This window comes from Salvelinus alpinus, unplaced genomic scaffold (genome assembly GCF_045679555.1).
Source record: "Salvelinus alpinus unplaced genomic scaffold, SLU_Salpinus.1 scaffold_40, whole genome shotgun sequence".
NCBI lineage: Eukaryota > Metazoa > Chordata > Actinopteri > Salmoniformes > Salmonidae > Salvelinus > Salvelinus alpinus.
The window spans coordinates 639,033-702,625 of record NW_027255981.1 but is presented as its reverse complement, the minus strand read 5'-3'; the positions used below and the strand labels follow the sequence as shown (position 1 = coordinate 702,625).

The following is a 63,593-nucleotide window of genomic DNA, read 5'->3' as shown; positions in this document are numbered from 1 at the left end:
ATAGTCTAATCACTGATCAAAACCTTGATGTGATTGACCTGACAAACATGCCTAAACCTGATGAATGTACTGTGTTAAATAAGGCCTCCTCCTGGTTACACTAGTGACCATGTCCCGCAAAGGCAGAGGTGTTGCTAACATTTATGACAGAAAATTATAGCTACTGTTTACAGGCCTCCTGGGCTGTATACAGTGTTCCTCACGGAGTTCTCTGAATTCCTATCGGACCTTGTAGTCATGGCAGATAATAGTCACATTTTTGGTGACTTCAATATTCACATGAAAAAGTCTACAGACCCACTCCAAAAGGCTTTCGGCGCCATCATCGACTCAGTGGGTTTTGTCCAACATTTCTCTGGACCTACGCATTGCCACAGTCATACCCTGGATTTAGTTTTGTCCTGTGGATCGAAATGTTTTTCCTCATAATCCTGGACTATCGGACCACCATTTTATTATGTTTGCAATCGCAACAAATAAGCTGCTCAGACCCCAAACAAGGTTTATCCAAAGCCGTGCTATACATTCTCATACAACCCATAGATGTCCTTCCAGACTCCCTCCACCTACCCAAGGACGTTGGATTACAGAAATCGGTTAACCACCTAACTGAGGATCTAAATTTAACCTTGCGCAATACCCTCGATGCAGTCTCCACCTAAAAACAAAAAATGGCCTCCCGGGTGGCGCAGTTCTAGCTGTGCCACTAGAGAACCTGGTTCGAGTCCAAGCTCTGTCGCAGCCGGCCGCGACCGGGAGACCCATGGGCGGCGCACAATTGGCCCAGCATCGTCCAGGTTAGGGGAGGGTTTCGCCGGCAGGGATATTCCTGTCCATTGCACACTAGCGACTCCTGTGGCGGGCCGAGCGCAATGCATGCTGACACTGTCGCCAGGTGTACGGTGCTTCCTCCGACACATTGGTGCGGCTGGCTTCTGGGTTAAGCGGATGTTGTGTCAAGAAGCAGTGTGGCTTGGCTGGGTTGTGTTTCAGAGGACGCACGGCTCTCGACCTTCGCCTCTCCCGAGTCCGTACGGAAGTTGCAGCGATGGGACAGGACTGTAACTACCACTTGGATACCACGAAATTGGGTAAAATAAAATATTTGTCACAAGAAACTAGCTCCCTGTTATACAGAAAATACCAGAGCTCTGAAGCAAGCTTCCGGAAAATTGGAATGGAAATGGCGCCACAGCAAACTGGAAGTCTTCCGACTAGCTTGGAAAGACAGTACCGATCAATAGAAAGCGAATTACGGACTCCTATTTGAATCTGTGTATTTCTCCAAAGCTCAGTTGTCCTGAGTCTGCACAGAATTTCCAAGGACCTAGGACCATTGGAGACACTCAAGTTTTTTTTAATGCTGCATCTCTTGACACATTCACCAAAATAGACAATGCCTCTAAACCTTACAGCTGCGTACTGGACCCTATTCCAACTAAACTATTGAAAAAGCTACTTCCTGTGCTTGGTCCTCCTATGTTGAACATAATAAACGGATCCCTATCCCCCAGATGTGTACCAAACTCACTAAAAGTGGCAGTAATAAAGCCTCTCTTGAAAAAGCCAAACCTTGACCCGGAAAATGTAAAAAAACGAATCGGCCTATATTGTATCTTCCATTCCTCTCAAAAAAAAATTAAAAGCTGTTGCACGACAACTTGCTGCCTTCCTGAAGACAAATAATGTATAAGAAATGCTTCAGTCTGGTTTTAGACCGGATCATAGTACTGAGACTGCACTCGTGAAGGTGGTAAATTACCTTTTAATGGCATCAGGCTAAGGCTCTGCATCTGTCCTCGTGCTCCTAGACGCTTTTGACACAATCGATCACCAAATTATTTGGGGGAGATTGGAAACCATAATTGGTCTACACGGACAATGTCATTTGGAAACAGAATGTCAACTTCCACTGCTAGGCGGACAATACAGCTGTGCATTTCGATGAAACATGGCGAAGGCCAAAAATTGCCTACCCTGGAAGCCTGGAAGTGGACTTAAGGAAGTGGATGGCGGCAATTGTTTTACTTTTAAACTCGGACAAAACAGAGATGCTAGTTCTAGGTCCCAAGAAACAAAAGATCTGCTTTTGGATCTGACAATTAATATCGATGGTTGTACAGTCGTCTCAAATAAAACTGAATGACCTCGGCGTTACTATGAACCCTGATCTCACTTTTGAAAATAAGAATATTTCAAGGGCAGCTTTTTTATATCTTTGTAAAATCAGAAACTTTTTGTCCAAAAATTATGTCACTTCTAGATTAGACTACTGCAATACTCTACTCTCTGGCTACCCAGATAAAGCACTAAATAAACTTCAGTTAGTGCTAAACATGGCTGCTAGTATCTTGACTAGAACCCCAACATTTGATCATATTACTCCAGTGCTAGCCTCTCTATACTGGCTTCCTGTTAAGGTTAGGGCTGATTTCAAGGTTTTACTGTTAACCTACAAAGCTTTACATGGACTTGCTCCTCCTTATCTCGCCGATTTGGTCCTGCCATACATACCTACACGTACGCTACGGTAACAAGATGCAGCCTTCTTATTGTCCCTAGTATTTCTAAGCAAACAGCTGGAGGCAGGACTTTTTCCTATAGAGCAACATTTGTATGGAATGGTCTGCCTATCCAAATCAAATTTTATTGGTCACTTACACGTATTTAGCAGATGTTATTGCGGGTGTAGCGAAATACTTGTGTTTCTAGCTCCGACAGTGCAGTAATATCTAAGAAGTAATATCTAACCATTTCATAACATATACCCAATACTCACAAATCTAAGTAAAGTAATGGGATTAAGAATATATAAATATATGGACGAGCAACGTCGGAGTGGCAAAGACTAAGATTCAGCAGAATTATTATTATAGAATAGCAATATAGTATATACATATGAGATGATTAATGCAAGATATGTAAACATTATTCATGTGAGATATTAATGTGAGAGACGCAGACTCGGTCTCAACCTTTAAGCCTTTACTGAACACTCATCTCTTCAGTAGTTCCTATGATTGAGTGTCGTCTGGCCCAGGGGTGCGAAGGTGAACGGCAAGGCACTGAAGAGACAAACCACCCTTGCTGTCTCTGCTTGGCCGGCTCCCCTCTCTCCACTGGGATTCTCTGCCTCTATTACGGGGTCTGAGTCCCAGGCTTACTAGTGCTCTTCCATGCCGTCCCTAGGAGCGGTGCATCACTTGAGGGGGTTGAGTCACTGACGTAATCTTCCTGTCCGGTTTTGCACACCCTTGGACTCGTGTGGTTTGTTGATATCCCTCTAGTGGTGTAAGGGGGCTGCGCTTTGGAAAGGTGTGTGGGGTTATATACTGCCTGGTTGGTCCTGTCCGGGGGTATTGTCGGACAGGGCCACAGTGCCCCCCGACCCACCCATCTCAGCCTCCAGTATCTATGCTGCAATAGTCTATGTTCCGGGGGGCTAGGGTCAGTCTGTTATAGCTGGTGTAATTATCCTGTGTTTTCTGGTGTCCTGTGTGAATTGAAGTATGCTCCCTGTAATTCTCCCTCTCCTCCTGGAGGACCTGAGCCCTAGGGCCATGCCTCAGGACTACCTGGCCTGATGACTCCTGGCTGCCCACAGTCCACCTGTTTGAGCTGCAGCTCCAGTTTCAACTGTTCTGCCTGCGGCTATGGAACCCTGGCCTGTTCACCAGGCGTGTTACCATGTCCCGGACCTGCAGTTTCGTCTCTCTCTCTCTCTCAATCTCTGAATGATCAGCTATGAAAAAACAAACTTACTGTCACCCTCTACAAACACTGTGATTATTACTTGACCCTGCTGGCCATCTATGAACGTTTGAACATCTTGAAGAACAGTCTGCATGTACTCTTCCACCCGGCACAGCCAGAAGAGGACTGGCCACCCTTCAGAGCCTGGTTCCTCTCTAGGTTTCTTCCGAGGCTCCTGCCTTTCTAGGGAGTTTTTCCTAGCCACCGTGCTTCTACATCTGTATTGCTTGCTGTTTAGGGTTTTAGGCTGGGTTTCTGTGTAAGCACTTTGTGACATCTGTTGATGTAAAAAGGGCTTTATAAATACATTTGAATTGAAAAAGAAAACTTTTCTCCACACCTTATTGGATTTTCAACACTGCAGAATTTTTGTTGTTGTTGTAAACTTAAGTTTAGAATTTTAATTGAGAAAATAAAGACAAATACTATGGACAAAATTGTCACCCTGGCACTTGCACTTGGTTGCACAGTCTTTGGCCAAGATAACTGCCAACAAATGTTTCTTGTAGCCATAAATGACCTTGCTGCAACTTTCTACTGCCAATTTGGCCCACTCTTCAGCAGAAAACTGCTCTAATTCTTCAATGTTTGAGGGGTGCCCTCCACCAACTGCTGTTTTCAGCTCTCACCATAGATTATGGATGTGATTCAGGTCTGGACTCTTCGCCAGCCACTCCAGAACAGTCCAATGTTTCTTCAACCATTCCAAGTTGCTTTTGATGGTTGTTTGGGGTTGTTGTCCTTCTGGAAGATCCACAGCCTTCAACAGAGACCGTTTTTGTTACTGGCCCAACTCACTTAACAGCTAGGCTACCTGCCGCCTCTAACGTCAATGGTGAATTGGAGTTGAACTCTGCTCAACTTAAAAAACGTATCACTTCAATAGCTACCTTCAAGACTGTCTGGAACATGAATGATTCCACAACCCTCCTTGGCCTAGGTCAAGTACTTTTTTATCCCACAAGGGGATTACACCCTCTCCTGGTGAGGAATAGTAAGCCATTTCTATCGACAACCTACAGTGCATTCAGAAAGTATTCAGACTCCTTCCCTTTTTCCACATGTTGTTACGTTACAGGCTTATTCTAGAATGGATTTAAAAAATACTCATCAATCTACACACAATCTACCCTATAATGACAAAGCGAAAACAGGTTCTTAGAAAATGTTGCTAATTTATGCAAAACAAAAAACATATACCTTATTTACATAAGTATTCAGACCCTTTGCTATGAGACTCTAAATTGATCTCAGGTGCATCCTGTTTCCATTGTTCATTGTTGAGATGTTTCTACAACTTGATTGGAGTCCACCTGTGGTAAATTCAATTGATTGGACGTGATTTGGAAAGGCACACAACAGTCTATATAAGGTCCCAGTTGACAGTGCATGTCAGAGCAAAAACTAAGCCATGAGGTCAAAGGAACTTGTCCGTAGAGCTCCGAGACAGGATTGTGTCGAGGCATAGATCTAGGGAAGGGTACCAAAAAATGTGTGCAGCATTGAAGTTCCCCAAGAACAGAGTGGCCTCCATCATTCTTAATGGAAGAGGTTTGGAACCACCAAGACTCTTACTAGAGCTGGCCGCCCGGCCAAACTGAGCAATCGGGGGAGAAGAGCCTTGGTCAGGGAGGTGACTAAGAACCCGATGGTCACTCTGACAGAGCTCCAGAGTTCCTTAGTGAAGATGGGAGAACCTTCCAGGACAACCATCTCTGCAGCACGCCACCAATCAGGCCTTTATGGTAGTGGTCAGACAGAAGCCACTACTCAGTAAAAGGCACATGATATCCCGCTTGGAGTTTGCCAAATGGCACCTAAAGGACTCAGTCCATGAGAAGCAAGATTCTCTGGTCTGATGAAACCTAGATTGAACTCTTTGGCCTCAATGCTAAGCGTCACGTCTGGAGGAAACCTGGCACCATCCTTACGGTGAAGCATTGTGGTGACAGCTGCCAAAGGTGCCTAAGGTGCTACAACACAGGAATTGAGTAATTCACTGCCAAAGGTGCTTCAACAAAGTACTAAGTAAAGGGCTTGAATACTTATGTAAATGTGACATCAGTTTTTTATTTTTAATACATTTGCAACAATTTCAAAAAAACTGTTTTTGCATGTCATTATGGGGTATTGTGTGTAGATTGTTGAGGGAAAAAAACTATTTCATCCATTTTAGAATAAGGCTGTAATGTAACAAAATGTGGAAAAAGTCAAGGGGTCTGAATATTTTCAGAATGCACTGTACATACAAAATATAATTGCAACATGTGAAGTATTGGTCCCATGTTTCATGAGCTGAATTAAAAGATCCCAGAAATGTTCTATACGCACAAAAAGTTTATTTCTTTACACATGTACAACCCTGTTAGTGAGCATTTCTCCTTAGCCAAGATAATCCACCCACTTGACAGGTCTGGCATATCAAGGAGCTGATTAAACAACATGATCATTAAAATGGGGTTGTCACACAACACAATGTCCACCAGAGCTGTTGCCAGATAATTGAATGTAAATTGCTCTACCATAAGCCGCATCCACATTGTTTTAGAGAATTTGGCAGTACGTTCAACCGGCCTTACAACCGCGGACCACGTGTAACCACACCAGCCCAGGACCTCCCCCGGCTTCTTCACTTGCAGGGTCGGATAGCTGATGAAACTGGTTTTGCACAACCAAACAATTTCTGCACACACTGTCAGAAACCGTCTCAGAAAATCTCATCTGCGTGCTATCCAGGGTCTTGACCTGACTACAGTTTGGCATCGTGACCGGCTTTAGTGGGCAAATGCTCACCTTCGATGGCCAATGGCACACTGGAGAAGTGTGCTCTTCACTGATGAATCCCGCTTTTAATCGTACATCGTGTGGGTGAGCAGTTTGCTGATGTCAACGTTGTGAACAGAGTGCATATTGTATCTGAAACCTTTTTCACTTTTGATACTTAAGTATATTTAAAACCACATACTTTGACTTTTACTCAAGTAGTATTTTACTGGGTGACTTTTACTTGTCATTTTCTATTAAGGTTTCTTTACTTTTACTCAAGTACGAAAATGTTATACTTTTCCCACCACTGCCTAAACCAAGGTGTTGGTCTTCCATCACTTACCGCTAGGAAATCCAACATTGAAAAAGGTTTCAGATACAATATGTTATCAGTAAAACGAATGTGACATCCATAGGCAGGAGTGAGCTCTTCCCATCCTCCTGCCTTCACATTACTTACAAAAACTAAGCCAACTGAAGCTCATTTACTACATTTTTATACAACTGAAAAACTCAAATGCTGGTTTGGAGAAGGAAAAGAGAACCCAGTCATTATCACATTGACTGCTGTAGTTTTATCCACCTGAGTCGGTCTACAAACACAGCCTATTAGCTATACAATTAGCCACTAAACGAACTCTGCACCGGAATGAAAGACTAGAATACATAGAGGGATCCGATAACAGAAAGTTTTTGCAGGTAATTTCCTGTAATTCTACACATTTTACCTCGACTAGTATATCTGAGGGAGAGTGACTAACAGAATCAAAATGGTGGCCCCGAGACACGAGCATATAGCCAGCTGTCTGTAGTGTGGGCAGCGATTCTCAACCAAAATTGAGTGGTGGGAGGTTGAGCAGTATGGAATTATTGAAAAGGAAAAAATGTCTCCAGTTAATATGGTGGCAGGTGACCTCAAGGTTAAAGTGTTAGGCCAGTAACCAAAAAGTTGCTGGTTTGAATACCAGAGCTGACAAAAGGTAAAAAATATGTAGTAGTGCCCTTCGGCAGAGCATTTTATTTTCTTGTTACATTAATTAAATCAACAGAGCCTTATAGTTTCCCACATTGCATTTTGGCACAAATTTTCCACCTGCGCAAGTATTTGGTCACTACTGACGTGACACGCTGAAATGTGGGTCCTGAGACAAAATCACTTAAGAACCACTGCCCTATGGATTACTCATCTTGTCATGCATATTTTCCAGTACCTACAACAGTACTCAGCGTTACCAACTCCATCACCTCAGTCACAGACGCCATCACCTACACCCTCATTCATCATCACGGTCATCCATGTCACCATTATCAAACAACGGATCTGGTAAATAAACTTTTTTTTTTTTTTTTTTTAATGAAGCCGTGGCCGTATTTCAATCCAAGGCACATTATAGAGCAGCGCACTAGGCAGTAGACAAAGCGTCTTTTAAAAGGTCATTAACGCAAGGGCCATAATTAGCAGGTATCCATGAATGGAATCACTGCAAACACCTGGGAAATTGCATTTAAAATGACACCTTGGTTGGCTGTCCAATGCACTATAACACACATTGGACTGAATCCTGGCACAAGACTGACAGTTGCACCTGGAGGCCTATAGAAGTTTAACAGAAGACGTGATTGTAAAGTAATAGAACTAACTTATATCTCATGATCTTAGTACATGCATCTACCACATCACACAGAATGTAATTGTAAACAAATACTATAGCCTCATAACATGGTTAAAACTACACTTTTGATCTCAAGGATGGATGGTCAGTCCTTGCAACCATAGCCCTTTCTATGAATTTGAGAGTGGTTACATTTTCCCAGCCCAATCCCTTTGCTGTTTATCAAAACAAAATGGTTGGGGTACCCATTTCGTTGTTTTTCCAAAATCCCAGATTGCCCCTTTAAAAACAGGGAAAAGAAAATGAACCTGCATTCAAATGGGAAACAAAATGTTCTTTATTTACAAAACAACTGATGGTTGCAGTAGGCATTTCCCTTAGAATACAATAGTCATCACAAATTCAAAGGCTGAATTAAAGCTACTATTAAAAACAAAACAAATGAGACAAGAATTCTAACAGTAAATAAAAAGGGGTCCAAAGTGTAATCAAAGCGGTCTCTCCACTTCCGTCACCAGCGCCTTAGATCAGGTCAGCCACTGAGGAGAACAAATGTCATGTTAATGACAGCCATCTAATGTATAGACCTGGGGTTCTTTTACAAAAATGGGCATTGACATTAGATGGCTGGGGCCTCCCGGGTGGCGCAGCTAGCACTGCGCCACCCGGGAGGCCCCAGCCATCTAATGTCAATGCCCATTTTTGTAAAAGAACCCCAGGTCTATATGGCCCTAAATCTGTACACCCACTATATGGTTGAAACAAAACTGAACACTTACATTTAGTTGCTTGAACCAAAACAGCAATACTAAACATATCAACATGGTCAATAAAATACTCAGACAGAAGATTTACAAATGGGAATTTACCGTTCATTGGCATTTCATCAATCTGTGTGGAATAGTACTGCTCAATGTCACGGAGAATACGGATGTCGTCGTTCTTCACAAAGTTAATGGCCACACCCTTGCGGCCGTAACGACCCGATCGGCCAATCCTATGAAGAGAGGAGGTTGAGGGACAAAAACACCAGTAAATCTTTGCCCTGACAAGCCGAAGCTCCTGGAAAGAGATCAGGGTCGTAATGAGGATAGATGTGGTAAAGAGATCAATGGAATGCAGACAATGGGGGAGCGAAGGGCACTGGATTGGCCTACATTCAACAAATCTGATCTAAGTGGATATGTCAAAACCGTCACGATTGATGTACTGTAACAGGACCAGAATGTGGTTACTAAAATCAAATTTGGATATATTTTGCTGTTTTCGCTGCATAACATTTGGACATTTTTCCAAGTTTAGAACAAGTGACTGCTAAATGCTAACTCCTGTTTGTATAATCTGGTAGCATAGCTAGCATACAGAAATCAGTGGTGGTAGCCAGTCATTTTTTAACTGTAATGCAGTTGATTGATGACACAAACGTGTATTGGGGTTGACATTCAAACAAGCATTAGACTCATTTTTACCGTAACAGTGTGAAACACACATTAACAGCCTAAATGTAGGCACATTTTGCCGGGGGCAATGGGGAGGTTCCGGACGGAGATACAGGTGGGAAAAACGGTGCAGCCTTTTTAATGCTATCTTGGCTGAGCTCCTATGTCAATCACCGGGAAACGGACGGCAACATCTGAAGAGGTAAGGGTCCTGTCTTCTCGTTTAGCCAGTCGCTCACAATTAGCTGGATGGCTATAGCGATTAGCTTTGAATCACTACAAGTGGTGCGGTGCAAACCAATTTATTGGATGCGTATGACAGCTCCCCAAAGAGCAAGTAGGAATGCTCTGACTTCTGTGGAGTCCGCATCGCTGTAAACGCTGTATGGCCACTACAGATGTCGGATTGACCATAAAAATAGGCTTTTAGTGTCCTGAGAGACTGAACAGAGAAAAAGGTACAAGACGTACTTGACCTCTGCCACTCTCTGGGTTTTACTGTGGCACTGGAATGGAACCCACAGCTCAAACTGAGGACTGAGCCAGGTGATTTTCCCGACTTCACCGTTCTCCGAATAGCCACATTGCATACCTAATATCGCTTAGTTTCTAATATCGCTTAGTTTCTATAGTAGTTCTCCGAGCTGGGCAGCCAGACGTACCTGTGGATGTACAGCTCTCTGTTGTTGGGCAGGTCGTAGTTGATGATGAGGGACACCTGGGGCACGTCCAGACCTCGGGCCCACACATCAGTGGAGATAAGCACTCGGCTACAGGGGGAGAGGAGATCCACGTTAGGCCAAACCAAGGTCGTTTTCACTTGGAACTAAACGGGATCAAACGGGGAGGGACTATCTGAACTTTGAAAAATGTTTTTGCTACGGTGTGCACCAATTAATACGACCCAAGTCCACCCCTGGGAGAATTTAAAGAACAATGCGTAGACATGTTTCCAGGGAGTGAACAGAGAAACAGTACAAGACGTACTGGACCACTGCCACTCTCTGGGTTTTACTGTGGCACAGGAATGGAACACAGAGCTCTCACTAAGGACTGAGCCAGGTTACGAACAGTGCAATGAAGAATGTCCATTTAAGTGGTCAGTCCACTAGTACACTTTATCCAGTGTGGGAGACTGTCCGGTATTGTATATAAAAAGACAACATTCTCTATCAGGTGGAACAGAAAGAATCCAGACGATACAGTACATTGTCATATATTAGGATCTAAAATGTTCTTCCTGCTAAGAGACTGTTCGACCAACTAAGCTAAGATAACGTCTCTGGCCATCAAACGACACAGATACACACCCAGATGTGCAAATTATTGGTGATAGCACACTGCGAATAAAAAATTAATAAAAAAAGTTAAGTGTAAGACCAGCCTCAACTTTCACATAGAAACATGACAAAGTAACTACTGACACGAGATCACATTCACCATTGATAAATATTGACCCAGTGGTCACACACCCAAAAGATAAATTAACTTATTGAATAGCCTTCAAAGATTGATTGGGATGCTAAAAACAGACTATTTCATCATTACCTGGCGCCGGACCGGAACTCTTTCATGATGGACTCCCTCTCCTTCTGGGGCATGTCTCCGTGCATGGAGGAAACGGTGAAGTTGGCCTCCCTCATCTTCTCAGTCAGCCAGTCAACCTATCGCAAGCAGAGCGAGGACAGATAGAGGCTCAGGCCCAAACGTATGACAACGCATTTCAGGGATCGTGCCAAACATGCTCCCTGAAATACACAATGTAGGGAATAGGGTGCCACCCCTATGACGGTGCTTTATGTTCCTAGAGAGTGAACAGAGAAACGGTACAAGACGTACTGGATCCCTGCCACTCTTTAGGCTTTAGCGTGGCACTGGAATGGAACCCACAGCTCTCACCGAGGACGGAGCCAGGTTAGGAACAGCGCAAACAAAGATTATCATGACATTCATCGGTGTGTTCAATGAGAGGTTGAGGAAACACTGGCATTCATTTGTCAAAGTAACAATGTCAAAGCATGTTGGCCCCGGGGAGACGGAAGCACGACAAAATAGCCAGGACCTCTTCATATTTTTGTAACAACGGCGGGAATGTATTTTGTCCCGATACAAAACTGAAAACGATACGCAACATATCTTCACTGCGCTTGACATACTCCACAAGCAAACATCTTCGTGTCGGGACATTTTGACAGTGCTTATAAATTGAACCTGCTAAATAGTTGCATTTAAAAATGTCACGTACACATTACCGATCGAATACAAACCTTCAATGGAGTACTCCTGCCCACCCCTATTTTTACCAATACATATAGGCTAAGGGACACAGGAGGAAAAACATACAATAACTGTCAACAGCTGCCAACAACCCAAGTAGCTCCAGTGAAGTTTCTCCTAGGCACAGATCTAGGATCAGCTTCCCCTCCCTTAATCCCAACTTGAACTATTATTGGGGGAAAATGCTAAACTGACCGAAGATCGGTTAGGGGCAACCTCGCAATAAATGTCACTTTGTTTTAGTTGTGTACAGACCTTCCGCTTGGTGTTGCAGAAGATGACAGCCTGCGTGATGGTGAGGGTGTCGTACAGGTCACACAGGGTGTCAAACTTCCACTCCTCCCTCTCTACTGCCACGAAGAACTGCTTGATGCCCTCTAGAGTCAACTCATCACTGGGATAGGGAAAAGGAAGAGAGGGGTTAACTCAGTATTGGACCTCTTCTGCTGCTAAAGGAACCCATCTGAATACCCTTCCCAGTGAGTGCAGGTCTTCCTATTCCAGTTAACTCCGTCCTTTCCATATAATCTTTTCTAGGCAGGGCGCAAAGGCCCCAAAACCCCCATACCCTCAACAAAAATACATCGCAAATGAAGTTGAGCCGCATGTAGTTTGCCATGACGGGGTTTTGTTTCATGTTCCCAGAGAGCGAACAGAGAAACGGTACAAGACGTACCGGACCTCTGCCACTCTCTGGGCTTTACTGTGGCACTGGAATGGAACCCACAGCTCACACTGAGGACTGAGCCAGGTTACGAACAGTGCCAAAGGGAAGATTTCCTTGACTCGGCTATATAATAGTCAGAAATACTGGTATAGATAAGACGGAGCATTTCGCTTTTCTCTTCTGAAAGGTCACACAGGAATGGTGGGGGACTTTTCGATTTAAGCATGGCTGATTCGCTGATGACTATATGAGGTTTGTATTCAGACTAAGTACATGTATTCAGACTAAACCGGTCCCAAATCACTCTCAACCCCTCGCCACTAACTCCTGGATGATTGCAGATGTATAGGGTCTGGATACGTATAAGCAGTTCAGTGGTGGAGCATCCACTATATTGCTTCCACCTTACAGACCTGCAGAAACAAAGGGTTAGGGCCATGGGGTAGGGAGCGATTTAGGACCCGGCTGATTTACTTCCCCCCCCTTGTATACATTACACAATGCTGCCCCCTAGAGTTCACAACTTGAACGAGTCTTAACACAGCGACCAGGTTGGTTCCGCTAGGCTAGAAACCAGGGTGATACTTCCTAATATACATCCGAGTAACGCTCGACTCACCGTTTGACCAGGATGCGGATGGGGTCGGTCATGAACTTGTTGGTCATCTCCAGGATCTCGTGGGGCAGCGTGGCGCTGATCAGACAGACCTGGGTGGCGGGGGGCAGGTACCGGTACACGTCGTAGATCTGCTCTTTGAAACCTGCCGGACGGGTAAGGGAAAGATATTCAGTTTCCCCTTCATATTACACTACACGTTCTGGGAAAAGCCGCGCAGACCGTCAAAACGACTTTCCTGTGCAATAGTGTCTGAGACCAAGCTTCCCTGCCTGCCGTGGGTTGCAGACAGGGATAGTAGGAAACTAGTTGTGTGCAGGGGGAACGACAAAGCAGCACTGAAACGTATCCTGCTTCACCACGCGACCTCTTGTTCTGGTTGTTTTTTGGGCAACAGGAGACCAGAAACACACAACTGGAAGATGTCTTTCCGTTTCATCTTTGTAATGCACAACAGCGTGTCTGGCTTACCCTTGTTGAGCATTTCGTCTGCTTCGTCCAGCACCAGCATCTTGATGGCACGCGTCCTCAAACTCCTCCTGCGGATCATATCTGAAAGAACAGAGAGCAGTGCCTGCATTATGGAGGGGAATCTTCTCAATTCATACTCTGACTTTGAAGACACAAGCCCTGTGGTGACTACAGGGAGCCCAATTCATGATTGTCTACTCGTGCATATTTTCTAGTTACATTCCTTTGAAATGTTCTGGTCTCAGGTAAATCATGTGAAAAATGTGATTGGTGGCTGGAGTGGGACCATAAGTCATTGATTCCCAGAGAGAGGGGCATGTTCCCAGAGAGTGAACAGAGCAACGGTACAAGACGTACTGGACCTCTGCCACTCTCTGGGTTTTACTGTGGCACTGGAATGGAACCCACAGCTCACACTGAGGACTGAGACAGGTTACGAACAGTGCAAACATTTTGATTTTCTTGACTTTACTGTTGTCCTAAGTATGCCGAGTAGCCTCATTAAATAAAGGTACAAACCGTTTCAATGAAGGCAGATCCAGAGATTAGAAGTCGACCGATTATGATTTTTCGACGCCGATACCGATTATTGGGGGACCAAAAAAAGCCGATACCGATTAATCGGTCGAAAAAAGAAAAAAAAAGAATTTATTTGTAATAATGACAATTACAACAATACTGAATGAACTTTTATTTGAACAATTTAGCCTCAAATAAATAATGAAACATGTTCAATTTGGTTTAAATAATGCAAAAACAAAGTGTTGGAGAAGTAAAAGTGCAATATGTGCCATGTAAAAAAGCTAACGTTTAAGTTCCTTGCTCAGAACATGAGAACATATGAAAGCTGGTGGTTCCTTTTAACACGAGTCTTCAATATTCCCAGGTAAGAAGTTTTAGGTTGAGGTTATTATAGGACTATTTCTCTCTATACCATTTGTATTTCATATACCTTTGACTATTGGATGTTCTTATAGGCACTTTAGTATTGCCAGTGTAACAGTATAGCTTCTGTCCCTCTCCTCGCCGCTACCTGGGCTCGAACCAGGAACACATCAACAGCCACCCTCGAAGCATCGTTACCCATCGCTCCACAAAAGCCGCGGCCCTTGCAGAGCAAGGGGAACAACTACTCCAAGTCTCAGAGCGAGTGACGTTTGAAACACTATTAGCGCGCACCCCGCTAACTAGCTAGCCATTTCACATCGGTTACACCAGCCTAATTTCAGGAGTTGATAAGCTTGAAGTCATAAACAGCTCAATGCTTGAAGCACAGCGAAGAGCTGCTGGCAAACGCACGAAAGTGCTGTTTGAATGAATGCTTACGAGCCTGCTGCTGCCTACCACCGCCCAGTCAGACTGCTCTATCAAATCATAGACTTAATTATAATAACACAGAAATATGAGCCTTTGGTCATTAATATGGTCAATCATATCACCTATCATTTCGAAAACGTTTATTCTTTCAGTGAAATACGGAACCGTTCCGTATTTTATCTAACGGGTGGCATCCCGAAGTCTAAATATTGCTGTTACATTGTACAACCTTCAATGTTATGTCATAATTATGTACAATTCTGGTAAATTAATTACGGTCTTTGTTAGGAATAAATGGACTTCACACAAGCCAGGCGGCCCAAACTGCTGCATATACCCTGACTCTCACAATTTCCCTAGCTAAAGGAAATTCATGTTAGCAGGCAATATTAACTAAATATTCAGGTAAAAAATATATACTTGTGTATTGATTTTAAAGAAAGGCATTGATGTTTATGGTTAGGTACACATTGGTGCAACGACAGTGCTTTTTTTCGCGAATGCGCTTGTTAAATCATCACCCGTTTGGCGAAGTAGGCTGTGATTCAATGAAAAATTAACAGGCACCGCATCAATTATATTCAACGCAGGACACGCTAGATAAACTAGTAATATCATCAACCATGTGTAGTTAACTAGTGATTATGTTAAGATTGATTGTTTTTTATAAGATAAGTTTAATGCTAGCTAGCAACTTTCCTTGGCTTCTTGCTGCCCTCACGTAACCGGTAGTCAGCCTGCCACGCAGGCTCCTCATGGAGCGCAATGTAAGGCAGGTGGTTAGAGCATTGGACTAGTAACCGGAAGGTTTCAAAAACGAATCCCCGAGCTGACAAGGTAAAAATCTGTCATTCTGCCCCTGAACAAGGCAGTTAACCCACCGTTCCTAGGCCGTCATTGAAAATAAGAATGTGTTCTTAACTGACTTGCCTAGTTATATAAAGGTGAAAAAAAATCAAATTAGCCACAATCGGTGTCCAAAAATACCAACTCCCGATTGTTATGAAAACTTGAAATCGTCCCTAATTAAAATCGGCCATTCCGATTAATCGGTCGACCTCTAATCCAGACTGAACCCACGAAATTCAGTTTTGATTCCTGTGACAGAATTCTAAGAGATAATAAATATCTAGTCTGCTTAGCTGGGCAGACACAGACGTTCATACCTCTGGATAGTAGAAGGTTAGGGTCCAGGGAACTCACCAAACACTCTCCCAGGGGTCCCTGCTACCACGTGCTGGCCATAGTCCAGTTTGCGGATGTCCTCACCCACGTTTGTCCCTCCGATGCAGGAATGACACTGGACGTTCATGTAGTCACCTAGGGCCAGGAGCACCTAGAGGGGGGTGAAGGGATTTTAACATCTGAAAATTAGGAGACAATGGTTGCATCCAAATTGTCTACTCTTCTACCAGAGTGTGCACTTGCACACTCCCCGTCACGAATTTAACAATGGTGGAAACTCCCTCCAGCCAAGGCTTTCACCAATTCAAACCTGTGCCAATGTTCTGATCTGGGCCGTGTTCAGTCGGCATAGAACAGGAGAAATTTTTTTGAAACAGAAAGGTACAATCAAATAAACACTTGTTCCCATTTTCCGTTGCACAGTGTTCTGTTGAATTAACAGGACCTTCCCAATAGAAACACTTTGTTGTAATACATTTTGCTACTGTGTGCCCTACTGAACACGAACAACCCTTATCTCCCAAAGCAGTTTTCCCCCAGTCCATCAGAAGACACTTGATATTCAGTCACATACCTTCTGTATCTGTCCAGCCAACTCTCTGGTGGGAGCCAGGATCAGTGCCTGGGTTTCACGCACCTGTGACAAAACCAACAACAAAAAAATTGCCTTTCTCACGTCGTCCAAACTCCACATATTCAGAGTGCGAGAATTTCACAAAATGTTGGATGATCCAAAACTGCTATGTGATGATAACGGTACCTACAACAGGGCTTGTATTCATGTAGCCTCCCAAAGTAAGAGTGCTGATCTAGGATGTCGTCCCACATGTTCATATAAAATGATTAATTATGATCTAAAAGGAAAAACTGATACTAGATCAGCCCTCCTACTCTGAGACGCTGGACACGGGCCCTAGTCTGCACACAACCTTACTCAAATACCTGAATGTCAAGACACTGCAGCACTGATACGCAAAACGTGGCAGTCTTTCCTGTTCCTGACTGAGACCTAAAGAAAGGTGTTGAAGAACAGAGAAAGATGGTATTCAACAGCCACGATAAACAAACATTTGAACAAGGGCCTTGGGGAGTATTTATATTCATTAGGTTGGAAACGGTTTACTCCAAATTAGTGACGCACCGACATGACATTTTTGGCCGTTGTCGATATTTTTCCGTGGCAAAAAAAAACAATACCTGATATTTAACGGGCTTTTAAGCATTCTAGTACAGTTAAATAGTTAACACACACACAGCGGTCTAAGGCACCGCATCTCAGTGCAAGAGGCATCACTACAGTCCCTGGTTCGAATCGAGGCGGTATCACATCCGGCCGTGATTGGGAGTCCCATAGGGCAGCGCACAATTAGCCCAGTGTCGTCTGGGGTAGGCCGTCATTGTAAATAAGAATATATTCTTAACTGACTTGCCTAGTTAATTAAAGGTTACACACACACACCACACTGACCAAAAAGTTATTTTGTTGGCATTAACGTATTATCAGCAAAACATAATCAAAACCTATTTCTTTCACTTACTTGCTGTGCTGTTCCGTTGTTCATTTGTTTAGCCGTTTCATTCTCAACCAGGATTTCTATGGAACGCTGTTTGGGTCTTTGCGTGTCAAAAGATACGTGTCAAATAAGCTTGTTGACCAATCAGGACCTGAATGACTGCACGTGACATAATTTAACACGCTCATACATTTTTTACGTAGTTATTACACTATCACTCGTATTTCATATGTCACAACGATTAATCGATACGTATGCTATGATGCTGGTAAAGTTGTCTCGGGCACCTACAATGCTGGTCATAAAAGAAAACCTAGCTAGCTCATGGATGCAAACAATGTTCTTCCCCAAAAACATAGCAAAATGATTATGTTTCAGTAGCTATAGCTAGCTAGCTAGGTGTCATCATCTAAAATAACCCTGATGTATAAGACAGGTCTTATTTGATTAATGGTGGTCTGACCCATCTATGTGAAGCTAGCCACAATAAGGATTAGCCACAATGGTGGACTTTGCAGTTACTTTTATTTTGAAGGTTATGTCATTGACAGGGATGCAAATGCATACAAATAGTAGAATTATGCCATAATTGAATAGATCATGCTGAACGAGGTTGGAATGTTATATAAAATCAACAAAATACAATAATTTGTTAATTTGACAAATCTGTTGAAATCACACTGGATGTATTATACTTTAGAATTGCATTGGGGCATACTTATTTCACTGTACAGCCTTACCTATGGATTGTGGATCAATGACACTCAGAGAACATTAGCATCTACTCAGTGACACCCAGAGAACATTAGCATCATAGCTCTTATTGCGGGACTCAAACAAATGAATTGAGCCACATTTATTAATGTCTACCTATGTGTATTGAGCACTATTCCTGAGGAAAAACAACACTGCCATGATGCTTTGGAGTCTGATAACTGAGGAGAACGCTGGGAAAAATATCTTGGGTATTGAGTAGACCGTTAGCCCATTTCATCCTGTCTCAGCCTCCAGTATTTATGCTGCAGTAGTTTATGTGTCGGGGGGCTAGGGTCAGTTGGTTATATCTGGAGTACTTCTCCTGTCTTATCCGGTGTCCTGTGTGAATTTAAGTATGCTCTCTCTAATTCTCTCTCTCTGAGGACCTGAGCCCTAGGACCATGCGTCAGGACTACCGGGAATGATGACTCCTTGCTGTCCCCAGTCCAACTGGCCTTGTTGCTGTTCCAGTTTCAACTGTTCTGCCTGCTCCTATGGAACCCTGACCTGTCCACCGGACGTGCTACCTGTCCCAGACCTGCTGTTTTCAACTCTCTAGAGACCGCAGGAGCGGTAGAGATACTCTTAATGATCAGCTATGAAAAGCCAACCGACATTTACTCCTGATTATTATTTGACCATGCTGGTCATTTATGAACATTTGAACATCTTGGCCATGTTCTGTTATAATCTCCACCCGGCAATCAATCAATCAATCAATTTTATTTTATATAGCCCTTCGTACATCAGCTAATATCTCGATGTGCTGTACAGACACCCAGCCTAAAACCCCAAACAGCTAGTAATGCAGGTGTAGAAGCACGGTGGCTAGGAAAAACTCCCTAGAAAGGCCAAAACCTAGGAAGAAACCTAGAGAGGAACCAGGCTATGAGGGGTGGCCAGTCCTCTTCTGGCTGTGCCGGGTGGAGATTATAACAGAACTATGCCAAGATGTTCAAAAATGTTCATAAGTGACAAGCATGGTCAAATAATAATCATGAATAATTTTCAGTTGGCTTTTCATAGCCGATCATCAAGAGTCTGGCAAAGCCAGAAGAGGACTGGCCACCCCTCATAGCCTGGTTCCTCTCTAGGTTTCTTCCTAGGTTTTGGCCTTTCTAGGGAGTTTTTCCTAGCCGCCGTGCTTCTACACCTGCATTGCTTGCTGTTTGGGGTTTTAGGCTGGGTTTCTGTACAGCACTTCGAGATATTAGTTTATGTACGAAGGGCTATATAAAATAAACTTGATTTGATTGAGCCCCAATCCGTAGGTAAGGCTGTACAGTGCAATATTAATGTCAGTACACACAATAGGCTGACTGGGGAGGTGACTTCAGTCGCACGATAAGAGCTACAATGCTAATATTTGCGTAAACTCTTCACAGCTGTGTGAAGCTTGCATGTGCAAATTCAGAACACAGAACTATAATAGAACTGTTATTTGACATGTCAAATTAAAAGCTTATGTAACGTATTAAATAGTGCGATTGTCAAATTGTGTTATTTGACACGCAAAGACTGAAACGGCATTCCATAGTATGTCGTGAAGTTAATAGCAGTTACACTATTACTGTGTAACTCCGGTAGGGCAACAGCTGAACAATAGCGCACCTGGTAATAGTGTGTACCGGTGCTCGACCAGTCGCGAAAGCCAACATCACCCACGACAAGAGAACGGTTGATTGCTGCGAAAGGCAATGAATTCAATTATCTTGGCGTTATTGGATTTCGCCTTTGAATCGTCTCGCTGAAATTCTTACTTTTTCAAATGACTGCTCGACTTGTTGACAGCTCGATCCACTCAGCAGACATTGTGGGCTAGGTTAGGAATGCTGTGTTGTTAGTGTAGCGCAACATTTTACGTGGCGTCATTACATCATGTACCTACGTTATTATAGCTCAGCTTTGACATCGTTTTTAAAAACATCACCGTTAAACTACACATCGGCCCGATACCGTTGGCTTTTTTAGCTAGTATCGGCAGATTCCGATAGGTTCACCAATATATTGTGCATCCCTACTCCAAATGTAAAATGTTTGTTTCTGCTGGACTAATTCAGGTAGCCCATGCCCCCCCCTATTTGATTCCTAAAGCAAACGGTTTCCATTGCATTACATTTACATTTAAGTCATTTAGCAGACGCTCTTATCCAGAGCGACTTACAAGTTGCTCTGGATAAGCAAAAAAAGGCATAGGTTAATCCTGAGATTACAGACTAGTACTAAACACTTGAAGTAGGCATTCTAGAGTTAAGTCAACAAGTTACTATATCATTGTGTTTACTTGATAGCTACCTACACAAATAGCTAGCAAGGACAAAGTGTTAATAAGATTTAAACATTTTAAAAGCAATACAAATAAAAGTTCTGCAAAAGACAAAACATTTTAAAACAGAATCCGACTAATGAATACACCCCTGGTGAATAGCCAAAGTTCCAAACATATAACTATATTGTGTAGCTCTGGACATTGTGTTTCTCCAGCTTAAACAGTCATTAACGTTACTTACTGTGCAATGACATCTCTACCCTTGATGATCTGTTTAATTGCTCTTTGTTGGATTGCGGAAGGCTTCTCGAATCCTGAGAATAAGAAATAAAAGGTGGTTAATTATGTAGGCCCATGAAACTCTTTCCAGTGAAATAGTTCAATTAACATTACATACTATTCATGTAAACCTTTGAGCAACTGGAAAATATAGCTGGTAGTACTGAATATATTTATTTGTAGTACTGAATACTTTTCCAGTTGTGCAGACTGTTCGTGTCAAATGTTATTATCACTGGCTAGAACAAATGGCGGCACAAGCAGAGCAAAATGTTCACACAAAAATATTAATCAACATGTGAGGAAAACGCAACATGTACTAAATACTAAAGGGGGTGGGACATGCTAATTAGCTAACATTAGCTAGGTATCGAGTTAGCTAGGTTCAATGAAACGAATTATTAACTAGGTAACGTTAGCTGGCTAACGCTAACTAATGAAAAACAAATACAACATTCTGGCTTTTTTCATCCAACACTCGCAGTATGTGTTGGTTCTGAGTGTGCAACTGAATCATGATGTACAGAAAATGTGTTCAAATAACTAACTTGGGTAACGTTAGATGCCTATATGGGCCCACTGTCCGAAACAAACCCCCGGACCTACCGTATGCGTATATCCCACGGAGGAGATCCTCTCGTAGGCCCATCGTGTCGAAAGTAGGAGTAACATCGACCTCCTCGCTGGTCTCAAACTCGATCTTGGTCATGTCTTCCTCCTTCAATAGACGCCTCGTGCGCGGTACAGTGGCTACTTCCATGGCTTTTGTGAGCGTTTTCACAAAATACGAATGAAATCGACAACTTCACCAGCTCGAGTTGTGCTGCGGTAAGTAGAAAAAAAGACCGCCGCATGTGTCGCTCTAGTGACGCCGAAAGCAAGAGACGAGAATTTGCATTACGTATTCTGTGTCGTCACCATAGAGATCCGATTAAAGGTGTACCAAAGATAAACCAAGATAGATCACAGCTTGTTGTTTTCAATGGAAACAATGAGTCATAGTGGGAACAAACAAGGAGGTGGGCAGAGCCAAGCACGCTCTAGTGATATCCTATTGGCGCGTTCAAGTATCTGCATATTTCCGCTACGGAAGGTCTACTCTGTGACGAGGCAAGTCAGTTAAGAACAAATTATTATTTAAAATGACGGCCTACACCGGACGACGCTGGGCCAATTGTGCACCGCCCTATGGGACTTCCAATCGCGAACCCAGGTGTCTGTAGTGACACCTCCAGTGCAGAGATGCAGTGTCTTAAAACCGCTTTGCCACTCGGGAGCCCCAATAACTCATTCTAAACAGCGCGACTTTATTATTTAGGATAAAGTCTACAAAACTTAGTCCATTCTGTTCATAACATATTCTAGTTTGCGAACATAAAACTGTATTAAGATGAAATGTTTCATCGATGAGAAAATTTGCAGAATATCGGCCAAAATACATCTCCCACTTCCCGCCAGTGGGCGTCCTCTCACTACCATATTTGGTAGTAAGTGGAAACGTCAACCGGATGCTTCACATTTATACAACCATTAAATATCTGTCTCATTGAAATATATGTATCATTGTTCTATCTGTGGGTGCACTACAGAAATCGCTGCGCCATTTCCTGGTTGCTAACTAGGAATATATATATTTTTTTTAATTTAAAAATAGGAATATATGCCGCGTTCACGTACTAGTAGGGAATAGAAAACTCAGAACATTTCTGACTTGCTTACTGGTTGAACACAGCGCGTGTATATCTACTACCAGTTAGCAAATCAGAAAATTCAGAGTTTCCTAGTTCTGACAAGCACAGGAACGTAGCAATACAGAGAAGGAACTGTCAGATGTATCATAATAGCCCGGAAGTAAAGCCACATTGGGAGCCAAATTTGAAATGGAATAGATTGAATACATGGAGCAGGTTTGAAAAAATCACATTAAACATGGTTAAAATTTTCGGGAGGTCTGTCATCACTATTCATGTAATACATTAAACATCAGATGGTACTGGGGAGCTATTTCATAGTTTTTTCACGGCTATATTTCAAATTTCAATCTTATAGCAACCCTATGCTTGGTATGACTGTTATGGTCAGAGCAGACCATCCGATATGCGCTTTAGTTACATATTTATACACCCCAAATTCTAATTTCATCCCTTACTTGTATGTGTATTGGAGTTCCAATCCAAACACCCCCCATTTTATCTTGGTTCAATTTAGCTCGAGCGACTTCTTTGTATAAATAAAAATGATTGTTTAATCTATTCAACTCATCTTGATTTCTGATTACGACATAATCGGCATAAGCAAGTGCGACAACAGGCTGTCTAGAGCTGGTTGAATACTTGGATCTTTTTTTATTTGCTTTAGGAGAGGGCTAATAGCTATTACATACAAGGCTGTGCTAAGTGGGCAACCCTGCTTCACCCCCCTTTCAATTTCAAAAGATTTCGGTCAGGAAACCATTTACATTAACTTGGACAGTAGATCGGCATACAGTAACTTATTCATGTCAATTAATGGACTTGGGAACCCATAACATTTCAATACAGACCATCAATATTCACGTAAACCATAATTAAAGCTTTTTCTAAACAAAACACAAAATGTAGAAATCAAATTCAGATGTGGATGTAGTAATATCTTTCAGCGTACAGATGTTGTCCCACATGAAACGCCCTTTGATGGCAAATGTTTGCTCTTTTTCTTTTATGGTATCAAGAACCCCATTTAGTCTGTTCATGATTATTTCCGCTAAGATCTTATAGTCTAACTTTATTAATGACAGTCAATGGCGTGTATTCATGGATGCCAAGGGAAGCCAAGCTTCCACAAAAAAATGTGCCAAAAAAAATACATCAATGTATCTTTCGTCTGTCTGTGTTTCATAATTTTCCTTCAGTTTGCAAGAGGCTGAATGTATGTCACCAGGGAAAGTATCAGAGCTTGCAAAACAGTGCCCTTCTATCTCTGTATGTGTAGCCCATCTATCTGATGTTGTCTGGTCAAAAAGAGTATGACATTGTTTCTGCACATAGCGTTGAATGCAAGTGAAGCCAGCGAGCATCATTGAGCGAAACATTGAGCGAAACAGTGAGCTTAACTGTGAATGGGGAAAAAAGTGTGAAGGGAAGCCAGTTTGGATTTGGCTTCGCACCAATCACATCACATCAAAAGCCAAACATCATTGACAGAAAAAACTTGAATTGTTGCATCTCTTGTTGTTGTCCTCCAGTGCCTAGCTAGCTAGCATTTTAAAAAAACTTAATTCCATTCTTTTACTTTGTGTGTATTGTTGTGTATTGTTAGTTATTACTGCAATGTTGTAGCTAGGAACACAAGCATTTCGCTATAACACCTGCAATAACATATGCTAAACGTGTATGCGACCAATAACATTTGATTTTATTTGATTCTCTGTACTGGCCAACAATTATAATGGTGATTCAGATTCATACATTGTTGACCCTGCCCTGAGAGGATGGAAGTTCAATATGTACAGTACCATTCAAAGTTTGGACACACCTACTAATTCCAGGGTTTTTCTTTATTTTTACTATTTTCAACATTGTACAATAATAGTGAAGACATCAAAACATGAAATAACACAATGTAGTAACCAAAAAAGTGTTCAACAAATCAAAATATATTTTATATTTGAGATTCTTCAAAGTAGCCACTCTTTGCCTTAATGACAGCTTTGGACACTCTTGGCATTCTCTCAACCAGCTTCATGAGGTAGTCACCTGGAATACATTTCAATTAACAGGTGTGCCTTGTTAAAAGTTAATTTGTGGAATTTCATTCCTTCTTAATGCGTTTGAGCCAATCAGCTGTTTTGTGAAAAGGTAGGGGTGGTATACAGAAGATAGCCCTATTTGGTAAAAGACCAAGTCTATATAATAGCAAGAACAACTCAAATAAGCACAGAGAAACGACAGTCCATCATTACTTTAAGACATGAAGGTCAGTCAATACGAAACATTTCAATAACTTTGAAAGTTTCTTCAACTGCAGTCGCAAAAACCATCAATCGCTATGATGAAACTGTCTCTCATGAGGACCGCCACAGTAAAAGAAGACACAGAGTTACCTCTGCTGCAGAGGATAAGTTCACTAGAGTTAACTGCACTTCAGACTGCAGCCCAAATAAATGCTTCTCAGAGTTCAAGTAACACGCATCTCAACATCAACTCTTCAGAGACAGCGTGAATCAGACCTCCATGGTCGAATTGCTGCAATGCAACCACTACTGAAGAACACCAATAATAATAAGAGATTTGCTTGGGCCAAGAAACATGAGCAATGGACATTAGACCGGTGGAAATCTGTCCTTTGGTTCCAACCGCCTTATCTTTGTGAGGCGCAGAGTAGGTGAACGGATGATCTCCGCATGTGTGGTTCCCACCGTGAAATATGGAGGAGGAGTTGTGATGGTGTGGGGGTGCTTTGCTGGTGACACTGTCAGTGATTTATTTACAATTCAAGGCACACTTAACCAGCATGGCTACCACAGCATTCTGCAGTGATACACCATCTCATCTGGTTTGTGCTTAGTGGGACTACAATTTATTTTTCAACAGGACAATGACCCAAAACATACCTCCAGGCTGTGTAAGGGCTATTTGACCAAGTAGAGTGATGGAGTGCTGCATCAGATGACCTGGCCTCCACAATCCTCCGACCTCAAACCAATTGAGATGGTTTGGGATGAGTTGGACCACAGAGTGAAGGAAAAGCAGCCAACAAGTGCTCAGCATATGTGGGAATATCCAAGACTGTTGGAAAAGCATTCCTCGTGAAGCTGGTTGAGAGAACGCCAAGAGTATGCAAAGCTGTCTTCAAGGCAAAGGGTGGCTACTTTGAAGAATCTCAAATATATTTTGATTTGTTTAACACTCTTTTGGTTACTACATGATTCCATATGTGTTATTTCATAGTTTTGATGTCTTCACTATTATTCTACAATGTAGTAAATACAACGTTAACTTGAATGAGTAGGTGTGTCCAAACTTTTGATTAGTACTGTAGCTAGATGTAGTAGGCTAATGTTAACTAGCTGGCTCTTCGTTGCACATTAAAGAAAATTAGACTAGCGAGCAAGCATTTTATCCAGGTAGCATAGGACAACAAAAACTAATAGACCGTTTCGGCAACATGATAGAGAGGAGGATGGCATTGGCGTTTCTCTACAAGTAACGTTAACGTTAGGGCGAGTCAACATGTTTTTCTACTTAGGCTCGCACACAAACACAGAAATCAGTACAATGGACAGCCACATGATATTTAGCTTACGTTAAATGGACTAAATTGTTTTGGGTATCATTTAGCTGTATTAGACTAAGCATAAGTGATTTGATAATGTTGAAATGGTGCTGAAATAGCGGAGACTGCTCGTGTTTTCTTGGAAACTTCCGGTAACTCTCTATGGAACGCCGTTTGGGTCTTAAAGCACGTGGTTAAAACGCAATCTTTTTAATGCTACGTGTTAAATTTATTTTGCCACGATGTCTTCTTATATTGTCTCGGCCTTACGCCTATATATCACGGTGGCAAGGCATATGAACTAACCGGTTATAAAGCAAGCAAAGCAATTATCACAACACAAGTATGTTGTAATATGGAGCTTTACAGTTGTTTGATGACAATCTCTGACCTGATGGTCCAGACCGTGATAGATGTAGCGCGGGGTCTGACCGTGATAACTGATTTTCCCACTGTAGGGACTCAGCAAGATGAACTCAGCAAAAAAAGAAACACCTTCTCACTGTCAATTGCGTTTCTTTTCAGCAAACTTAACATGTGTAAATATTTGTATGAACATAAGATTCAACAACTGAGACATAAACTAAACAAGATCCACAGACATGTGACTAACATAAATGGAATAATGTGTCCCTGAAAAAAGGGGGGTCAAAATCAAAAGTAACAGTCAGTATCTGGTGTGGCCACCAGCTGCATCTTCTCCTAATGGACTGCACCAGATTTGCCAGTTCTTGCTGTGAGATGTTACCCCACTCTTCCACCAAGGCACCTGCAAGTTCCCGGACATTTCTGGGGGGAATGGCTCTAGACCTCACCCTCCGATCCAACAGGTCCCAGATGTGCTCAATGGGATTGAGATCCGGGCTCTTCGCTGGCCATGGCAGAACACTGACATTCCTGTATTGCAGGAAATCACGCACAGAACGAGCAGTATGGCTGGTGGCATTGTCATGCAGGAGGGTCATGTCAGGATGAGCCTGCAGGAAGGGTACCACATGAGGGAGGAGGATGTGTCTTCCCTGTAATGCACAGCGTTGAGATTGCCTGCAATGACAACAAGCTTAGTCCGATGATGCTGTGACACACCGCCCCAGACCATGACGGACCCTCCACATCCAAATCGATCCAGAGTACAGGCCTCGGTGTAACGCTCATTCCTTCGACGATAAACGCAAATTCGACCATCACCCCTGGCGAGACAAAACCGCAACTTGTCAGTGAAAAGCACTTTTTGCCAGTCCTGTCTGGTCCAGCGACGGTTGGTTTGTGCCCATAGGCAGGGGCGAAAATCTGATATCAACCTTGGAGGGGACAATTACATTAAATTTTCTCAAGAGCAATTCCTGAGGGGGACACCAAAAGTAGTGCTGTAACACATAGCATACGTTGTTATATGTTAAATGTATATTGAGGAACCATAATTCCTACAACTGGATAATTGATAGGTACAGTAGTTAACTGAAGGGTTTTCCCAACTTGTTCAAATGTTTAAATCATTATAATTCTACTACTAATAATAGTTATAGCAGTGCTCTTTACCAGTCCAGTATGTATGCAGGTATTCATACTTACAACCAGCAATATCAAGAAAGGTCAGTAGGTGACAATGGTACTGTACACTGTATGGGTGTAGTTTTCATAAATACAATGAACATGGTGTGATCACATCTAAAAGAATCTCCATTGAGAACAATGACAAAGTTGGTCTCCGTATTGAATTGACCTTTTAATTTGACTTTTTCTGATACATTTATATAGTCATTAAATATGTGCACCTGGCCTGAGTCTAATACAATATCTTTGCAAGAACAAAAAGCTTAAAATAAGTACAGTTCTAAAAGCAAAATAACTACTTCAATGAAAAACCCAAATAAATCAAACAAAATATCCTTCAGTCAGTGTCTCAACTCTTCAAACAGCAGCTATGGACAAGTATGTCGCACAAAGTATGCAATTTTAAATAAAATAACATGAAATAAATAATTTGTAAGTGTACTGAAAACTACTAAACAAAAGAACAAATATCAATTACACCAGGGGTTCTCAAACAGGGGTCCATGGACTAATTGCAAGGGGTCTGTGAAATAAAAAAGTGTAATGAATGTAGTCAGTACCACAAGATTTCCAGTAAGTTTACATATAATATAGAGGGGGTGGAGGTCCCTGAGGACCGCTCAAAACCTTGCCTGCCTTGCCTCAAAATATGCAGGGGTTCCAGTACCACAAAAAGGTTGAGAACCACTGCTATACACACTACTGAACAAAAGAACCGAGCATATGTTTGCGGGTTTCCTCAACAACACATCAGTTGCCACTTTCGCAATGCCCTCGCCTGTTGTCTCCGACACCCTGTATAGCCCAATAAACTCCTTGTGAGGGACATGGTCATGGTCAACATAACGCAGACAGACATTCTCCTGTTCAGCACCAGAGACATCTTGAGTACCATCAACAATTAATGAAAATTGTACAATCGGAAGAGACCTAATCTCAGCTGCAATGCCTCGAATGACTATTGGCCATGATGTTCAGAATTTCATTCTGTGCTTTGGGGCCTGTGTACATTGTGGTACGCTCTGTTAACCACTTCAGTAAAATGGGATCATCCTCTTCTGCCCTAAGTTTCAAAATCTGGTATAAATTCCCACTGTCATCCGTGTGGCCTCTAAAGGCTTGTCCCTGTCTTACTACATGCCGCACCGAACTAACAATTTTCATCAAGCAATGCCTTGCGTCCTGCTGCTGTTTACCCCACGCGCTGGATAACTGGACACTGATTGGATTTAGCTGGTGTGCTGTTACAGTTACAAAGTGGTGGTGGGTTTGGCAGTTTTGATGTGCTGTGAATTTTTCAATGGCTTTTCTCCAGTTCCTAAATCCTGCACTAATGAAGGCAGCATCTGCTCTTTGGCCAAAAGATGGCTGGCTTGAAAACCCTTGGCTACAGTGAAAACACAACACTCCTTTTATTGATGGATTATAATGTAGCCAGGGGAAATCGCGAAACCATCTCTCTTGGAACGTCAACACTGTGTTGGCAAGAGTTTGCGGTTCTATAAATTGTGGGTGTGGCTGATATGGTTTTGTGCCATCACTGTGGTAACTGGACAATGCTGTGCCACTGTCCCCTATACTGGTGCTGCTGGCAACAAGGGTGACACTTGGTCCTGCCGTGGCTGTGACACTGTCCTCTGAAGTCTCTCTCCCTGGCTCTTTCCCTTTCACCACCCTAACTGACTCACAGTCTGTCTCCTAGAAAATAAATAAGGTGTTTGCCGTACTCCTAACTACCGGTACCCAAAACTACACAATTAATCACAACAGCAATACCATTGCCGTAAACAAATCTTAGTTTAGTCACCAGTTTAAGTTAAGAGTGGGGGTATCCATGGCATTTTCCAATTATGTCCCTATTTTACAAGTCAAAAAAATTGAGAACCTTTCATAATGTTGCCAAACAAAGACTCAACAAACTTACCTGAGACTCCCTGTCTCTGCCAGTCTGTCCCTGCATATCTGTCCCCAGCTCTGCTGTCTGTGTGCCATCTGTTGCCTGCTCTGCCTAATGACATCATTGTGAAACATTCCCATTAGCATTTCACTTCTTTCTTATGAACATTTTATCAACTAGTCTTTGAGATTAGGCTACGAGAGTTCTTACTATGCGTTTTGGTGTACTGACAAATACTCTGGTGTCCGTCTTCTTACTTTTTTCTGCCATTTTTCTACCTGGCTGGCTGGCCGGCCTAGCTGCACACACACACATTTACACAACACATGCTGCAACCTTTTGTACTTTTAATAGTTTGTTTCATATTGGCTGGCTTCCAACAATAGCTGAATTTGTAAAGCTAGCGAGCACCAATTCCGTTTCTGTGTGTTTGCTATAATCTTTGCTACCTGGTTAAATAAAGGTGAAATAAAATAAAATTAAAAAAGTTCACTAGCGACAATTTATCTTTTGCAACGAGACCATTATATATATTTAAGACAATGGTAGAAGAGAGTGTAGTTCTGTTCTGTTCAGTTTGGACTTCAGTTTATCGCTAACCTTATCACAGGGACGTCGAAGCACTACAGCTGCATGCTGATCTTGGAATAAACTGACGATAGCAAAGATTCCATCTTTGACGACGCCACATAAATGGAATAGGTACTAGCTAGCTTGATAGTTAATGTTTGCTTTAGTTTGCGCGCTAGCTCTGCAAATTCAGCTAGTGTGTGAACCCTGCCAACATAAAAATGAATAAATAACATTGCTATGGACCTGCTATGGATTGACTGGATTAACCTCACGTCATTTACGTACATGTCCCTTTCGGACAGTAGATACGAACCCTCTATTACCTTGCCAGCTAAAGAACTGGCAGTGGATCAAACCATTGTGAGGCAAAGGGCGGGGGGGGTCGCAATCTTTTGAAACTTAAAAACGCGCTATTAAGTGTCTATAATCAGCACAAGTGCTTTCATTGCGTATTATTAATATTATTGAAATTACATAGTTATGTTTACAGTGATATATTGGGGGGGACAAATCATATTTTTCCCAAGATGGGGGGGTCGTGTCCCCCCCGTCCCCCCTGGGATTTCCGCCTATGCGCCATAGGCGACGTCGTTGCCGGTGATGTCTGGTGAGGACCTGCCTTACAACAGGCCTACAAGCCCTCAGTCCAGCCTCTCTCAGCCTATTGCAGATGGAGGGTGTAATATTCATATGTGTAAACATACTGAATTATAACTGGATGCATTTTACCGCTGTATCATACTGTGCTATGATTGGTTAAGACCACCCAGATGGTTAGGGCATGGGCAGTTGATCATGGTTGGAGATACGTGAACATAGCTATATATAGCTAGCTAATAAAGAGCTACGTTAAGAAATATCCTGTAGTACTGCATTTTATTATTTTGTATAAAGCGTGCAAAACAAGACAGAGGGATTGTGCGTTCCTGGTGTATCTCGGGCAGCTGTTGTTGCCATCCTGTGCCTGTCCCGCAGGTGTGATGTTCAGATGTACAGATCCTGTGCAAGTGTTGTTACATGTGGTCTGCCACTGCGAGGACGATCAGCTGTCCATCCTGTCTCCCTGTAGCGCTGGCTAAGGCATCTCACAGTACAGACATGGCAATTTATTGCCTTGGCCACATCTGCAGTCCTCATGCCTCCCTGCAGCATGCCTAAGGCACGTTCACGCAAATGGGGACCCTAGGCATCTTTCCTTTGGTGTTTTTCAGTCAGGCCTCTTTAGTGTCCTAAGTTTTCATTACTGTGACCTTAATTGCCTACCGTCTGTAAGCTGTTAGTGTCTTAACGACCATTCCACAGGTGCATGTTCATTAATTCTTTATGGTTCATTGAATAAGCATGGGAAACAGTGTTTAAACCCTTTACAATGAAGATCTGTTTAGTTACTTGGATTTTTACAAATTATCTTTGAAAGACAGGGTCCTGTAAAAGGGACATTTCTTTTTTTGCTGAGTTTAGTTATGGATCTTACTCAGTCGTACTTTGTACCTTCTGATCCTGTACCAGATCCAGAACTTGTCAAGTGGCTTGGAGTCAGGCTGTAGGATTTCACATTTCTGCTTTATGCCTCAATCACACCTAGTGTAGTGTTTTGGTACACCAGAAGTACAATAACGCGTCGATCACACCAACAGTATTATTGAGCAAAATGGAACGCAGCATCATCTGCATATGTGTGCAGATAAAATGTAACATTCCCTTTCTGCGACCATTATGCATAGTTTGACGCATACATTAGATTAATAAATCCAACCCTGTGCACCACACAGAACGCACTGAAACTACCTCGGCAAGGCAAACATTATTTAACTAGGCAAGTCAGTTAAGAACAAATTCTTATTTACAATGACAGCCTTCCCCAGCCAAACCCTAACGACTCTGTTCCAATTGTGCACTGCCCTATGGGACTCCCAATCACCGCCGGTTGTGATACAGCCTGGAATCGAACCAGGGTCTGTAGTGACATCTCTAGCACTGAGATGCAGTTCCTTAGACCGCTGTGTCACTCGGGAGCCCATATTACAGCCATTCTTTTTCAGTTTATTTCATACAGGAAGTGGGGAAATATTGGTGACCGACTACAAACATTTTTATTCATACAATTAAATTGAAGAATAGATATTTGACATAGGTGACAATGGTTAACAGTCAAAAACCATCTCAGAAGATGTTCACGTGGTAGAGAATGTGGGCATGAAGCTGTGTGTGTGTGTGTGTGTGTGTGTGTGTCTTTTTTCAGGCAAGTTGAGTAATAGAAAGTGGTGCTTGCCCTTCAAGGATTCCCACAAAAGTAAATTAACATTACTACCCATTAAACATTTTGATGTTGCTTTTCCCTCATGATGGCAACGGATGAGCTCAAGAGAACCACAGCGATAAATACTGGCTTGATGATTTTCTCTTTAAAAACCACACTTGTGCAGTTATAAACACCCAACATTGCAGAGCAGATTTCTAAAATATGGGCTAAACAGGCTTTGATATGGTAGTTTTCTTCCGTTTGGTGCCTAATTTAATTATGTTTTTTTACATTTAACTAGGCAAGTCAGTTAAGAACAAATTGTTATTTACAATGGCGGCCTACTGTCCTGTGTGGCTCAGTTGGTAGAGCATGGCGCTTGCAACGCCAGGGTTGTGGGTTCATTCCCCACGGGGGGACCAGGATGAATATGTATGAACTTTCCAATTTGTAAGTCGCTCTGGATAAGAGCGTCTGCTAAATGACTTAAATGTAAAATGTACTCCGGCCAAACCCCGACAACGCTGGGCCAATTGTGCGCCGCCCTATGGGACTCCCAATCACAGCCGGTTGTGATACAACCTGGATTCTTACCAGGGACTGTAGTGACACCTCTTCCACTGAGATGCAGTGTCTTAGACCGCTGTGCCACTTGGGAGCCCAGATGAAGACAACCCAGATAGTTAAATCTTCAAAATCCTGTAATAGGTCTAGACTGGCATACTTGTATGTGTAAAAAAAATATAAAAACTTGGGTATTAGGTACTAAGACATTGTCCTTCAATATTGAAATCATAACCAGCATCCTGAAAACACCCCTTTACAATTGGGGTAATCGTTCAGTAGTTGATGGGAAATACAGTACTATCTATGCAGCAACACAGTAAGTGCTGTAGATTCACACAGAGAAGAGGAAAAAGTGCCTGCGCCAGTCTTCCAGATTAACCTTGTGATGTTCCAAAGTAATTCCTCAACCTACAGAATGATAGGGCACTACCTAAACCAGTGGTGGTACCCTGCCCGAGTACAAGGGCAAGTCAGTGTATCAGCCCACTCTAGCACAGCATAGAAGCATAGCAGTCAAGCTACATGGCAGAGTCATAAGGTACAAATATGTGAAACTGACATATGCTTGATTTTGATGGTAATGCTTTGTTTCGGTATATATATATATATATATATATATCTGTAGCATTATCAGCAAATTGATACTGGCATCAATGGTACATTTGAAGTAAAAACATGATTACCCTAATGACAGCAACTGGTAGTGTAGAGCTATCATTCATATGCCAACATAAGAAAAATAAGTAATCAACATTTGGATGCCCAGGGGGCTTAAAAGAGAATACATTCGTAAGAAAAACAAAATATCAAAACCTCTTCAGTTCACATACGTATAACCGGTATGTGCACACTACAAGTGTCTACTTGAAATGTGTAGCTGTAGCCCCAGCAATGTGTGGATATGTCAAGCCAAGCAACTCTTGCAGAGAAAGAAAATAAGACAAATATACAAAAATGTATACAAAGTAAAATGGCAGTACCACACCTCAATCCTTTGTGTGTGCATATTCTTACAAGGTTTACTTAAAAAAACAAGATCATTGCTGTGAAAAGGCAGTAATAAATAGGGGGTGGCAGTCTGTTGGCAAGGTGTCAGTGATCCCCTGGTGTGTGTGCATTTAAATGTGTGTCTGGGTAAAGCAGTCTATTGATATGTGGGTGGGTCAATCGTCCTTTGAGTGATGCTGGGCGTCCAGGTTGACCACTTGAAGCTCTGTGAGGTTGCTGCTGCTTGACTGCTGACCAATCACCATCTACAGGTCAAAAGGAGAGTTGATTAGGTGACAGTATTGTTGAGCAGTAGGGTAGTGTTGAGGTAACAGTAGAGTTTAAATTACCGGGTGGAGCTGCACTGCTGACACAGGGATCTGAACTGTCCCAGGATGTCCTGTGAGGAACACCTGCGATACAGCGCCTAGTTGGGATGGGGAACAAACAAATCCAATAAATTAAATCACACACACAAACGAGCCAGTAGGCTTGGCCGATATTACGATAGTATCGTCTATTGGGGATGATTGACAGCCATCGTCGATAGTGACAACATCATGATATGACAGACTAAGCTATTTCAACTTCACGCAGCAAAGAGTGGAGTCAGGCAGCACACAGCAGGGTAGTGCATGGAAAGAGATTCTGAGAAAATTGCCTATATTCCTATTTGTTATTGCCCATTTCAATAAATGTTATATTTATAGAATGCAAGAGAACAATGTAGACACAGCTAAGAGTTTCACCGAAGCAGCACAAAATATCTGGTCAGAATTCCCCCCCCCACTCTCTAATGTCAGATGATCTGGACCAAAATCCGAAGTCTATTTCTATAGGATCGGACACTCTGGTGTCTTACTGTTTTAATGGACCAATTGTATATTAATGCATGCTGATTTCTCCTGCCATGCTAGTTGTTTTTGAATGATCTAAAAACTTTTAAAAAAGGGGGAGAAAAAACAAATCTATATTTTTGGGATAATAGTATAGATTTGACTCTACCTGCACCAAAACTTCAATATTTGTTATCCAATAGCTGACTGATCAAAACTTCTCTCATGCCCTCTCGTCTCTCTACAGCTGACAGATTGACTATACCAAACATTAGGAACACCTTCCTAATATCGAGTTTCAGCCCCCCCGTTTGCCCTCAGAACAGCCACAATTCGTGGGGCATGTACTCTACAAGGTGGACTCCACAATTACATGCTATGAATATGGGACCAAATGCTTACATTCTTACTACTTTAATACACCTAAGTGAATTTGTCCAAATACTTTTGGTCCCCATTGTGTGATGTAATTTCTAAACGATTCAACCGATATGGATGAAAATACTCTCAAATTATTGACAGTCTGCATTTTAACCTCAGTCATTGTATCATTTCAAATCCAAATGCTGGAGTACATAGCCAAAACAACAACAAAAAAGTTGTCACTGTACCAATACTTTGAGCTCACTGTATATCAGCGCCCTGTTAGGGCAGTTGTGGTGTCTGGACTCTGATTGGCTCACCGGGGTCATGGGACTGTGTATGGGCCGTCTGTGGGAAGGTGTTGAGCACGGTCAGACTGCCGTCGCACAACGAGGTTGTAGGTGTGGCGTACATGACAGTGTGGGCGCCGGGGTACATCATGTGACCACCCATCGACGAGGGCACTGAGGATGTGACGATGGTGGTGGGGAGGCTCACTGAATTAGGGAGACGGGACAACAAGGGCAATGAGGGATGCATATCAATATTCTGCACGGTTCTTTCATACAATTATGAATCGTGACTTCAACGTTAAATGTTACTACTTCTACACAGTCATAGTGAAACAAAAACCGATGTTAATAAAGGCAAGATTAAAAACAGCCTGCATATTACTTGTACTGCAAGTACATGATATTTGACACTTCTCAATTTAATAAATGACCACATGCCTATACTGCAATCAAGCATTTAATAAAATGAGTTATCTTTGGTTTTCAGATGGAATACTGTTGTTTGATCTCCCCACCTTAGTGACATTGACATTTCTCGGTTGTAGTGCCTTTCACCATTCTATATCCACCCTTCCAGTGGGATCAACAGCCACATTTATGGCATCAAAACTATCATAATCACTACCTTTGAGTTTGGAAAAACTGTTTCACAACCAAATCTCTATTATTGAAGGGGATCCAGACACCTTTGTGATTTCACATGTTTGAGAAACACACAAAAAGGGAATAAAACATTGCGGATAAAGTTTGGAATGACAATTTCATTTGTACAACAGCTAAAGACCTGCATCACTGTACTGAGCGCTTTTCTCTTTTCTAAAATTATGTATTTGGGTGTTTGAGCAGTTTTACCTTCGCGTTTTTTCAGGGCCCCCATACTACACAACGAGCACGAGGAAGTGATTTGCTGTTTGGGGTACGTTTCTCAGAAACATGTGAAATTACACAAAAAAAATAAGGTGTCTGAACCCTTCTATAAAACATGCCATTTACATCAAAAGAGAGATTTGGTTGTAAAAAAAGGAAACTTCTCCTTTAATAATTTTAATGTGTATGAACTCTGGATGACTGACAGGGAGTGCTGTATTGAAGCCACCTCACAGCCATTTTGGTTTCTTTTCTTGTAAAAAAAAGTTTGGGATGCTTTAGAAATGCATGAATTAAATGTCTACATTCGTTTTTTAACAAGTATATTCTATTAGACACCTTAATGCATACTTTTAAAATTATATTATGTGAACTGAACATAAAAAAAAAACGATTCCTTTTTTTAAACCTAAAACATAAACCTATTTTTTTAAGGGTACTAATGTTTCTGTCCCTACTAAAACAAATAAATACTGAAACAAGTCATTTTGACCTTGAAACATTTTAATGAAATACTGTAGAATTCCATTCATTCTGATGGAGGACTGCTCCTTCTGGGGAGTACCAATGTGGCGGCCGGTGGTTTCAAAGCCTCTCATTGGTCAATACATAGCATCAGCAATCCAGGGTTTATACACACACATCATTGGTTAATCTTGGTTAAAGGTCAGATTGGATTACCAAATCCAAATGATCAGAATCCTTCTAGTTTTTCTGTTTTGAAATACCAGAATCGAACATTTAATCCAATCCCATTGCCGAAATCAGAAGAGTTTTGAAAAACTGGGCCCAATAGCGAGGGTTTACTCCATCAAAATCAGTCAACGATAAGCAGACCGCCTGCCTTCCTGCCATTGGGCCGACTCCCATTGTTAGGGCGGAGACAAGACCAGCTCAAATCAAATACAATTTTATTGGTCACATACACATGGTTAGCAGATAATGCAAGTGTATACAGTATCTCTGCCTATGAGAAGGCAAGGAGAAGCAATTACCATATTGTTAATACCTGTCCAGTCCTTTCAGATCTATAGGAATGCCTAGTGAGGAAGAGCTAGAGCCTGGAGGTCGATTTCACTTGCCACTGAGAAGTAGCACTCATGTCAGTCTCTCCATTTGCCCTCTAGATGGGGCTACTGCTCTGCTACACCAGTCATTCCAGACCCTCCTCCTTGGGATTGGGCCCACCAAGGAGCCCATTTCATTATTACATCAACTTGTAAACAGACTGCTGCTTGTCACGTTTGAGAGTGGGGTAAAAAGCCTACCAGTCATCATATATCAATTTAACACTTAACATTAAACCCCCCCCCCCCCCCCCCCCCTCATAATACTAATAATATTATCGCATTGCTGTTTACCCCCCTCAAATCACATTGGCATTATAGTCAAATGGGCTCATAAGCAGACATGCTGCTGTGAGTATATGGTTGTTGTTGTTTACCTGTGGAGTTGCTTGTGATGTGGGAGAGGTCACTGTGGCTCACAGAGCTCTGCTGGCTGCTGGGGTGAACCTGAATGGCCTGCAGCCGCTGGCCCATCCCTCCACCTGAGAAAGACGCACACGCACCTAGAGTGAGAATATTAATTTGCCATTCAACCATTTTTTGCACACTCATTATAGGAGGCCAAGTTTGCATGTTACCTCTGATAGGGTACATAACTAAAGTTGGGTGGTACATATGAATGGGTTAGTGAAGTGGTGTGTACCAGTTAAGTGGCTGAGCAAGGGTCAACAGACCTACAGAAAAGTAACACAGAATCCCCAATCTATACAGCTGTCAGATATGCTATTTAACACAAAGGTGTTCCATTTTCAGCAGTTGTGATTTTACAAATTAAGTACTTGGGCTATTACTGCTGACAATTTTAAAGAATTTCCCCCATTGAAGATGATGACTAAGTGAGAAAACTGACACGAGCAATGTTCCCTCTAGGCTGCGCCTGTCTACACAGTAGCCCCGGGACTGCTGAGCAGAAGAAATATTAGCCCACTGAGAGAAGCACAAGATTAAACTTCACTCAACTTTCTAGAGTTTTCCCTGTCAGTTAACACTATCAATGGTCTCCTTTTACTGTGGCGATTGTGATCGAATCAAAGCAATATCAGCCACTTTTCACGCGATATACAGAAACAAAACAAACTTTGCGAGAGATTTTGTTGTAGGCAGAACGCATCATCATAGGATTCTATTGACACACATGACTCAGCTCGTACTCTACACAGACCGATGCGGAATAACTATCAGAGCTGCAGTAGGCCTATATGCAAATAGACCATTGCCTTACAGTATATGGATCTGTGCAGTTTACTTTGAATTGGACTGTGTTTACAGCACGAGTAGATGTGCTTGTCTTGCGATCAAAGCGAGAGCTGCATGTAACCATGTGTGTAATTTGTCCGATTCTCTGTAATAATAGTATGGGATTGATAATGCATTTTATTTTGTAAAGTGGTTTATTGGATCAAACACCACAACATTTTCAATCACCTCCTTATCTGAAGGACAAGTGGATATGCAGGTTAATGTCAAACCCTGCATTTCACATGGAATGTAGGCCTACATTGACCATTACACATTGGCAGCTACTGTAGGCTGAATGATTGAACAGCTACTTCTGTGTTCATTTTATGGGATGCATTTTCTCCATTGTTTATGGTAGGCCAACATTATGATCAAATAGCCAGTCGCCTACTTGGCCCCTGTTAAAACTAACTTAAAAGTGGCTACAGCCTCAGTGTTCACAGTAAACGCGAGCTGGAAGTTGCACAGAATTTTCACAACATTCAAGTGCAAAAAAAATAAAAGTGAGGGTACATTGGACACAAGTGTGGAACTTTCAACTCACGCTTTTCTCTGTCCGCCAAGACAACTGATACAACTCTGGAGGGTTACTTTTAGCCCTGCTCAAAAATAACTTAGGGCGTCGACTTTCCTTTTTCTTGTGATAAGAGGTTAGAGCCCCACCCCGCACACACACCCATTCAGTAACAAACACTGACCAGTGAACAGACTAAAATATCCTCTTTCCTATATTCCTGTCCCTATCTACACACTGACTTAGCTACTCCTCCCGCTCCTTGTCCCTAAAATATAGCTCCCGTTTACCCTTCCATGAGTCCTTATTATCCATCCTCATTGCCTCCCTTTGTCCCGTCAACAAATGAGCCCTCTCCTGTGACTGCTTGCAAGCAGAGCACCATATTTAAATCTCATAAGGAGTTAATTCAAACATGCTTTCTCACTGCATTGTAAATGTTAGTATATTTGCCTTTATCGCAATGTAAAGAGAGACTACAGCCCAGGCCCAAACAAACATACAGAGAGAGACTGAGATGCAGAGAGAGTAGAGGTTGACCGATTATGATTTTTCAACACCGATAACGATTTATTGGAGGACCAAAAAAAGCTGATACCGATTAAAAATCGGCCCGATTTTTATATATACATTGGGGAGAACAAGTATTTGATACACTGCCGATTTTGCAGGTTTTCCTACTTACAAAGCATGTAGAGGTCTGTAATTTTTTATCATAGGTACACTTCAACTGTGAGAGACGGAATCTAAAACAAAAATCCAGAAAATCACATTGTATGATTTTTAAGTAATTAATTTGCATTTTATTGCATGACACTGTGCCCGGCCCGCCACAGGAGTCGCTAGAGCGCGATGAGACAAGAATATCCCTGCCGGCCAAACCCTCCCTAACCCAGACGACGCTGGGCCAATTTTGCGCCGCCACATGGGCCTCCCGGTCACGGCCGGCTGCTACAGAGCCTGGACTCGAACCCAGAATCTCTGGTGGCACAGCACTGCCCCGGGAGGCCCCAAGATTGATTGATTGTTTTTTTATAAGATACGTTTAATGCTAGCTAGCAACTTACCGTGGCTCCTTGCTGCACACGCGTAACAGGTAGTCAAGCCTGCCACGCAGTCTCCTCGTGGAGTGCAATGTAATCGGCCATTATCGGTGTCCAAAAATGCAGATTGTTATGAAAACTTGAAATCGGCCCTAAGTAAATCGGCCATTCCGATTAATCGGTTGACCTCTAATAGAGAGACAGTGAGGTAAAGACAAACCTCGAAAAGGACACTAACAGACAGGCATAGAGATATTGGGAGATACAGTTTTGAACAGCGACAAGAGGTAGCTACAGAGAAATGACTGGGATCCTAGATGCAAACAAACTGGGCTCAATTTGGAGACACTCAACAGAGTGAGAGATGCATGCAGACAGAGGGAGACAGACCCTAAATCCCAAATCAACCCCTTGGTTGATCGGAGAAGATTGGATGTATGTAACAAAATAGTGGTAGCTCCATCATGCCCTCTGATAGTTAAGGCAGAATCGTCTAAAAAAATAACAAAATTGGTTAAGCTGTACACTAAAGGCGGCTGCGGTCGTACAGAGAATAAATTAAATCATTGAAGATAATTTCTTGTGCAGACCATTCCCCCCCCCCCCCCCATTAAGTCAGAATTGTTGCCATATTGCTTGCCAAAAGTCTAGGAGCTAGGGTTTGATTTGCAATTCAGGGAGAGTTGATGCTCGGAAGTATCGTGGCAAGGAAACAAAACATGACGGGGTGAAGAAGCCCCTGACCTGTGAGCGAGACAGTTGCAGGTAGGCGGAGCAGGGTGGTCTGCTGGCCCTGCCCTGCGGTGGTGATGCTGGTCTGGGCCAAGGGGCCCTGGAGGGCCTGCAGCTGACTGAGTGGAATGGTGTGCGTGCCAGGGGGAAGCGTTGCGCCTAGAGGACGCGCAGAGAAGATTAGCGGTGCACAGGTCTCACGCAGTGGAACCGGGGCAATAGACCAAGAAAACAAACAACACAGCGAGAAAGACAAAGAAAAGATAGAGGGTAAACGGACATAGCCACACAAACAAAAACAGCCACATAAAACACAGCATCACCGACAAAACGTACTCAAAACGCAGACAGAACAAAGCCTCAGACAAAATACAGACAATGTCACAGAAAAATGTACAACCACAGACAACATACAGACTTACAAACAAAACACTCAGTCAAAACACAGCCACACAGACAAACCACATGCAAACACACAGCCAAAAAGCCCCAGAGGATTCTAAAATTTTATTGGAGTGCAATATTCTCTCAACCAAAAAAAAAAAAAAAGGGCAATTCTGAAACGAGGGAACAATTCAGCGGGGTGAATAGAAGTAAATAAAGTTGGGTGCAACACAGATAAATCAAGCCAATAAGGTGGGTAAAGGGGGTAATAATAAATTAAAAAAACTGACACCACCTCACTCACCGGACATGAGGGTGAACCCTCCAGGTAGCATGACGCTCGTTGACGTGGCCGAGGTCTTCAGCACCGTGCTGGTGGCACTGTGAGTATTGATGCCCGCCGAGACCTGCCAGCAGGTGGCAGGGATGCTGTTCTGCAAGTGCATGGCCACGGAGGAGGTGGTGGAGGAAGAAGACGTCGACATGGGTTGGGTGTTGACACCGGAAGGCAGATTGGCCATGGTGAACGTCGACTTCATCATGTCCTGAGAAATGGAGAAAGCAGGAGAGATATTTACGATATTGATCTGTTATCAGTGCATTTGGAGAGAATCTTTACTTATGTAGCTTAAGATATGTAGATCATTTGATAGCCAAATGTGTACAGATAAGGGGATGTACCAAACAAATGTATTTGCGTTCTCTCATGCCGAGAAACATTGCAGGTAAATAATGCACTCTGTCCATCAGTCAGCACACGGAGTGTTTTTAGATTTGACAAGTTGCTGATACATGTCAAGGATTCCATCGAAGGGCTAAGCTTCAACTCCTGGAGTAGTTTGTGAGCAAGCTGGTGTGCTAACTAGCTTTATGAAAATCAAGCAAAGCAGATTTGAGTCTGGGGATGGGAGGGGAGTGACAGCGATGACGAGATGAGAGAAAATGTTCCATTTTGAAAAAACAATGCTGGGAAATAATTGAGGCGTAGGACCCCTCGCTTGAATTGGCAAACTACCAAAGAAAATAGTTAAATATGCTTATGTAGCTCGCCAAGATCAAAGCCGCTTGCTTTGGTAGCAATTGTCAAGTAAAAAAATATATACTGTCCGTAAAGTGTATATAGTATGTATAAGCTGAAAGTAGAAGCCTAAGTATTGTTGTCCATTAGTTTACTCCAATTAGGGGATAATATACCTTGCATTCAAAAAGTATTCAGACCCCTTCCCTTTTTCCAATTTTGTCGCTTTCCTCAATCTACACACAATACCCGATAACGACAAAGCAAAAACAGGTTTAGAAATGTTTGCTCATTTATTTTTAAACAGAAATACGTTATTTACATAAGTATTCAAACCCTTTGCAGTGAGACTAAATTGAGCTCAGGTGCATCCTGTTTCCATTGACCATCCTTGAGGTTTCTACAACTTGGAGTCCACCTGTGGTAAATTCAACTGATTGGACATGGTTTGGAAAAGCCACACACACACACCTGTCCTCCATGCTTCATGGTGGGAACCACACATGCGGAGATCATCCGCTCACCTACTCTGCGTCTAACAAAGACAGCGGTTAGAACAAAACAATAAATAAATAAATACATTTCGCAAATTTGGACTCATCAGACCAAAAGGACAGATTTCCACTGGTCTAATATCAATTGTTCATGTTTTTTTGGCCCAAGAAAGTCGACCACGAAGGCCTGATTCACGCAGTCTCCTCTGAACAGTTGATACTGAAATGTGTTTGTTACTTGAACTCTGAAGCATTTTTTTGGGCTGCAATTTCTGAGGCTGATAACTCTAATGAACTTATCCTCTGCAGCAGAGATAACTCTGGGTCTTCATCTTAAAGTAATGGACTGTTTCTCTTTGCTTATTTGAGCCGTTCTTGCCATAATATGGACTTGGTCTTTTACCAAATAGGGCTATTATTTTCTTTTAACAAGGCACACCTGTTAATTGAAATGCATTCCAGATGACTACCTCATGAAGCTGGTTTTAGAGAATGCCAAGAGTGTGCAAAGCTGTCATCAAGGCAAAGGGTGGCTACTTTGAAGAATCTCAAATATATTTTGATTTAACACTTTTGGTTCCATATGTGTTATTTCTTAGTTTGATGTATTCACTATTCGACAATGTAGAAAATAGTACAAATAAAGAAACCCTGGAATGAGTAGGTGTCCAAACTTTTGACTGGTACTGTACACACACACACAAATATGGGGGATTGGAAATGATGCAGACAATTACATTGTGTCTTCTACCATTCTATCTGCAATATTAAAGCTGATTTACCCCCTAAAAAAGATACTGAACAAAAAAATAAACACAACATGGAGTGTTAGTTTCATGAGCTGAAATACAAGATCCCAGAAATGTTCCATACGCACAAAAAGTGTCTCTCTCAAATGTTGGGCATAAGTTTATTTGCATACCTGTTGGTGAGCAATTCTAAGTATTTCTGTGTAATAAAGCTATTTTATGGGGGGGGGGGGGGGGACTCTGCCCAGTCATGTAAAATCTATAGATTAGGGCTTAATGAATTTAATTAAATTGACTGACTTCCTTCTATAAACTAACTTTGTAAAATCTTTGAAATTGTTGCATGTTGCTTTTATATTTTTGTTCAGTAGTGTAGATCAGGGTTCATCAAACTCATTCCATGGAGGTCCTAGTGTCTGCAGGTTTTTGTTTTTTCCTTTCAATTAAGCCCTAGACCACCAGGTGGGGAGTTCCTTACTAATTAGTAGTGATGCACCGATGACATTTTTGGCCGATACCAATATCTTCCTTGTCCCCCCCCCCCCCCCCAAAAGAAAACAATACAGATACCCGATATAATTTTTTTTAGCGGCCTTTTAAGTATTCTAGTACAGTTAAATAGTTAACACACACACGGTCGCAGCGGTCTAAGGCACTGCATCTCAGTGCAAGAGGCAGCACTAGAGTCATTGGTTCGAATCCAGGCTGTATCACATCCGGCCTTGATTGGGAGTCCAATAGGGCGATGCACAATTGGCCCAGCGTTGTCGGGGTTTGGCCGTCATTGTAAATAAGAATTTGTTCTTAACTGACTTGCCTAGTTAAATAAAAGGTTACTTAAACACACACAGCAAAAAGTTAGTTTGCATTTACATATGTCCCCATGTTCTTCCCCAAAAACATAACAAAACAACAAACTATATAGCTAGGTGTCATCCAAAATAACCCTAATTTATAGGACAGTTCTTATTTGATTAATGGTGGTCGGACCCATCTATGTGAAGCTAGCCACAATAAGGATTAGCCACATAGTGAACGTTGTGGTTAGCCTTCAAAATAAAAGTATGGCATAATTATATTTGTATACATTTGCATCACTGTCAATTACATACTTTTTACATACTTTTTTTTTTAAGGCAAATCGCAAATTCCACTATTGTGGCTAATCCTTATTGTGGCTAGCTTCACAACACATATCCCGGTCCGGTCGAGCCTAGCCAGAGGAAGCTTACTGGCTGCTTATAACGTTAGCTTTGGGCAACAGGGTTAAGTTGGCTATTTATTTTCATGAACTGAAGTAAAATTTCAATAGGCGAACAAAAATACTTACAAGGATTCATAAATCATTGCTAAGAATGAAAATAACTGCAGTTTCTACTGGTCATTGTTTTCAGGCTGATTGTATTGGTGCTAGCTAGATAACGTTACCAAGCTAAAGCTAGCTACCCCAGAAGTTGCGGTCAAACAAATGATGCTTTATTACGAACGCGGTATTGTAAACACATTGTTCGTGGCTGGTGTTTGCAGACTTTTTGTACAGCTTTGACAGTGCCTCTATCTTTTTTGACACGCAAAGACCCAAACGGCGTTCCATAGTATGTAGTGAAGCTAATAGCAGTGATGCTATTACTGTGTAACTCCGGTAGGGCAACATCTGAAAAATAGCGCACTTGGTAGTGTGTACCGGTGCTCGACCAGTCGGCGAAAGCCAACATCACCCACGACAGAGAACGGTTGATTGTCAAGGGCAAAGAATCCCATTAGCTTGGTTTTAATGGATTTCGCCTTTGAGTTGTCTCGCTGAAATGTTATTACTCTTTCAAATGACTGCTCGACTTGTCGACCGCTCGATCCACACAGCAGACATAGTGGGCTAGGTTAGGAATGCTGTGTTGCACGTGTAGCGCTACATTTTACGTGGTGTCATTATGTTATGTACCTACGTTATATAGGTATGCACGTCAGCTTTGACATCGTTTTTTCACATCGGCGTTAAACTAGACATCCGATATGTTCACCAATATATCGTGCATCCCTACTAATTAGTGACCTTAATTCATAAATCAAGTACATGAGAGGAGCGAAAACCAGAGGACACTCGGCCCTCTGTGGAATGAGTTTGACACCTGTGGTGTAGAGAATCAGTGTACCATCTAAACCGATGTGAAATATATTTTCCATAACCAAAAATATTGTATTTTAAGCTGGTGTACAAAACTTTAACCAAAACTATGGGATGGGTGTCCCTAAACCAGGGCGGTTGTTGCTAACGTGCGCTAATTTGACTAGAATGACGTTGTATACAACAGCCAACTTTCCAGGACATAGACATGTCTTATATGGGCAGAAAGCTTAAATTGTTTATCTAACTGCAGTGTCCAATTAACAGTAGCTATTACTACAGTGAACAAAATACCATGCTATTGTTTAAAAATGCACAAAAAAAGAAAACGTATCACGGCAACTGGTTGGATACATTCCCCTCTGAAGGTAAATAATGTACTTACATTCAGTAATCTTGCTCTGATTTGTCATCCTCAGGTTCCCAGACATAAAATGTAGCATAGTTTTGTTTGATAAAATACATTTTTATGTTCAAATGTAGGAATTGGGGTCTACAGGTTGACCCCACTGCTGTCTCTGGCTCCACACCCACCCTGCCATCTAGATGTGTGAAAGTGTATAAGCTAATGATCCATCATCTATGACATTCCTGGGTGTGTAAACTTAATTGTTATTACATAACTATAGAGAACATACAAAAATGCTATGTACTTGAAAATGTATCATGTTGGCACATTTGGACAAACTCCTGGCAGACTTGATACATAATATTGTGCAGTGATGTAATTCTTCACTGGATCAGTCTGAAACTTTGCACACACTGCTGCCATCTGATGGCCAAAATCTATATGACAGCTAGACTCCTATCTGAAAGTATGGCCTTTCTCGTGCATTTCAAAGAGGGGGGACAAAAAAAACGCATGTTTGTATTATCTTTTACCAGATCTAATGTGTTATTCTCCTACATTAATTTCACATTCCCACAAACTTCAAAGTGTTTCCTTTTAAATGGTATCAATAATATGCATATCCTTGCTTCAGGTCCTGAGCTACAGGCAGTTAGATTTGGGTATGTCATTTTAGATGAAAATTGAAAAAAAGGGGGCTATCCCTATTAAGAGGTTTTTAAGTAAAAGATGCAAAAACGAAACTTAAGTACATCAAGCATAGAAATAGCGCATATAAAAACAGATATACTGCTTCATAGACTTGCTTTCAATGAGAATGACATACGTCTATGTGAATTTGGCCGGGTCGCCCAAAGGTGACATATTGCAGCTTTGGGCGTAAATCAGGTGTTAAATGAGATGAAAAGGAGACTGGAGTGCTACTTTAATAGTTGCCATGTACTTTCTGAGCTTGCATTGGGTGTATTCACCTGCACCTGCATGTTTACGCGTGTCCTGTTTATAGCGCAGCGGAGAGAAAACGCACAGATGTGTGCTGCAGTTCTACTAAGATGTAACAGTTTGGCTTAGTTTAAAGCGTGTCAATAAAACAAACTGCAAAGGGAAAACTTGAACAGAAACATTTAGCTGGCTGGCTGGTTACTACTCAACTGTAGGAAATGTCAAGTGTGCCGACAGCAATGCTGCATTAAGCCGCACCTTTGTTCCAGCAGCGCTAAAAATTGTACCTTTGAAGCGCTTGTGAAAATGTAAATAAAATGTAAAAAACATTTGTTAGCGGTGATACTTATTTCCATTCAATATAATCAGAAACCTAATTAAATTATCAATGATTCTCACACACACAAAAAAAAACATTTGGAACCGGTATCGAATTGAAGGTACCGGAACCGGTATCAAACTGTCAACGATGGGACATTTTAACCCTAGCCTAGTACTACCTCAGGGGTATCAAACTAATTCCACGGAGGGCAGAGTGTCTTGTAGGTTTTTGTTTTTTCCTTTCAATAAAAGACCTAGACAACCAGGTGAAGGGAGTTCTTTACTAATTAGTGACCTTAATACATCAATCAAGTACAAGGTGGAGCGAAAACCCTCAGACACTCGGCCCATAAAGCGAAAATAAACCGACTCAACTGACCGCATTCAGTGTCTTGCATTCATTATCGTTCATTCTAGTCTAGGGCACTTGGTTTCCGTTTTTCTTTCTAGAGGACATCTACATTATCCTATTTGAACAAGCTATCCCTCTGAGCATAAGTCCATTTCCTCCTCCCTAAACATTTGCTGAACGAGTCTCTTCCAAAAGAGAGGGGACAAAACTAGTAAACAAACACCCCGGGGGCCCTGCGGTTCACCTGTCAGGGAATACCACCATGCAACGGGCTCACAGCCCGTCTCTTTACTGAGAGTAAAGCAAACAATGAAAAACTTGGTTATGAGTGTAATGCCCTACTAAGTTTGCATTGGATGGCCTGTTTCTTGTTATGACACTGACTGTGGGCGTCTGTCTGGCTGTGATCTGATTGATTGAGTCCAGAACCCAAGCCCAGCCCACTTTAGCTCCTGAATAGCGTCCCTGTCCATCTGTATTTCAGTGTTCCTGACAGCTTACTTGCACCAGCATGCGGCTCTACCTTGCCAGCAGCATACCACCCTGCATACCACTGCTGGCTTGCTTCTGAAGCTAAGCAGGGTTGGTCCTGGTCAGTCCCTGGATGGGAGACCAGGTGCTGCTGGAAGTGGTGTTGGAGGGCCAGTAGGAGGCACTCTTTCCTCTGGTCTAAACAAAGATCCCAATGCCCCAGGGCAGTGATTGGGGACACTGCTCTGTGTAGGGTGCCGTCTTTCGGATGGGACGTTAAACGGGTGTCCTGACTCTCTGAGGTCATTAAAGATCCCATGGCACTTATCGTAAGAGTAGGGGTGTTAACCCCGGTGTCCTGGCTAAATTCCCAATCTGGCCCTCAACCATCACGGTCACCTAATAATCCCCAGTTTACAATTGGCTCATTCATCCCCCTCCTCTCCCCTGTAACTATTCCCCAGGTCGTTGCTCCAAATGAGAACGTGTTCTCAGTCAACTTACCTGGTAAAATAACGGTAAAATAAATAAATAAAATAAAAAATCTGCACTCTGTCTTTCTATCAGTGCTTTGCACAACACCTCAACTGAGGTGACTAGTCAGACAGACACCCCTTTAAATAGAAACTTCCTCTGCACAGAGTGAGCAGTGAGGATTCCTCCCGCCACATCACCAGTGAGCTAAAGTAGTACCGTGGTTCATCAACAACCAATTGTATTTCAAAGCAAGTCTGGCTTTTGGTTGAGTAAAGAGGCTTAATGAGCTGAAAAAGCCAGAATCTTCACCATCGTCACTCATAATTAACACTACAGAATTTGTTTCCATTTCATTAAACTAACTGCGCATCATGACATGATTTGTTGTCCCTTATCATAAGCTTCTCTGCTTTTAAAACAGGGGTCAATGGGCCATCCACGGATAAAAATATTGATGTGAACTTGTGTAGCTCACGCTATATTTCCAAAGCGAAAGGGTATGCCTGTGCCTGGTGAATTAGCCAGCAACATGACCATCCGAGGAAGCTACCATTTATTCCCCTCTGTATTAAGCCAGGTGAGAGATGAAACTGACAACAAGTGGTTGACAATAAAGCACAAGACTAGCCCAACAAATGCCCTTTTTATTTACTCAAGCAAAAAAGATTTAGCCTCAGGTTGGCCTACATCACTGAACATCCTCACATAGTGCTCACCACGTTTCCTTGAAAATCAGTCTCCAACCAACTCTGAAAACAGCTGCAGCTTATATGGAATGCAATCAGCCCTCTGCCAAGAGAGAAACTAGAGGAAACCATCCCATATATGGACAAAGAGGACAAATATTATTTTTCTCAATCTACTGTGAAGCATTTTTTTGTTTTTCATTTGCTCATGAATAACAGTGAAGTCTAAGGAGATGTACCAATTAACCCATCGGTCAGCTTTGGTTAAAGGACCCATGTAGTGATGTCAACCGTTTAAGCAAAATGATGGTCCTGTGTTGTTGTACCATGACTTTGATCCAGTTTTTTGTTGTTGTTGCGTGAATACATTTGTTAGGTTTCTCTAGCTGGAAAGTTTGTTCTCCCACACACACACACTTTTGTTTACCAGAATAAGGAGGTGAAACTACCACTGACTAATGCGTTTAATTCTAAGACCGCTAACACCTTTGCTTTTCAAGGGATGCTGAATGCTACTACAAGTTAAGACATTCTACACTGGTTCTCTTTCCGGCACTGCATAGTAACCTAGCAAACCTCCTTGGTTCTGAAGCCTGTGCCAATCTCCCAACAGGATAAAGAATGAACATAGCAACAATATACCTCTTAAACATATTGTAGTAGTATTATTATTATTATTATTATTATTATGCACAGTATGCAAAAAAAAGTGTGACAACATGTTTGTTGATCTATGAGTTTGAAAAAACACCTCCATGCAAGTGCTAGGCTAAAATCACCATAAGAAAGCATTAGGTAACTCGATGCGTGGTAACCCAGGTGCTCTGAAGCGGCTATCGGTTGCGTTAACCCCAGGAGACTATAACCACCTCACCTTGGTGGGCTCCGTGCAGCCGTCACCCTCCGACACCTGGTAGGTGAGGTCCGTCTCCTCGAAGCCTGTGGCGCTCATGCGCTGGTCGGTGGACGGGTCATTGCGGGGCGGAGAGTCGGGCGAGTTGAGGCACGTCTGGATGAGCGCCTTGCCCGTCTCGCTGGTAATCATGGGCTGGAGCTTGCGCGTGGCAAACGTGTAGACGTGGCCCGTCTCGCTGGCCACCAGGAGGAGGACCTGGGTGCCCGTCAGAGTGGAGAGCTCGTAGGCCTGGGAAGAGGGATGAGAGAGCGTCAGGCATCAAATCAAACTTAATTTAGCCCTTTCCACCCACAGTCATATCAGTAACCCGTATACGGGGATGACAAGTGCCCAAATTGGAACACAGTGGCTGTAGAGTGACATGCTATACATGACGTCAGAGCTCAGGTTCGCCGCTTCACAGCGCTGTATGGGTTTTAACTGACAGCTGTTATAACCTTGAGCATGTGCGCGACAACAAGATGCCCCCAAACCCTCCTGCTAATTGGGCTACTTTTGCACATTTTTCGTTTGAGTGAAGGAAATGCTCTAGAGACGTGTCGGTGTTCTGAAAGATGAGACGTTGAGGGTTATAACAAATACCGCTTCGTCATACAAGCAAACTTACACACCCGTGAGTCCAAATGTACTTCACATTCCCATATTTGAAGACATGTCATTTACAGTATCAAGGTTTACGGTCGCTATGTTTGATCCACAGTTACAAGGATGACCTGCGTTACGCCCTGAAGAGAATGACTTTGTTGTATTGTGAAGAAAATTAGACATGGAACTGCACCCATGACTCCATTCTATACGCACCAAAATGACAAATCGGTTTCTCTGAAGTGCCTTTTGAAAGCTTAACACTGTAAGATCACATTTTATAACGTAGCGAGCCATGTTGGCAATAGAATAAGCTTTCAGATTATGCCCACCTGACCCAGATTGCGATATATAAATGTTAACAGCAGCAATTGTATGACGGTGGGGAGACAGAGCTTTGTTCAGAACAACAACAAAAAACTACAAGTGTGCTTGCCTCAGTTCCTCAACGGCAAAGCTAGGAGAGCTCCTTATGGTTGAAAGCTCTTTCCTTGAGTCATAAAAGGGCATTGAAATTACTTAGGAACTGTGCTCAGTTTGGAGAGGTGTGGCCACCTGGAGACACCAGTTAGGCATCTCATTCGAACCATTGTAATCATTTTTTTCTTATCTTACACCAATCCAACATTTCAGTGAATATTCTTATGTTACTGAATGTTCCAGAGTATTTTTTTAGATTTTGTTATTGACAAATTCTGTGAAAAGTACAGTAAATGTAAAATGCACAAAATCAAGAGTGTAATGTTTGGATTCAGTCTTGTGTCCTCACCTTTGGTCTGATTATTTCCCCATTAATCTCCAGTGTTCTCTTTCAGTTGCTACCATCATCATGCATATGCTTTTTATAGTTCTCCTGTTAGAAACATTTAAAATGTGGCATTATCCATATAGGCCAATTTCCAGGAGTGTAAGGGGCTAAAGTTCATTTACAGTAAATGCAATAAAAAGAGAATGTGATTGTCAGTGCACAAATGAATCATCCATTTTAATGCTAAGATACATGTTAGAAATAGTAAGCAAATTCAAAAAAAAACTTTAAAAAACAACTTCTCAATCAAGAAAAATCCCATCAGAGAGACGCTTGTCCGAGTAGACTTCTTCATTGATGGCGAACAGTGCTTGCACACTGATGTTTCTATGGATATAGGGAGGTCATCAGTTGGGCGTCAATTAGGGCTGGGCGATAAAACAAAAATTAGAGGCAATTACTTCCTCAATAACAATATAAAAACATTTAGATTAATTTTCAATAATGTCGATATAGAATCATTAGGTACAGCAGTCCATTTAATCTCTGTGACACAGCAGGAACGTGCAGAGAAGTGACAATATGAGGGTGGAGAGGTATACGCCCACTAAAAACCACATAGCACCTCGAGTGATAGAGTAGCCACTATTAACCACGAAAAATGAGTGATGCAGGCAAAAACAGTTGCAGTGATAGCCATGGAGAAGGAGCAGCTTTCAACAAAGACATTATTGATAAAAAGGGTTCAACTGTTTCAGTTATTTGGAAGTGGTTTGGCTTTTTGAAGTCCGACAAAAAGCAGAGCAATGTTCGGTGAAAATTGTGCCGTAGACAGGTGGCTACCAAGTCTGGTAATACGACAAACCTTTTTCACCGTCTGAAGCAAAATCACTCTTTGGAACATGCAGGAAGTTTGAGTTTGCGCCACGTTATTGATCAACGCCCCTCAAGCACCAGCCAATCTAGGGATGTTTGCCCGAAGCAGTCAACACTGACAGCGTTTATGCCCTACAAGCAAACATAGAAAAGACAAAGACAACACAAATGCTATTAAGCATTGCTAAGGGCATGCTACCAATTAGCACAGTCGAAAGGAAGGTTTCAAGAGGCTTATCAATTTAATTGACCCCAGGTACGTGCTCCCCTGGCCGCAAACATTTCTCACACCTAAACTCTACTCTGAGTGTAGGGAAAAAGTTGAGGAACAGCTCAAGACAGATTTGACGTATTTTGCTACTACTACCACCGATTGGTGGTCTAGTCACACGTCAGAGCCTTATATTAGCCTCACAGAGTGGAATCTTCTAAATAAATGCCTTCAAAACATCATACTTTCCCGACGACCACACAGTTGAAGATACAGCAGAGGGGCTCATTGACGCTCTCGCCTCCTGGGGACTCAGTCAAGACAGACAGGTCTGCATTACAACGGATAGTGGTGCGAACGTGGTGAAGGCCGCTCAAATCAACAAATGGACCAGACTGCAATGTTTTGGACATCGTCTGCACTTGGCCATTGGTAAGTAACCTTGTCAATTGTGTATATTGAAGTGGTTGGTTAGATGAAACTAAAATGTACTTTTTTTCTTTTCTTCCATCAACTGATTAATAAATATTACATTTGTACATAACTAAATGGATTATTGTGATTAACATTTTATTAAAACCTCTTGATTTCTCTTAGAGAGAGTGGGTAGAGACAAAATGGGTGGATCGAGCAATTGAAGTGTGTAAGAAAGTGGTAGGGGCCTTCTCCTATTTGTGGAAAAAGAAGAGACCTGGCAGTTGCTCAAAAAGAACACAACCTACCCCAGCTCAAGTTGGTGACAGAGTCGCCTACCAGGTGGTGATCACGTCAAAAGATGATGCAAAAAGTACTGGAGCAGGAGAAAGCCATTTCACAGGTCTTGTCCAGTGACAAGAAGACCCGGCACTTAGCTCCCACCTATACAGATATAGATGTTCTTGAGTCCATCAACCAGGCATTGACTCCACTACTAGACTTCACAGTTGCTCTGTCTGGTGAGTCTTATGTCAGTGTGTCTTACGTGAAGCCAGTACTACACCTGTTCAATACAGAGGTCATGGAACCTGATGGTGAAACAGAGCTCACCCAAACCATCAAAATTATAGTCCATGACTATCTGAATGAGACATATGATGACCTAGCCACAGATGACCTCCTGGGCATAGTCTCGTCGGTTTAAAACACATTACGTCAAAGAGGAGAAGGTTGGCCACAAAAGCAAGAGCTGTCTCAGAGATGGTCAATGAGGGACATGAAAACCCAAGCCCAGCACAGGGAGACGTTGCTGCTGCTTCACCACAACTGGCAGTTAAAAAGAGAAAGTCACTGGGTGGTTTTTTCAAAAAGCCATTCTCCACCACCACAGGTATTACTGAAATCCAGCTGCTACCTTCAGTCTCCTGATTCTGACAGTGAAACCAATCCACTGGACTGGTGGAAGATCCACCAAAAGAAAAGAAAAAAACATTCCCAAAGTTAGCCACCTGGCAAAGCGCTACCTGTGCACTCCTGCGACCAGCCCCCCTTCTTGCTCATGACTTGTAAGGGTTTACAGCTTTAAAAAAGTGGAGTTAATGTTATTTGTGAGTTCTACTTCTGACAAATAAGACACATTAAAGCCTTTGGTTTGTTCAGGCATTCAGTCGGAAGCAGATATGCACCTTTTAAACATTATTTGATTAATATCGTGATAATTATCTTTATCGAATGAAACATTTAACACACACTATATATATATATATTGTGTGATAATTATTAGCCATATCGCCCAGCCCTAGCATCAATAGATAAACAGGCCCTTGCATGCATCTTTATCAATATATTATTACATATGTGATACGGTAATAGGTTCAGTATAGCCTACAGTTGCAGTGAATATTGTTGTACGACAAAATGGATGAATGACTACATTCATTTGCATTTAGGATATAGGCCTAGTGTTTTCTTTTCACAAGTAATTTGAGACCTCGTGAAAAGCTGTATCTAAATGCAAAACCATTCATACAAACTCATGAGCAAAGATAAAGCAAAAGCAGTGCGACAACAACAAACACACAGTTACACAAAAACGTACAGTCAATAACACAATCCATGTACAGCCTAACACAGTACATGGATATTCAATTAAAAACTTTCTGCAAACACTGTTTTGGTGCAAACACACAATTCCTTAGCGCTGATGCAATGTGGTGTGGCAGCAAGCACATCTAACCATTTATTTATTGATATTGGAGAGAACAATCAATGTGGTCTCTGGGCTGTAGTCCTACAAAAAGGCCAAGAGTGGAGAGAGTTAGGCTAAAGATTATTGGGAGAGTAAGAGGCCAATATTTCTGAACAAGCGCATTAGTTGCTTAGAGCAGTGCAGGGCCACGTTCAGTAGGCAAACGTTGTGGAACATTGCAAATAGAAATGCCATGAATATAACGAATGTGATTCCTTACTCAGCACGTCAGAAGGTCATGTTTGTTCTACACAGGCTCATAGTACCTCAACCCCAATGCCCTACTTAATGCAGCCTAGACCAAGCTTCCTTCCACCATGCATAGCCATTTCTTAAAAAGCTTTTAAACAGCATCTCGGTGAGCACAAGCTGTTGTTTCCAAGGGGAACCCCACAGCCAAGCATAACATTGTGCCTGTGTAGGCAGCGGAGAGCATGGCTCTAACAAGCCCAGGGCTCTCAGGCACTATGGGATAGTAGTAGTAGGAGGGAAATGGGATCTTTTTGTCAGCGGCCATTGGCTGCGTATGCTATTCAATGTATTGATGCACTTTATGGTGCTCATAAAACTTGGACAACATCAGAAAGCAACCAGGGTTAATTAGAAAACAAGGCTACAAAGTCAGGAAGGGAGCAAAGGATAGGAAGGAGAATACAGAGTTGAAGAGATTGAGCGAGTTAGGCCTAGCTCTCCTGTGTCCTCTACTTTGCAGCAACACTTTCTGTAGGCTGTCATTTGTGCGGACCCACCTACACGCCAACCCTGGGCCGGTACGTATCCTAGTGGTTAAGAGCGCTGGGCCAATAACTGAAAGGTCGCTGGTTCGAATCCCCGAACCAGCTTGGTGGAAAGATCTGCCGTTCGCCCTTGAGCAACACCCCAACAACTACTCCCTGGGTGCCGATGGCGTCGATTAAGGCAGCTCCCTGCACCGCTCTGATTCAGAGGGGTTGGGTTAAATGTGGATGACACATTTTGGTTGAATGCATTCAGTTGCGCAACTGACTCGGTATCCCCTTTCCCACACTGTATATGCACAAGTGGCATTGCCTCCTCATTGCAGAGTGGAAGGAACCCTGTGGTTGCCTAGGCACCCACACAGTATCGCTCTGTAAGAGGGGGGGGGGGGGGGGGGGGGGTGCGTTGGCAGTGCACCATGGAGGAGCAGTGATAGCTCAAAGCTCAGATTTTGTGGCACATCAAAGCAGTACCTTACTCTACCTTCCACATTGCAGTCTGATTTCCCAAGCGAACCAGAGCTTCCTGGGGCTGCAGGTAGTCTAGAGGTGAAGAGAATTGGGCCAGTAAACGAAAGGTTGCTGGTTTGAATCCCAGAGCCGGCAAGGGGGAAAAATCTGCAAGGCAGTTAACCCCCAAAGACACCTGCTCCCCGGGTACTTGATTAAGGCAGCCCCCCGCACCGCTCTGAATCAGAGGGGTTGGGTTAAACGTGGAAGACGCATTTCAGATGAATGCATTCAGTTGTGCAACTGACTATGCAGCCCCTTTCCTTGCCTGTATTTTGTAACAGAGGTTGCCAAACTTTTTTTTAGCCCCTCCCTGCTGCATACAGCACTCCTGGGTACAAAAATCAGTAAAGTACCCGGTCCTGAGCGGGATGATTTAACTCCCAAAGGCCTTTGCAGACTGTACGTCGGAATCAGTTTTAAAGACGATCAAGTTACACTGTACGACGTTAGCAAATTAAAATCTTGATTTCAACTTGGCCAGATTGTACGATATGCTTGACTTCTGTCGTCACATACGGCGATTGGCTTGTGAGGCTACGTCAACTGCAGCGGTGCATTTGATCTGCACACGTGGCAGCAGCACAAGCCTCACTCTATGCTTATGCACGAGTGAAGTGAGTTGAGAAAAAAAAAACTGAAAGTACGCATCTTACAAAGAGTCCACATGCAAACTTTATATGTCCAAAGTCAGAATCAAATAGGCTTCCTCAAAATAACATGGTCGCTGTGGTAGAACATTGTGCATTTATCAAAATCCCATCAGGTGGCCTGATTTCATGCAGATGTGTCATGCAAACAAGATGAGGGAAATCATTATTTTTTTGCACAGCATGTAGGCTAAAATCAAACTATTATATTAAATCTGACTATTCACAATAATATCAGGTGGTGTGAAAGGAAGGCCCGGAAAAAATCGTTAAAGACTCCAGCCATCCAAGCCATAGACTTGTTTCTGCATCAAGTCTGACACCAACAGGCTCCTGAACAGCTTTCATCCCCATGCCATAAGACTGCTAAATAGCTGACAGAATGGCTACACAGACTGAGTTGACCCATGTATTTTATTTTTGCACCGACTCTACACTCACATGCCAACACGACCATGTCTATAAGTCTTTGCTAGGTAAAGCCCCACCTTATCTCAGCTCACTGGTCACAATAGCAGCACCCACCCGTAGTACGCACTCCAGCAGGTATATTTCACTGGTCACCCTCAAAGCCAACTCCTCCTTTGGCCACCTTTCCTTCCAGTTCTCTGCTGCCAATGACTGGAACGAATTGCAAAAATCACTGAAGCTGGAGACTCATCTCCCTCACTAACTTTAAGCATCAACTGTCAGAGCAGCTTACATCATTGCACCTGTACATAGCCCATCCAAATACCTCATCCCCATACTGTATTTATTTATTTTGCTCCTTTGCACCCCAGTATCTCTACTTGCACATTCATCTTCTGCACATCTATCAATCCAGTGTTTAATTGCTAAATTGTAATTATTTCACCACTACGGCCTATTTATTGCCTTACCTCCCTAAACTTACCTAATTTGTGCACACTGTATATAGACTTGTCTATTGTGTTATTGACTGTACGTTTGTTTATTCCATGTGTAACTCTTTGTTGGTGTCGCACTGCTTTGCTTCATCGTGGCCAGGTCGCAGTTGTAAATGAGAACTTGTTCTCAACTGGCCTACCTGGTTAAATAAACGTGAAAAAAATAAAAAAAATTAAAATGCACACACATTTATACTGACTCGACACACACTTGCACACAATCATAATTTACGTTGCTGCTACTCTGTTTATCATGTCCTGATGCCTAGTCACCTTACCCCTATACATATCTACCTCTATCACTCCAGTATCCCTGCACATTGTAAATATGGTATTGGAACTGACCCTGTATATAGCTTCTTACTTTTGCATGTTTTTGTTCTACCTTGTTTTTTTGTGGACCTTGCAAGAAAGGCATTTCAGTGTACTTGTGCATGTGACATTAAAACTTGACACGTGACTACAGGCCTGAGGAACACATGCATGCTGCAGTCCCATTTGACAGACTTATCTAGGATGAGGTTATCAGCCTACACATGACCCAACCTAAATGCAAATAGTGTTATACCTAACCAAACAGGCCAGATCCAACCATATTGAGTTGCCTTGAAAAGAAAGTGGCTTTGGCAGCAAGTATTTGCATGCTCAGGTTTTTACGGGGATAAAACTTGGGGATGTGATTGCAGGAATGCATTAAAATGTTCTTCACACCAGTCTCCTGATCCTCTGTAGAAGCTGAATTGCTATACAAATCTAAGACCAGTCCTGCAACTATATAGCAGCTCATGAAAAGTAGCTACCCTGGACAGCCAAAACAAGAACCATTCATGAAAACATTGTGTTAAGAATTAAATCTATAATAAGGCCTCAGACCACTGAGCTCTGGATAAGAGCGTCTGCTAAATGACTTAAATGTAAATGTAAACTCAAATTAGTTAGCTGTAAGTTGGCACATAAAAAAATACTTGACAGATAGAACTCAATATCTACTGATGGTGTTAAATCAAGTTTCCTGGACATTACGAAAGGTGTCCCGCAGGGGTTGATTCTGGGTCCTGTACTTTTTAATGTTTACATTAACAATATATACACTGCAAAAAATTGCAACCTGCACTTGTATGCCAATGATACTGTTGTGTATGCTATTGCCCCCATGGTTGACCAGGCTCTATCTGAACTACATTCTGCCTTTATTGTATTACAGAAAGACTTTGACCTCAAATTAGTACTGAATGCAGCTAAAACTAATTATGTGGTTTTCTAGAGCGCATAAACATGTCTGATTTAAGCATATGTACTTTGGATGGTGTTCATATTGATCGTGTCAGTGCTTACACATATTTGGGCATCTCCTATAGAAATAGGTCCTGCATCTCGCTAAATAGTAGAAAGCAGATTGTTCAGTCGAAGTCGGTCCTAGACTATGGCGACATCGATATGAACGCAGCTGCCACTTCATTAAAGCCGTTAGACGCAGTTTATCACAGCGCGTTGCGCTTTATTATGGGCGACAATTTAAATACGTTTCACTGCATTCTCTACCAGAAAGTTGGTTGGCCCTCTGATGTCACGTAATTGACACATTGCTATGTTTTCATTTATAAAACACTTATACATAAAGTCCCACTATACCTAACATCATTACTACACTTGAGAAAAGTTTCCACACTGGTCTCAGGGATGGCTAACTCCGGAAATTCCTTTGGTCTCCGAGCTAACTAAAAGCTGATTTTACCTTTCGTGTACCTTATGTTTAACAATCTTCAAAATGTCCTTAAATGTGATGTTTGAGTGCTTCTAGGGCAATTCAGAAAGCTGATTAAGGACCTTATTACTGATGAATGTGTTTTTTTTATGACCGCGTTTTTCTTTCTGCTTGCGTTTATATTTTTATGTGCACTTCTGTGATTTATGTAATTCAGGGCTCATCTGTAAATGAGACCTTGGTCTCAGTATGACTCTGATAAAATAAAGGTTCAATCAATTAGTTAGCTATAAGTTACATCACATGAAACTGGTCATCACTAGTTAGCACAGTCACCGCCTATTTTAAAATGGATTGTGAACCTAAGCACACTGCTAACCATTATCCTAACCTTAAATGAAGACCAAAAAGCAAATTTTTACCATAGCGCCAACACGTGTGCCTGTGAACTGGAACGTCTGCGCAGGTGTGGGAGCACGAGCACAGGTTGGCAGCATGTCTGCAATGAAAACAAAGAGACCGACTACTGACAACTAACCTTCTTCATAATGCCAGTCTTCCTCTTGCTAAAAGTTGTGTACCGCCGAAGTTTGTTGTCTATAAATTCCATTTTGATCTTGACTCGTCCGCGGGTTTTCTTGCCTGGCTTTGCCCCTGTTGCACCTCCCGTGACACCGCCATAACCTCCAGGGGGTAGCCCCAGAGACGTCGCCGATGCAGCGACTTCCATCTCAGCTCTCTCCCGTTTCACCCCTCTTTTGTCCCCGGCTGAACCCATGGTCTCATCATCATCCCCGGAGTCGGACTCTGGTTCAGAGCCGCTGTACACCACCTCGGCTGAGTATTGTCTGATTCGGTCGTCAAACCTTCCACCTTCGGCACCACTCATGTTCGTTCCTGGGTTATTAACTTGCAGAGCGGTCAACCCAGTCCCATTTCCAGGTCGTGCGCCCCCTGTTCTTGTACCGATTCCTGCCCCGTTTCCCCCCAACATTCCGAACCTGTCCCCCAGGCCTTCAAACCTCTCGCGCCTTTGCGGTCGATGGACCCACTGGTCTATGCGTAAATGAGCGATGTTGTGATCGAACAGAAATTATTCAAAAACTGTCCATTCGTCAGCTTGTTGGTGCAAATTGCCTTGGAATCCAGCTAATCGCGAGATATAACTAGTTAGTTAAATGGCATTTAGCTAACGACTTTATCAACAAGTAAAGCCTAGCTAGCTAGATATACAATATATAGTGCTGCTGCGTGTTATGTGAGCTTTAGCAAAACACGATCAAATTAATAACCACAGACTAGTGTAAAAGAAATAAATTGTCCATGGTATATAATTTACGATAACTGTGCAAAGTTGTAGTTATAAGTTATGTTCGCCTCCTACAACTAATCAATCAAGCCCAACCCCCTACTCTTCTCCACTTAAGGACATTTCGATTTACACCCATTGGTATTCCTCCGCGATCACATATAGTTCACCACGAAAACGCTTGACCATTCCCATTCTCTCTTCCAATATAGATAATTTATGTTATTAACATCTGGAAAATGTATTCATTTGAAAATAAATTTTAGATGTACAAGAGTAACCAATTTAGCGCGCATGAATTCTATCCGGTGAAACGTTCTTTCGAGATCTACTTTCCGCCATATACAGAGATACATTTCCTTTTATGGTGTTGTCGCTCCTTATTTGGTGAGTCATAGCTCCGAACCCTAGGCAGAGAAGAAGAGGGCGAAGCGAGAGCATTTACTCTGCCCAAACAATGTTTGTGTGAGATCAGCCCTTTTTTGTATAAAGGTCTATGACAGAGTGTTGAATTTTGTGAGGTTTATTTGATCAAATAGAAGTTTCGTCATGTTTAGGCTGTTACAAATGTACTGATATAAAACTACCTAGTTGTGCATGTTGTTATCACGGGTACCTGCCCTCTCATTGGCTAGAATGGTCCCACCGGATCTCGCCTGCCTTCAATCATTGAGGACATGCATTTCCATTGTTAGAGCAGCCACTCGGTTATCTTGTAAATATAAGATATCACCTTCGCCCTTAACTTGGTTGTGATTGGACGAAAAGGCATCCACATAGTTTCGTAATTGAAAGGAGCCAAATGTGTCTGGGATAAAAGTGATTTTAAAATTTCAAACCACGTAACATATTTTATTTCCAGTGATGTTTGAATAGTTTTGCCCATAAACTACCAACTATACCTGTGGATGAATGAATAAGATACATTTAAATGCATGTAATGTAATAGCAGGGAGCAGGTCTCGAACCCTCGACCTTCTAGCCCGACGTCCGGCGCGCTATCGACTGTGCCGCAAAACCATTCTCATCCGGCAGAGTCGATTTCCACGTTTATAAACCCAGGGTCGTTACACTATCTTTATACGAGTTGTCTTGGAGATTCATCAAACTAATTCGTTAAAGACTGTAGGCTTTGCTGTAGCCACAAGGTGGCGGTATAAGTCTATTTCCACAGTCAGGGAAGTTGCAAGGCAAGCCACGTTTCCTTTTTGTTCAGGTTTATGCAAGGAAAACTTTGCATGTAACAAACATACAACAACTGTTCTAGCACTCATGCTGCATTTTGAAGCAACTTGCAAACACTTTATCCAGCACTGCTTCCAAACTAGATGTGCATTCCAGGAGGTTGGTGGCACCTTAATTGGGGAGGACATGGTATCAAACACATGGTTTCCAGGTGTTTAATGACATTCCATTTGCTCTGTTCCAGACATTATTATGAGCTGCCCTCCCCTCAGCAGCCTCCACTTGTGCATTGTCATTCTGCCATAAGACTTGCTGCCTAAAGAACGTGGTGTGACCTACAACCTCATGCACCAAGTTTAGAAAAACACTGTCTCGTATTAAATTCGAACCTATTCTACCTGACAGACAATCATACACTACATGACCAAAGTATGTGGACACCTGCTCGTCGAATATCTCATTCCAAAATCATGGAGTTGGTACCCCTTTGCTGATATAATAGCCTGTACTCTTCTGGGAAGGCTTTCCACCAGATGTTGGAACATTGCTGCAGGGACTTGCTTCCATTCAGCCACAAGAGCATTAGTGAGGTCGGGAACTGATGTTGGGTGATTAGGCCTGGCTCGCAGTTGGCGTTTCAATTCATCCCAAAGGTGTTTGATGGGGTTGAGGTCAGGGCTCTGTGCAGGCCAGTCAAGCCATGCTGAAACAGGAAAGGGCCTTCCCCAAACTGTTTCCACAAAGTTGGACGCACAGAATCGTCTAGAATGTCATTGTATGCTGTGTGTGATTGCTTGGCCATGAAAACCCATTTCATGAAGCTCCCAATGAACTTCTTGTGCTGACGTTGCTTCCAGAGGCAGTTTGGAACCACTTCGCGGCTGAGCTGTTGTTGCTCCTAGACGTTTCCACTTCACAATAACAGCACTTACAGTTGACCGGGTCAGCTCTAGCAGGGCAGACATTTTATGAACTTACTTGTTGGAAAGGTGGCATCCTATGATGGAGCCAGGTTGAAAGTCACTGAGCTCTTCAGTACGGGCCATTCTAATGCCAGTGTTGGTCTATGGAGATTGCATGGCTGTGTGCTCAATTTTTTACACCTGTCAGCAACGGGTGTGGCTGAAATAGCCGAATCCACTAACTTGAAGGGGTGTCCACATACTTTTGTTTATATAGTGTACCTGTACACGCAATATGTTTCTATCTAAACTGCTGACGTTCTGTAACAATGCACCCTACTGAACAGACCCCAGGTCAGACAGGTTGCAGTAGGGTCTGTAACACTGAGCTGGATACTGGATTTTGCATCCAGCATCTGGCTAAGTTACATCCAGCATCCGGCTCAGAGTTACGTCCAGCATCTGGCTCAGAGTTACATCCAGCATCCCAGCTCAGAGTTACATCCATCTCAGAGTTACATCCAGCATCCGTATCAGAGTTACATCCAACATCTGGCTGAGAGTTACATCCAGCATCTGGCTCAGAGTTACATCCAACATCTGGCTGAGAGTTACATCCAGCATCCGGCTCAGAGTTACATCCAGCATCCAGCATTCGGCTCAGAGTTACGTCCAGCATCCCGGCTCCGAGTTACATCCAGCATCCCGGCTCCGAGTTACATCCAGCATCCAGCATTCGGCTCAGAGTTACATCCAGCATCTATCTCAGAGTTACACCCAGCAGAGAGTTACATCCAGCATCCGGCTGAGAGTTACATCCAGCATCCGGCTGCGAGTTACATCCAGCATGAAATTGTACAAACATACAGTATC

The 63,593-nt window shown here is 42.5% G+C and overlaps 2 protein-coding genes and 2 non-coding genes across 7 annotated transcripts; all 4 read right to left on the bottom strand.

Moving 5' to 3' along the window:
- Positions 1-8,451: 8,451 nt before the first annotated feature.
- On the bottom strand, positions 8,452-21,877 carry LOC139567037 (eukaryotic initiation factor 4A-III). Its single transcript, XM_071388457.1, has 12 exons — positions 21,529-21,877; positions 20,885-20,957; positions 17,047-17,113; positions 16,679-16,741; positions 16,123-16,255; positions 13,603-13,683; positions 13,135-13,276; positions 12,104-12,242; positions 11,120-11,235; positions 10,234-10,341; positions 9,002-9,129; positions 8,452-8,671 (listed from the first exon to the last, which is right to left on the bottom strand). Exons 1-12 carry the CDS (start codon positions 21,680-21,682, stop codon positions 8,655-8,657), a joined length of 1,221 nt encoding a protein of 406 aa, XP_071244558.1. The 5' UTR covers positions 21,683-21,877; the 3' UTR covers positions 8,452-8,654.
- LOC139567046 (small nucleolar RNA SNORA54) lies at positions 12,482-12,615 on the bottom strand. Its single transcript, XR_011673213.1, has one exon. It is a non-coding gene; the product is annotated as a small nucleolar RNA SNORA54 (small nucleolar RNA).
- On the bottom strand, positions 13,917-14,050 carry LOC139567047 (small nucleolar RNA SNORA54). The gene has a single exon (XR_011673214.1). It is a non-coding gene; the product is annotated as a small nucleolar RNA SNORA54 (small nucleolar RNA).
- A 10,396-nt stretch (positions 21,878-32,273) lies between the features above and the next one.
- On the bottom strand, positions 32,274-60,752 carry LOC139567036 (serum response factor-like). Of its 4 annotated transcripts, none has more exons than XM_071388453.1 (8): positions 59,863-60,752; positions 50,189-50,458; positions 41,638-41,878; positions 40,962-41,108; positions 37,799-37,924; positions 35,515-35,691; positions 34,346-34,422; positions 32,274-34,261 (listed from the first exon to the last, which is right to left on the bottom strand). In XM_071388453.1, the coding sequence occupies exons 1-8, from the start codon at positions 60,316-60,318 to the stop codon at positions 34,172-34,174; spliced, it is 1,584 nt and encodes a 527-aa protein (XP_071244554.1). In that variant the 5' UTR covers positions 60,319-60,752; the 3' UTR covers positions 32,274-34,171. The 4 variants fall into 4 exon arrangements, with proteins under 4 accessions (XP_071244554.1, XP_071244555.1, XP_071244556.1 ...); XM_071388454.1 differs by having other exon boundaries at positions 37,799-37,903; positions 59,863-60,751; XM_071388455.1 differs by lacking the exon at positions 40,962-41,108 and having other exon boundaries at positions 59,863-60,751.
- Between the last annotated feature and the right edge of the window lie 2,841 nt (positions 60,753-63,593).

Bases quoted from the DNA above. Each gene is read 5' to 3' on its own strand.
- LOC139567036 (XM_071388453.1), bottom strand. From the start codon at position 60,318: ATGTTGGGGGGAAACGGGGCAGGAATCGGTACAAGAACAGGGGGCGCA. The intron at 50,459-59,862 runs GTTAGTTGTCAG...CCCTCTTCCCAG, and splicing joins AGACTGGCATTATGAAGAAG to GCCTACGAGCTCTCCACTCT. The intron at 35,692-37,798 runs GTAAACAACAAC...TCCCTAATTCAG, and splicing joins CATCACAAGCAACTCCACAG to TGAGCCTCCCCACCACCATC.
- LOC139567037 (XM_071388457.1), bottom strand. From the start codon at position 21,682: ATGGAAGTAGCCACTGTACCGCGCACGAGGCGTCTATTGAAGGAGGAA. The intron at 13,684-16,122 runs GTGAGTTCCCTG...CTGTTCTTTCAG, and splicing joins GACCCCTGGGAGAGTGTTTG to ATATGATCCGCAGGAGGAGT. The intron at 10,342-11,119 runs GTAATGATGAAA...CTCCCCCTGTAG, and splicing joins GAGTTCCGGTCCGGCGCCAG to CCGAGTGCTTATCTCCACTG.